At 41.3% G+C, this 72,089-nt stretch overlaps 1 pseudogene; it reads right to left on the bottom strand.

Moving 5' to 3' along the window:
* Positions 1-24,600: 24,600 nt before the first annotated feature.
* On the bottom strand, positions 24,601-30,327 carry LOC132223481 (phosphatidylinositol 3-kinase regulatory subunit beta-like; annotated as a pseudogene).
* Between the last annotated feature and the right edge of the window lie 41,762 nt (positions 30,328-72,089).

Consider the following 72,089-nt stretch of genomic DNA (forward strand, 5'->3'; position numbering starts at 1 on the left):
ACATTCTCACTAACAGTGCATGAGGGTTCCCTTTTCTTTACATCCTTGCCAACACTTGTTCTTTGTGAATTTATTGATGATAGCCATTCTGACAGGTGTGAGCTGACATGTCATTGTGATATTAATTTGCATTTCTCTGATGATTAGCGACATTGAGCATCTTTTCATATGTCTATTGGCCATCTGTATGTTCTCTTTGGAGTAGTGTCTATTCAGATTCTCTATTCACTTTTAAAAATATGCTTTTATTAATGAGAGAGAGAGAGAGAGAGAGAGAGAGAGAGAGAGAGAGAGAGAGAGAGAGAAACATCAATGTGAGAGAGAAACATCCAAGAGTTCGGTTGCGTCTCATATGCAACTCGACCAGGGATTAAAACTACAACCTAGGTTTGTGCCCTGACTGGCAATTGACCTTTCAATGCATGGATCATCCCTCAACCAACTGAGCCACATCGGACGGTGCTGGAGGAGGAAAATTCCAGCAGGACATAATTATGCAAGAAGTTCATCAGAAGGCTGATGGAACTTGGGGCTTCAGCAGGGCTGATAATCTGCATATTATTACCTGCTGCTGAACAGCTGTAGGCATTTGCTCTAACCTGATAATCTTTTCCTGTTTACCAAACCTTACCTTTGATATGTATATCTGCTTTCCTAAAGGGCCAAAGTTTTTTTCCGCAAATAAAAAGCCATGGGTCCGAAGATTCGGAGAGCCCACTTCACTAGAGAGTGGAGCCTTCGTCTGGCTCCCCCAAAATGTCTTCTAAGTATATATTTCTTGTCTAGTCTCTATTCATTTATGTGTAGCCCTTCTCCAGATTCCTGAATCCTAGTTGCAAAAAGACTGCAGCAGGACAGGGCTTTGCCCATTTTTAAATTTGATTGTTTGTTTTTTTGTTGCATAGTATGAGCTCTTTTTAAATTTTGAATATTAAGCCCTTATGAGATGTATCATTGACGAATAGCTTCTCCTTTTCTGTGGGTTGACCTTTCATTTTGTTGATGTTTTCCTTTGCTGTGCAAGCACATTTTAGTTTTATATATTGTATATTTGTTTATTTTTTTGTTTGTTTCTCTTGCCTGAGAAGATATATTAGGAAAAAAAATTGCTAACAGAGATGTCAGACATTTTATTGCTTATGTTTTCTTCTAAGAGTTTTACGGCTTTGAGTCTTCCATTTAAATCTTCAATCTTTTTACTTTATTCTTGTATATGGTGTAAGAAGTTGGCCTAGTTTCATTTGTTTGTGGTTTGTTTGTTTGTTTGTTTGTTTTTAATTAAATCTTTATTGTTCAGATTATTACATTTGTTCCTCTTTTTTTTCCCCCCCATAACTCCCCTCCTCCCAGTTCCCACCCCACCCTCCGCCCTCACTCCCCACCCACTGTCCTCATCCATAGGTGCACGATTTTTGTCCAGTCTCTTCCCACATCTCCCATACCCCTTTCCCCCCCAAGAATAGTCAGTCCATTCCCTTTCTATGTCCCTGATTCTATTATAATCAACAGTTCATTCTGTTCATCAGATTATTTATTCACTTGATTCTTATATTCACTTGTTGATAGATGCATATTTGTTGTTCATAATTTGTATCTTTACCTTTTTCTTCCTCTTCCTCTTCTTAAAGGATACCTTTCAGCATTTCATATAATCCTGGTTTGGTGGTGATGAACTCCTTTAGCTTTTCCTTATCTGTGAAGCTCTTTATCTGACCTTCAATTCTGAATGATAGCTTTGCTGGATAAAGTAATCTTGGTTGTAGGTTCTTGGTATTCATCACTTTGAATATTTCTTGCCACTCCCTTCTGGCCTGCAAAGTTTCTGTTGAGAAATCAGCTGACAGTCGTATGGGTATTCCCTTGTAGGTAACTGAGTTTCTTTCTCTTGCTGTTTTTAAGATTCCCTCTTTATCTTTTGCTCTTGGCATTTTAATTATGATGTGTCTTGGTGTGGTCCTCTTTGGATTCCTTTTGTTTGGGGTTCTCCGCGCTTCTTGGACCTGTAAGTCCATTTCTTTCACCAGGTGGGGGAAGTTTTCTGTCATTATTTCTTCAAATAGGTTTTCAATATTTTGCTCTCTCTCATCTTCTGGCACCCCTATAATTCTGATGTTGGTACGCTTGAAGCTGTCCCAGAGGCTCCTTACACTATCCTCGCATTTTTGGATTCTTTTTTCATTTTGCTTTTCCGGTTGGATGTTTTTTGCTTCCTCGCATTTCAAATCATTGACTTGATTCTTGCGCTCCTCTGGTCTGCTGTCGGGCGTCTGTATAATATTCGTTGTTTCAGTCTGTGTATGCTTAATTTCTAGTTGGTTCCCCAATATAAGATCGAGGGTCTTATTAGTTTTCGTGTAGATCTCATTAAGTTTATCGGCAGCTTCTAAACAGTTCTTGAGAGACCTTAAAAGTGTGGTTCTGAACTCTATATCTTCCATTGACAATTTTGTCCTGTTTCTTTGTCTCCGCATTTTGTTATGCTTCCTTGGTGCACCCCCTAGTGGTCTTTGTTCGCAGTCTTATAGTTAAATCTTGATTGTTGTAGCTAATTCCAGGGAGGGTTTGACCTCCAGGCCAAGTGGCTATGAGAATCAGCTGTGTCAGCAGTGAGAGAACTTCTGTCCTCCAGGGAGGTGCTAATCTAGCCTTTGCCTGAGGCTATCCGGCAAATACCTCTGTGCAGGGCTTGGGCGGGGCGGGTCGCACAGGATCAACAGGGTGGGCCGGAGAGAGCAGTTATGGTGGCTCTCAGTCCTGTCCCCAGGGGCTCTGCCTCTCTGAGTTCCAGCACCCGCTGCAAAGCTCGGAGAGAAAGCTGCACTCGCTCTGACCGAAGCCAGACAGTCCCGCTTCTCCCATTTGAGTCTGGGTCCCTAAAGACTCGCCCGGATCTGGAGCTCAGAGTCTGCAACTCCCTCCCGATTGAAAACAACAACGGCGCCCTCAGCCGCCAGCCCGCTCTGCGCACTCCGCACCTCAGAATTTGACTTCAGCACTGCGCCTCCTCTGAGTGTCCGTGTGCGTTTCTCTTTCCTCCTAGTTGTAGGACTTCCACTCAGCCAGCGTTCCTGTGGTTCTGGGTGATGTCCCTTCCGTTTTTTGGTTTCACTTTTGAAGTAGTTGTTCAAAGCAGCAAACTCCGGTGTTAACCTATGCCGCCATCTTGGTTCTCTCTCATGTCTGTTTGTGGTTTGTTTGTTTTTGATGTATCTGTCCAATTTTCCCAATAACATTTATTGATTAGACCATCTTTACTGTATTGTATATTTTTTCTTCCTATTAATTGACCATATATGCCTGGGTCTATTGCTGGGTTCTCTGTGCTTTACATTGATCTTTGTGTATTTTTTATGCCAGTACCATGCTGTTTTGATTACTATAGCCTTGTAGTATAGTTGATATCAGATTGTATTATACCTCCAACTTTGTTCTTCTTTCTTAAGATTGCTGTGGCTATTTGGGGTCTTTTGTGGTTCCATATAAATTTTTGGATTATTCTAGTTCCGTGAAATACACACCATTGAATTTTAATAGGAATTGCATTGAATCTATAGATTGCTTTGGGTAATATGGACATGTCAATAATGTTCATTCTTCCTAATCATGAACTTGGTATATGTTTCCACTGATTTGTATCTTCTTCAGTTTCTGTCTTCAGCGTCTTACAATTTTCCAAGTACAGGTCTTTTATATTCTTGGTTAAATTTATTCCAAGGTATGTTATTCTTTTGATATATATTTTTTCTAATATATCTTCTCAGGCAAATGTAAATGGGATTGATTTCTTAGGTTCCCTTTCTGATCATTCATTATTGGTGTATAAAAATGCAATTGATTTCTGGATATTTCTTTTTTATCCTGCTACTTTACAGAATCCATTTATCAGTTCTAATAGTTTTTTTTTTTGTTGTTTTTTTTTTTGTGGAATCTTTGCGGTTCTCCCTATGTAGTACCATGTCACTTGCAAATAATGACAGTTTTACTTCTTCTTTTACAATTTGGACACCTTTTATTATTATTTTTTTTTAAATATATTTTATTGATTTTTTACAGAGAAGAAGGGAGAGGGACAGAGAGTTAGAAACATCAATGAGAGAGAAACATTGATCAGCTGCCTCCTGCGCACCCCCTACTGGGGATGTGCCCGCAACCAAGGTACATGCCCTTGACCGGAATCGAACCTGGGACCCTTGAGTCCCCAGGCTGATGCTCTATCCACTGAGCCAAACCGGTTCGGCAACCTTTTATTATTTTGTGTGTGTTGTTGTCATCTGATTACCATGGCTAGTACTTCTGGTATTATGTTGAATAAGAATGGTGAAATTGGGTATCCCTGTCTTGTTCCTGATCTTAAAGGAAACATTTATAGTTTTTCCCCATTGAGTATGATGTTGGCTGTGGGTATGTCATATATGGCCTTTATTATATTTAAGTATGTTCTACCTATTCCCACTTTGCTGAGTGTGTGAGGTTTTTTTTATCATAAATGGGTACTGGATTTATTAAATGCTTTTTCTGCATATATGGACATGATCATGCATATTTTTTCTTTCATTTTGTTTATTTGGTGTATCATGTTAACTGATTTGTAGATTTTTGTACCAACCTGACATCCCAGGACTAATCTCACTTATTCATGGTGTATGATCTTTTTAATGTATTGCTGGATTTGGTTTGCTAATAAGAAATTTAATTCTTCCAGTGAAAGCTAGGGGAAAGTTTCCACTGGACTGTGATTTTATTAATAAATTTCTAAAATTTGGGGTTCATATTAAAATATTTTTTTATTCTCTTATGTATTCAGTAAATATTTATTGTGCATCTACTATGTGCCAAATACTCTTCTAGACCATTAGGATACAAAAGTGAACAGCACAGAAAGTTACTGCTTCAATAAAGCTTACTTCTTTTTATCCAATAGAAGAGAATCCTTTTCTATAATCTAAATTTAGACTGTCTTGTATCATTCAGAAGACAATAGCCCATTCTGACCTCCTAAACTCACCCCTCTGTTTATGCTCAAGTCTAAAGCCCAAGGTCCAGCTGGTTTTTGCAGAAGCTGAGAACCTTGTCCTCTGAGTCTCAATTGTATAGCCTTCTCTCTCCCCTACCCCACCACACCAGGCTTGCCTTGTGGGGTCTAGACACAGAGATAGTACAAATAAGCTCTTCAATTGAAACAAAACCCTCATTGTCATGTCCTCATTATGGACCCTATTATATACTCTCTGCACAAACTCTGACACTGGCTGGTGCTAATCTGCCAAGGGATGCAGAACAACCAGTGTCTGATAGACACTTGGCTGCCATCAGAGGTTCAGGATGAAGCCCAGCATGGAGGATGAGACCTTGCTTACTGGCAAAGGGAGAGGGTAGAATAATAGTCTGAGATTGTTGCTAACAGCTCCTTCTGAGCTGAGGAGCTGGGCCTAGAGGTCTAAGGACCTTATCCTAACTCAGATGAGCTTTTTCATTTTGCTCAGACACACATTCGCAGTGAATAAAATTATAACAGTGCTTCAACTGACAATAACTAGCCAGATTGATAAAATGCCTTAAGTGCCTGGGTGAAATTGTTGCTGCTGAGTGAATTGTTTCTGGGGTTTAAAGAATCAAAATGTGAATTTCTATTGGGAAGGCAAAATAGTGGTAGTGAATTTACAACCAGGCTTTTTCCCAACAGATCTCAGTCATTACAAGGCATTCCCCACTTTTTATTTTGAGTCCCTATGAGTAGTGAGGGACATATGTGATGAAACTGATGTCAGGGAGAATAACAATATCTCCTATCAGCTCATGTTTGGGACCCCCTTCCTAGGAAATAATATACAGGATTGTTCAAAAGAGGGGGTGAACTGTGGGGAAGAGTGGGGAAATAGGAGATTATTATAATTCACACTTTCTATTTGTACTTCCTAGGAGCTATGAGATATGATAAACAAATCCCTTGAAGTAAGGATTTACTCTATCCTTCCTTGTTTTGTACTCCTCAAGGATCCAATTACTTAAAACTCTCATCTTTATGTTGATAATATCCTCAGTCTCTATCCCCTCTATTATTTCTGCCAAATACTAGACCCACATTGAAAGTACCTGCATGAAACCTCAGGGGATGAGTAAAAATCAGTATGTTCCAAACCAAACCTGTCATCCTCCCTCCCACCCACCAGCAATTCTCCCAAACTTCCTGCTTTAATGATAACAACTTATGGAGTCACCATTTCTCTCTTCCTTCCACTCCTGTAACTTCCAGATAGCAAGTTCTACCAATATGTCCTTCATTTCTTCTTTTATGATTAATGGGTGGATAATTAGTTAATGTTTAATTGATTTGTGATCCCAGTTTTAATACTCTGTAACAGAAATAATGACCTAGGAAGAGTTTTCAGTGTTTCCAGTATTAAATAACCTTAGATGAAATCTAGGTGGGTTTGCTATAATGTTTTTTTATAATTTTCTCCATTTTTTTCTTTATTGATTAAGGTATTACATATGTGTTCTTATCCCCCAATTGCCCACCCCTCCCCTCTCATACCCTCACCCCCTTGGTGTCTGTGTCCACTGGTTATGCTTATAAGCATGCATACAAGGTATAATGTTTTGTACCTCAATTTTGCTTCTCACTGCCACCAATTTAATTAAAGGCTCATTACCTGTTACCTGTGCTACTGCATTCACCACTCTGCTTCCAATTAATTTATTCAACATTCACTCAATGCATATTTATTGTGTCTACTACATTCAGATGCTGTTCCAGGCACAAAGGATACAATGGCAAATGAGACAGAAAAGGTTGCTGTTCTTATGGTGCTTATATTCCAGTTGGGGGGGGGGGGTGTCACTTACTTACATAATAAGATAATTTGATAGAGATAAATACTATGAAGAAAATAAAACATGCTGATGTATTAGAAAGTAATGGCAAAGAAGGGTGGCTGCTTAAGGTGGTCAATGTCAATATAGGCCTTTCTGAGGAAGCTACACTTAAATTGAGATCTGAATGACAAGAAGAAACCTGTCACAGGTAAAGAATTAGGGGAACAACATTCCAAGAAGAGAAAAGAGTTGATGCAGAGAACTAATTAGATTGTTTACAGAACAGCAAAGACAGTGAGACTGAAATATAGTGAGCAAGAGGGAGTGTGGCACAAGATGAGGATGAAAAAACACACAGGGGCCAGATCCTGTAAAATCCTTGTAAGGCATAGGAAAGGGTTTGAATTTTTTGTTAAGTGCAATGGGAAGCTACTGAATGGTTTCAAGCAGATGAATGACATGATCTAAATTACAATCTTAAAAGTTCACCCTGGGGGCTTTGTGGAGAATTAGAGACCCTATAATTAATAATTATATATATACCAGAGGCAAGGTGCATGAAATTTGAGCACAGGTAGGGTCCCTAGGCCTGGCTGGTGATCAAGGCCAGTCAGGTTCCCAGCCTCCCCGCCTCCTCCTTCCCTCCCACCCTGCGCTGCTACTGTGTGGCTCCCCCACCTCCTCCTTCCCTCATTCCCTCAGCGCCCTGCCACTGCCGCTGGTTGCCCGCCATGTTACGTGCCACCCCCTGGTGGTCAGCACACGTCATAGCGAGTGATCGAACGCCCACGGGGACACTTTGCATATTAGCCTTTTATATATATAGACTAGAGGCCTGGTGCACGAATTTGTGAACAGGTGGGTTCCCTCGGAATGGCCTGTGGAGATCAGGCCCCAGCTTTCACCCCCATCCTCGCAGCCCTGCAACCCTACCTGGCACCCCACCTTGACCTGGCACCACCCGCTCATCTGGTCCACCACCCTGCTCCAGTCCCACTCTTGTTGGGGCCCATCGGGGCCAGCAGTGCCTTCACTGCTGCCCACTGCCAGCACCACATTACTGATGCCTGCCATTTTCCACGTCACCCCCTGCTGGTCAGTGCATGTCATAGAGAGCAGTCGAACTCCCGGTCTCCCAGTCGAACTCCCGGTCCAACGACCGCCTGAGGGGACAATTTGCCTATTAGGCTTTTATTATATAGGATTTGTTCAAAAGTAGAATGGGAGGACCAGTTAGGAGACTATTATAGTAGTTTAAGCAAGAGATAATGGTTGCCTGGACCAAGATGAGAGCAGTAACAATAGAATGGATAGATTTTTTTTGAGATGGAGCCAATAGGATTTATTGATAAATAGATGAATAGGACATGTTGGGTGAGAGAAAGTAAGATCAAGAATGAAGCTGAGGTTTTAGCCTTGGACAAATTGTACTATTTACTTAGACTGGGAAACCAGAGATAGGGACAATTTGGTGGTGGAGGTGAGAGGTGCATAGATCAAGTAGGTTTTGAGGACTATGAAAAGAGTTTGAGATGTTAGTAAACCTCTAAGTAGACATTTAATTTTATAGTAAGATACTAGTATATGAATTAAAACTCAATGGAGAGGCAAGAGCTGAAGATATAAATGTGAGAACCATCAGCATGTAGAAAAATTTTAAAACTACAAAACTGAATAAAATTATTTTAAAGAGAAAATATTGAAAGAAAAGCCCCACGGCTGATCTTTAGTGTGTCCCAACAGTTAGAGATGAGGTAGAGAAGACATAGCAAGAGATAGTGAGATGGAATGGTTAGAGGGATATGAGGAAAACCAAGACTACGAAGTTGTGAAAATCATGAAAAGAGAGTGCTATGCAAAGAAAATGGAGAAATAACCATTGAATATAACTCCATGGAGATCATTAGTGACCGTACCATGAGTATTGGCCATAAATACCTGTCTAGAGCAAGTTTAGAAGTTGAGAAGAGAATGATAAGTGAAGTAGAAACAATAGTATAGACACCTCCTCCCACCCCAAGAGTTTCACTATTAAGGCAGTAGAGAAATATGAAAGAATCTGGAAGAGAGTGTGGAGTCAAAGGGTGTTTTCATTTTTTTAAGCAGCAGGCTACCATTGCATATCTGTGGAAAGAGTAATATTGATGATGCAGAAAAGAACAATAGCATTGCAAGACATAAGTCCTTGAGGGGACCAGAGGTGATGGCATTTACTGTACCCTACGGTCAGGGCACCTTCCAAAAATGGTATTTTTGCTGATGCAATTCCTCTACTCCAAAATTCTCCATGGCTCTCCACTGCCTACTACATAAACCCCACTTTCTAGACTGGCATTTAAGCCCATATCCAATCATATTTTACATCCTATTATCCCTCAGCAATATCCCTGTGTATCCTATGTGAAAACCAACACAAGCTACTCACTGGTACCTTCATATGCTGCATGTTCTTACCTCCAGGTCTTTCCTGATGCCTTTTGTCTCAAGTTCTGCCTCAGGCTTCTGTGCCTTTCCTGATGCTCCAGCAATATATGATACTTCTCTTTCTAGCACCTTCAAAAATTTACAAATTTTAAGGCCCAAAGAAAAATAACCATTAGTATATATATACAGTGGGGCCTTGACTTATGATTGTCCTGACTAACGAGTTTTTTGAGATACGAGCTGTCTCTCAGCTGATTTTTTGCTTTGAGTTGCAAGCTAAAATTCGGGTTATGAGCCAGCTTCAGATACCCCACCACTAGTGAACGCCACAACATCAGCCCAGCATCACGTGTCTCACTCGTTCACTTTAAGATTTGACATACGACTAATTTGAGTTACGAGCTCCGTCACGGAATGAATTAAACTCGTAAGTCAAGGCCCCACTGTATATATATATATATATATATATATATATATATCCTGAGAAAACCAGGAGAGAGCACATTTTAGTTTCCTTATAAAGGATATGTGTATGTTCTCATTTAGTTTCATAATTAACACTATCCTGTCTTACATGTTGAGTTTGAGCATCTGTCATGCCTTTTCTACTAAATGATCAACTCTCTGACATCAGGGACTAGATCTTAGTCCTATGCGTATCTCACAAGTGACACAAAGTAGGTGTTCAGTAAATATTGTAGAGTAATGAAATTATGCTGGATATTCCTCTATACACAGGTATATATCACATAATGCAGTAAACATGTTTCTGAAAGTTAAAAAGAATCCTGATTTATATAAATAAATCCTCTACAGCATTCATCTCAGAGGCTGTCCATTTTAAGGAGGGGAGTATTGAGCTTCCAGGCCTTATATGGATAGGTGACATGGCATATGTGTATTCTAGGGCAGTGTTATGCCTTAGCATGCCAACAGATACATCCAAAGTATATGGAATTGCAGCATTACCCAAGTTCTGCTATATTAAGGGTTATTAGCACTGGGAAAGTACAATGGGAAATACAGGGAAATAGAATATTCATGGTATCTAATCTATAATAATAAAAGGGTAATATGTTAATTAGACTGGATGGCTTCCGGACGTCATTCCAGACATCCTTTCTGATGAAGCCAGAACCAGAGGGAAGCCAGCCCGGATCTCAGGTGCCTGTGGGCAGCCCAAGGGAAGCAGTCCAGGTCCCAAATGCCTGCTAGCAGCCGGAGGAGGGAAGCCTGGGTCCCAGGTGCCAGAGGGAAGCTGGTGCCAGCAGCCGGGGGAAGGAAGGCCTACTCTTGCATGAATTTTCATGCATTGGGCCTCTAGTATTTCTAATAATAAATACTACTTACATAGCACTTATTATGTGCCAGTACTATTCTGATTGTTTTCCATATATTATCTAATTTTCTCTTACAGAACCCCTATGAACAATTACTATCCATATATTCAGTTATAGATATGGAAAGTAAGGCACACAGAGGATAAGTGGCTTGTCCACACAGGTAGCAAGCACTGGGCTGAGATTTGGAATCCCCTACCCCATCTGTACTCTGACTCTATAATGCCTCATACTATTATAGAATGCTAGAGGCCCAGTGCATGAAATTCTGCACTGGGGAGGGGGTGTCCCTCAGCCTAGCCTGCACCCTTTACAATCTGGGACCCCTTGGGGGATGTCCGACTGCCGGTTTAGGCCTGATCCTTCTCACAATCCAGGACCGCTGGCTCCCAACCACTCACCTGCCTGCCTGCCTGCCTGATCACCCCAACCATTCTGCCTGCCGGCCTGCTCGCCTCCTTACCACTTCCCTGCCAGTGTGATTGATGCCTAACTGCTCCCCTGCTGGCCCGATTGCCCCCAACTGTCCTCCCCTGCCAGCCTGGTCCCCCACAACTGCCCTTCCCTGCCGGCCCAATCGCCCCTAACTGCCCTCCCCTGCTGGCCCAATTGCCCCCAACTGACCTCCCCTGCTGGCCTGATTGCCCACAACTGCCCTCCCCTGCCAGCCATCTTGTGGCAGCCATCTTGTGATGACATGGGGGCAGCCATCTTGTGACCATATGGGGGTGGCCATCTTGTGTGAGGGTGTGATGGTCAATTTGCATATTACCTCTTTATTATATAGGATTTTATGCCTTTCTAAGCTCCCAAATCTATATCACTGTGTCCTCACTACGAAGAGGTATGATAAGCTTGGCAAAGACTATATTTTAGAGAGGGATAAACTAAAACCTGGTGAGGTGAAGTGGCTGATTTTAAGTCATGTGCTTGTTTGGCTATAAGTTCCTTACTCTTCCCAGACTAATCCCTCCCTTGTACTGTACTACTTCATCTATTGCAGGAAAAACAAGTCAGCCTCCCACTCTTTAGGGTAGAGCCATTTTGAATCTTCCTTTTGTCGACAATGAATGAATACAGTTAATGCATGTAAAGCACCCAGAATGGTACCTAGCAAATAGTAAGCACTCAGTAAATGATAGTTCCCTTCTTGTCTTTCTTTGTCTCAACTCCCATACATCTCTCTCTGCCCACCATCAGTCAAGGCTCTTTTTTGGCACCCAGTTGAGCAGATCCGCCAGGGTGACCCTTATTAACAATAAGATATGAGGTTACAGCATGAAACTTAGATTGATAAATGAGAAGGCTAGGTTATCTTAGCTTAGTGGCATGGCAATGGCAGAAATAAAAGCTCAGAAGCAGAGTCAAATAGAGGTGACTAGTGTTGAAAAGTTTTTGTCCACTGGAGCCTCAGGCCAGTGTTACCAATGTACCTGAGAGTCATCCACTCTCCCCACAGCCTAGCCCAGCCGTGGGCAAACTACGGCCCGTGGGCTGGATCCGGTCTGTTTGAAATGAATAAAACTAAAAAAAAAAAGACCATACCCTTTTATGTAATGATGTTTACTTTGAATTTATATTAGTTCACACAAACACTCCATCCATGCTTTTGTTCCAGCCCTCCAGTCCAGTTTAAGAACCCATTGTGGCCCTCAAGTCAAAAAGTTTGCCCACCCCTGGCCTAGCCCATCTCTGGCCCATAAAAACAGCAGGTTCATTGGAATGAAATTAGCCATAGAAGCAATTGCCTAGAATCTTGAGACGATAGCATATTAGAGAAAAATAAATGTTGCTCATTACAATGGAGCCTCTATAGCTGGACATGTGTGAGTAGGCATGACAGCTAGCCAGACATGTGGCCCTTACTTAACAGAATGGATCCAACTTCTCTTTAGTGAATCTGATTTTCCAATTATGTTCCTTGTCATTATTCTGAGAAAACATCAGACATTGAATGCAATCACATCACACTTAGGGGAATAGCAAGATTAGTGAAGTCTCTTATTTAAATTTAAAAAAAATTATCAGTATGCTCAATTATCCACAATTCTTCTCAAATATAAACAGAAATACTATGCTCAAAATGTCAGAAAATATAACTGGTGAAAATGAAGATATAACAAAGTCTTTGCAACCTGGCACAATCTGCCCATAACATATTGAAGGTGTTACTAGTGTGGTTCTGCTTTTCTCTAATGTCAAACCACCTTAACACTTTCAAATTGACATTCAAGGTAATTTTATATACATTTTGGACACTTTTTTTCCCATGCTTCCACTTGTTGGCCTCTTTCCAGACATCAGTGCTTAATTTTACCTATAGCATTTGCTGAGGATCCTTGTGAAGAATAACTAACAGTACCTAAACTCTAGGATAGAAGTAAATTTCATTGAGGAGGGGACAGGCCTGGGAAGTCTATAGCTGGAGCATCTGTCCACTGGCCTTCCCTAGCAAAGGCTGTGTAGACCACTGTAAGTTTTCATGTCATATGTCATAACCTGAATCCTCCATCTCCCAGACATTTCTGTCTCCTATTCCAGCACCCCCACCATCAAAAAAAAGAGGCAAAATCTCAATGATCTAGCTTAGGTGAAAAATGCTAAAATGGCAGATTTTCTTGGAGATTACCCCCCCACACCCACTAACTTGCTTAAACACATTCCAAGATCAACTTCTCTTAGTCATAGATTATAGCACAGATGGAGAAATTAACACATGTCTGTAAAAGTACTACAGAACTCTGGTATGTATGTTTTCCAAAGTTGTATGTAAGGGTCTGCTAGTTCAGGGTATGGTAATGGTAGATGCGGGGAGAAGAGGCCTTGTTTGTTAATAGCAGTGGTCAGGACACCACAGTAGCCAAGAGGTACCCACATATTTGTCAGTGATATCAGACCCCACTTCCACACTTATCTCCACATTTCTAAGGCAACATCCATGGTGTGACCAGGGTACTTGAATAGAAAAGAAAGAAAAGGGCCAGAAACGTTGACACCACTGCTTTGGAAAAGTTTGGAACCCTTTTTCTTGGGGTTCCTACATAAAGCAGGGTGGTCAAAAACCAAATGAAGAAAGCACATCTTACTCTTGGGATTGTTGCTATTAGTAGTAATCAAGGGAAAGTAGATAGGATAGCAACTACAACCAAGGGCAATCCAGACAGCATTTGGCAAGAAAAGGACTAGCACTTTAGGGAATAACACTCCATCATCTGGTAATGTGATGGTGGCATAGTATAGTGCAAGGGATACATGGAGGATGCCTAGGTTCTCCTTCAAGCCCTATCACTAATTCACTGTGCGGCTCTGGGCAAATAAGTTCAAGAAGTTTCCTCATCTATGCCCTGAAAAGTGTATCTCAGTGGTTAGAGCATCAGCCCATGAACCAGAGGGTCACAGGTTTGATTCCCGATCAAGGGCAGATACCTGGGTTGCAGATTCAATCTGCGGCCCCCTTTGGGACAGGTGCAGGAGGCAACAGTCAATGTTTGTCTCTCACATCTCTCTCTCTTTTCCCCTCCTTTCTACTCGCTTTAAAAATCAATGGAAATAATATCCTCAGGCAATAATTAATAAAAAATTTAAAAAAGAAAGTTTCCTCATCTATAAAATATATATAGTTTTAGTTTCTCACTCCACCTGTCCATTGCTAAGCATGATGACAAAATCACATGCAATATACTTTGGTTTCTTATAATTGTTAAAGCCAACACAAATCTCTGGACAAATATGTTTTTTTAATCTTTTTGAAATCAATTAAGAATTAACAAGGTAGCGGGTATTACAGGCCAAAACTGAAATGATAATCAGAACCTAGATATTAAGTTGAGAATGAACATAGCTTCTTTTGCCCTATGGACATTTTCCAATGCTAGCAAACTGCAACTTTCCTGTTGAAAGCTTTGTGAGTCAAAGGGAACAGAAAGCAAAAACCTAGAAGGTGAGAAATCTGTTAGGAAATTCTCTCCAAAGAAATCTAGGACTCCAAGTGACTATACTTATAGGATAAGGGTAAATTACACATGAACCTTGTAGACCTGCAGTTTATTTTGTCCAGGAAAACTCAAGTCTTAAAATAAAATGGTCCCAGACTATTAGTGCCACAGGATCTTAGCCAAAGCAAATACTAATTCTCTCTCTGAAGAAAGATTGCACAGAAATGTCTACAATGTTTAAACTTGCTTTTATTTAAGAAAATGAAGAATGCAAATTAATTTCTTTATAAACATCCAAGACATCTGTTTTAAGGACAGATGCTTTATTCCTAATTTCATAATCAGGAAATACAAGGTCAAGTAATGGAGCATAACATAAATGTATTAAAATTTGTAAATCTTAAAAAAAGAAAGATAACTATCATGGGTTTCAAATTATTCTTACAAATAATTTTTCAAATACAAAGACTAACATCCAAAGATAACCAGACACACACACAATTAAGGTGCCATGTGAAGAAAAAGCCAACAATAGAAACAGACCCCAAAAACTTCAGAAATTGGACATATCGGAGATAGACTATAAAATGATAATATGATTAAAGAAATGGAGTTAAACTGTTCTAAGGTCCTGATATTATCTATGAGCACAGTAAAAGTATGATTGGTCCTGGCCAGTATGGCTCAGTTGATTAGGTGTCATCCCATGTCAATTCCCCATCAGGGCATATGGCCGAGTTTCAGGCTCAAAACCTATTAAGGGGCATGCAGGAGGCAGCCAATGAATGTTCTACTCTCACATTGATGTTTCTCTCTCTCCTCCCTTCCTCTCTCTCTCTAAAATTCAATTTTTAGAAAAAAGGAGGAGAGGGCAACGATCCAGGTTCGGTTTCCCGGGAGCCAGGGAACCCCGAGGCGCCCCCAAGCTCGGGACTTGCCGCCTGGAGCAGGGACTTAGTGCCAGTGCCCAACGGGGCCGCCGGAGGCATAGAGACCACCCCCCAAAAAAATAAAAATAAAATTCAATTTTTAAAAAAGTTTTATTTAAAACTATATAACAAGTAGTTTAAGGCTCTGCTCTCACTGTCTTGAAATTCTTAATTTTTAAACCAGATACCTCACATCTCTAATTTTTACTGCCTCCTACAAATCATATAGCTGGTCCTAAGAGCTAGAGTGGTAAGTGGGCAACAGCCGAAGGTGAGGATAAGGCCAGTGGCCACTCACTAAGCTTTGCCAACATAATGGCTCATGAATGCTCCCAGCCAAAAGCTAAATGAATTCAACAGGAGTGCCACATGCATCTTGAGATGTGTTGAGTGGCAGTTCTGACTGAGGTACCAGGGCCTCCATCAGGAACTATTTGTGGGCTATTTTAATAACAGCACACATTTATTTAGCACTCACTATATATCAGGCATTGGGTGAGCCCTTTGCACATATTGTCACATTAATTCCTAATTTTGAGCAGGGTATTCTACCAGGTGCTATGGGAAAGCCAGAAATTCTTTTGGAAATCCCCTTTCAGGGAGGAGCTTACTGTCTAGTCAGATAGAGACATATAAGCAATAGTAAGAGAACGGAACAGGCAGCATGTGTTTAAGTACCAAATGTATGATGAGTCAGAGCAGTAATATAATCAGAGTTCAGAGAAGGAAAGTCCATTGAGTTGGGGTGATTAGAGAAAGTTTCTTGATGAAACTAAGGCTTACAATGGGTCTTGAGATAAAGGTAAGTCCTGGATACAAGAGTGAGGGTTTCAGGAACTCCAAACAAGGAGACTGCTATGGGAGAAAGAGGGGAAGTAGAAACCCCCTCAGTGTGACTAGAACAGAGGTAGGATAAGGTTGAAAAATCTTTTTGAAACAGAAGGTGCATAGGGTAGGGTGAGGGAAACAGCCAAGCTTCTGGACAGAAGAAGGTGTGGAAGGCTTCATATGCCATAATTTAGACTTGACCTATAGATAGTAGGGAAAAGCAGCAAAGGTTTTGGGCAGCAGAGGAGTGGCAGGATAAATGCGCGTTGGGGGAAGCTGAACCTAGTTGCAAAGACAGTAGTATTGGGTGAGATAAGTGGTTCTGGAGCTTTCAGAGAAGAGTTCAAACTCTATAAGGCCATCTGGCAAAATTGTGCCCCAAATATTCCCCCAGGACTGTCCATAAAGGCTACCACCCAAGAGGGAAAAGTGAGAGAAATTCTTCTCATCCTTTTCCAGCATGTGTCTGTCTCTACCCCAGATCTTGCTTTAGTGCCTATGCAAACACTAAGAAGTCCTAAAGCGTTGCCATAGAAACCACTGCTTCATCTTTCTCATGGAGTGTTCTGCAGCTGCAAGGCTTCCTGCTCTGGGAAGCTTTTTGCAAATATTTGAAGAAAGTGGCAAATGCATCAGTGAGCAGTACATATAGCTCGGCCTAGTGGGGTGGGAGGCTGAAAGGAAGGAACTATATCATGGTACAGGGTCCACTGGGGAACCCACTCAATTATGGGGCCAATGGAAAACAATTTTTATTTTCTATTATTTTTTAATATATTTTATTGATTTTTTACAGAGAGGAAGGGAGAGGGATAGAGAGTTAGAAACATCGATGAGAGAGAACCATGGATCAGCTGCCTCCTGCACACTCCCTACTGGGTATGTGCCTGCAACCAAGGTACATGCCCTTGACTGGAATCAGAATCAAACCTGGGACCCTTGAGTCCTCAGGCCAATGCTCTATCTGCTGAGCCAAACTGGTTAGGGCTGGAAAACAATTTTTAAAGCCACAGTGCCTTTAGTTAATACACTGAGCTCCTAACAATGCTTTACCTTCTTCTTCTTCTTTTATTTTTTACTAACACTAGATTATTCCCTAGGGCCTGGCAGTGTCAAGCCCACCATTCACCCCCTCAGGAGACCATCAGTGACACTCTGAATTTCCCTATGGTATAATTTAGAATAATGGAGTGAAGGCTGATACAATCACATGGAACACAACAGAGCTGAGAGTTGCAGAGGGGAAAACATCCATAATGATAATAAACAGAAATAAATATTAGTTTATTCTACACAGGGCACTGTACTAAGAACTTTATGGGGGTTTCTTCATTTAATTCTCACAATATCCTTTGAGGTTGGTCCTATGAGCCTCAAGTGGCTAAATGATTTTCCTGACACTCACAAGGAATAGATCATAAATCTGGGGATGTGAACCATGATTTGTAGTACATTCTTAACTACTCTGTCACACCACTTTTCTTTTTCTTTTTTTATGATGCCTTTATTGTGAAATATAGTATGTATTAAAAAGTGTTTGAAAATGTATATGTATTTTCTTAAATAGTTATATTATCTGCTTCCAGTAATTGATCCATGATGATTCTAGGCATTTAGTTTTTGCCAAGAAGAGTGCTAAGTGCTTTACCTACATTCTAGCTTCTGTAATTCCTACAACAGCCCAATAAATCAAGGACTTTTATTATCATCTCTATTTTGGAGAAGAGGAAATTGAGTCTTGGAGAGGTTAAGTAACTCCTCTAATGGAATTTGGCAAAGCAGAGACACAAACCCAAGTCTCTCTGATTCCAAGGCCATGCTGTCAAGAGGCATTCTCTCTGGACCTAGGTTGGGTCTCTAGGGCATGTAAACCTCCAACCTCTACTACTCTAACAGCATCTTGCAGACATTTTTTGCTATACCCACTTTTTCTGGAGTGGTTAAGTGCTGGGGTCCAACCCCAGCGGGTCCAGGGGTCCCCAAAGGTGTGGACGGAGTCGGTGAAGAAGGAAGGACACGGAGACAGCGTTCAGTTGATCAGCAGCCTAGCCAGGATCTCCAGCCAAGTTCTGGTCTGGATCTCCAGAGAGGTTCTGCTTTGGATCTCCAGCCAGGTTCTGTGGCCAGGTACTCCAGTCAGGTTCAGTCACCAGGTTCTAGTCAGGCTCTCCTGCCAATCTCCGCAGTCAGGTTCAGTCCAGGATCCCCTGCCATGCTCTCTCGCCAGGCTCTGCCTCCAGGCTCTGAGGCCAGTCCCTGTCCAGGATCCTCCGGCATGCTCTCTCCAGCGAAGTTCTTCTGTCTCTAGAGAACGTTCTGTGTAGGTTCTGTGCCTAGGCTCTGTCTCTCTTGGTCCTGTCTTCCAAGCCCTGTGTTCTAAGTTCTGTGTTCTGAGTTCTGTCTGTTGTTGTCTTGTTGCATCTGTATTTATACCAGTTGATTCTAATCCTGTCAATTTCTATTACAAAGGTTAGGGCGTTTCTTATCTCCATTCCAGGGAGTAAAGATTATGTAGCTTAAGCATGATTGTTTGTAGTTAAATTGATTAACTACCCGCCTGGCACTTAGTTAAGGAGTTTCATCCCCTCCCTAACTTCAGGGGAAAATCCCTACCTGGGGATTCAACCTTTCTCGGAGAGGTGACCTTGGTTAAAACACAGCGCCAAGAAGGTGAGCAAATATATTAAGAACCGTATGCTATATATGCCAGGTCCCTTGAAACAGCAAGGATGGACCGGCTCCCGGCAGTTAAGAAGTTCCAAGGGCCCAGCCCTTCTCTAATGTGAACGATGTTGCATTGGAGTCTCAGGGTCAGCAGGTGTGCCTCAGCAAAGACCTTAGGAATTATGTGCCTCACAGGACCTCTTCTTAGCTACAGAATACCCCATGGGCCTGGCTAGTTTAGGGAAATTCATTCACCTATGTGCTCACACCTTGCCTTGCCTTCCTGGTTTGGATTTCAGCCCAGTTGAAGGCTGGGTACACTAAGACTCCATCTACAATCATTCAAGAAGCCACATCTCTGTGGCCTGCAGTCTAGTCTGATTCTTCAGGTACATCATCTCTGCCCCAGTTCTCCTACTGTCCCTTTGTCTGCAGGGTCTATTAAAGCATCAGCCTACCCTACTGAGCTCACAGTAACAGCACTGTCTCTCTGTCTCAGTTCATCACTGAGCAACCTCAACTAGAGGCATATTCTTCTGCTCTTTAGTGAGTGGTGGGTAGTGGAGTGTGAATGAATGGATATTATTTCCTGCCCAAATAAGAGGCTAAAGTCAAACAGCAGATGCAGGTACAGCTAGGTCAGATATAAAACAGACAAGTTGATGGCATCAGTTTTATAAGATGCTACTTCCTCTCATTTATGGCAACAGGAACCTTACAAATGGGAAAACTGTAAATCAGCAAGCAACAGCCAGAACATTAATGAAACAATTTCACCAAAAGCCTTTTTGTCAATCAAAGTTGTCCAGGATTTGACAAGGGGACAAAAAATAAAACTGGCTTTCAGAGCAATAGCTGTTTTGTGAACACGGAAGGGTGGCTAGTTGAGCCTGCTCTTCATACCACTGAATTTCACGGATCTCAGTATGTGGATTGCCAGAGAGAAGGAGGGCCTGAGGGGAGGTAGAAAAAAGTAAAGGGGTGATAAATGGTGATGGAAGAAGACTTAACTTAGAGTAGCGAACACACTATACAATATATAGATGATGCATTGTAGAACTGTATACCTGAAACCTATATAATTTTATTAACCAACTAGAGGCCCAGTGCATGAAATTCATGCGGGGGGGGGGGGGGAGTTTCCCTAGCACAGCCTGCACCCTCTCTAATCCAGGACCCCGTGGTGGATGTCCGACTGCCGGTTTAGGCCCTATCCTGGCAGTAGGACATCCCTCTCACAATCCTGGACTGCTGGCTCCTAATTGCTCACCTGCCTGCCTGCCTGGCTGCCCCTAACTGCAACTGCCTGCTGGCCAGGTCGCCCCCAACTGTCCCCTCCCTGCTGGCCTGGTTGCTCCTAATTGCCCCCCCTGCTGGACTGGCCACCTCTTACTGTCCCCCCAGCTGGCCTGGTCACCCCCAACTGCCCCCCTCTGCCAGCCTGGTCACCCCTAAGTGCCCCCCTGCCAGCCTGGTCACCCCCAATTGTCCCCCCTGCCAGCCTAGTTGCCCCTCACTGCCCCACCCCCTGAGCCTGGTTGCCTCTTACTGTCACCCCCAACTGCCCCCCTGCCAGCCTGGTTGCATCCAAGTGCCCCCCCTGGTGGCCTGGTTGCCCCCAACTGCCCCCCCCTCACCAGCCTGGTCACCCTTCATGGCTCCCCCGCCAGCCTGGTTGCCCCACACAGCCTGCTGTTCAGTCATTTGGTCATCCCTCACTAACCCCCATGCTGTCCTGGTCATAGGCAGCCATCTTGTAAGAGTGTGAGGGTTAATTTGCATATTACCTCTTTATTATATAGGATGTCACCAAAAAATTCAATTAAAAATTGCCATTTGAGGAAACGTAAGCTTAAATGAAAGTGGCATAGAGGAAAGTAAACTCTAAGTTCTGGCTTAACCTGGATTTATCATGGGTCTTCCTTACTACTGACTAGGTGGGTTACCTAGGGAGGCAAATCATAGAATTTCTGATCAGGAAGGAATGGTAAAAATTCCATCTTGTCCAATCCTCTCTTGGTGCTCAATTTTATCTATTTTTTTTTTATTGACAAGCACTTACATTGTACTTCATATATGTCAGATACTGCTGTAAGCAAATTACAAATATTGAACTATTTAATTTTTATAACAACTCTATTATGTAGGTACTGCTATTATCCTTATGTTACGGGTAAAGAAGCTGAGTATCAGGAAGGCTAAAATACTCAAAGTCAGACATCTAGTAAGTGTCAGAGTCAGGATTCTGACCCAGGCAATATGGCTTTTGACTACATGTGCTGAATCACTGAACTATGAAAAACTCTTTGTAATTTGTGCACTATTGGTCCTAATACTTATTCTTCCTGGATTCCCATAGGCCACATTATATTTAACCTCAGAAAGGCCTTTTCCTAAGCACAAGGCACATTATGATGCTGGTATCATTGCTGTATCCCAACCTAGGACAGAGAATAACAGGGCACTTTACTGTCAAAGTACCAGACCCACAGAAGAAAAGGAACTCCTCCAATGTCAAAGGCTGAGTTGATGATAGAGTTTGAACTTGAATAGATGTATTTGAAATCACTATCTATGTCTTTTATGATACAGTCTCTGACAATATCTCCATCCTTGCTTCCTGCCCCCAGCATATACATTATTATTATTGATGTAATTGTAGCTACTATTCAATGAATGCTTACCTATTCTATCTCTGATACTCTGCATACATTATCTCACTTAATCCTCAGCACCACTTCTATTCTGTGAGAGAGGAACTACTATCATATTTATTTTACAGAGATGGACGTGCAGGCATAGAGAGGTCAAATAATTTGCCAATAGCTAAATAGCTAGTTAAGTTGCAGAAGTTGAATTTGAATTCAGATGTTTTTAAAAAATATGCTTTTATTGACTTGAAAGAAAGAAACATTGAAGTGAGAGAGAAACATCAGTTGGTTCCCTCTTGCATGCCCCTTACTGGGGATCAAGCCCACAACCTGGGCATGTGTCCTGACCAGGAATTGAACTGGTGGCCTTTTGGTGCAATCAACTGAGCCACCTAGGCCAGGGCTAAAATCTGAGATTTTAATAACTATGTTGCAGGCCTCTTCATAGTATTCATAAGAAACCAGAGTCACCTTGGGAACCCATTGTTGAAAGGGAGATTATTAGTGTTAAAGACTTATGAATACCTACAGATATCATGTTCCTGATGTAATCAGATGATTTTTTTCAAATTTTGGGAAAAATAATTTGAGAGAAAAAAGGTAGTTTGCCTCATAATTCAGGTGATAAGACATGTGACTATAGCTGATGATACATGATTCGTGGGGAAGATTCATGCCTGCTTTAATTTTACAACAGTTTTTCTTAGCACTTACTATGCACCACACACTGTACTAAGAATACAGTATACCTGTGCTGTCTGCTACTTGATGGGCTCAATTTGTTTCTTGCCAGAGTTATGCTGAGTCTCTATTATTAAGCGAAAAACAATATTCACTCTATTTCTGCCCATAACTGAAATACTTGCTTTTCCTTGAGAGGTAAAAAACAAAATACAAAGGAAAGAAAGACTAGTTTTTGAACAAACAAGAGATGTGATAAGATTTAAAAAGGCATTTACACCAATGCAAAACCCTAGTGGACTTGCTCTCAATTTTAAAACACTTGCAGAGAATCAGAAAGCTTAAAAAAAGCAATCACCACAAATATGACAGAGTGTTGATAGCTTCATATATAAAGAGTTTACACATTTGCTAAGAAAAATAGTAGGACCTAATGATTAAATGGGCAAAAAATACAATTTCTAAAAGAGAAACTCAAAATGGCTAATATATATATTAGAGGCCCAGCATGCAAAATCGCGCGAGACCCAGACCCACTGCACTGGCGGAACCCCAGACCTGCCCTGCTAGAGCTGTGGGACCCCAGACCCACCCTGAGCGAGCCATGGGCCCTGCCTCTGCCACGTGAGCCCTGCCAGCCCCATGTGAGTCCCACCAGCCCCATGCAAGCCCCACCAGCCCCATGCAAGCCCCACCTCGCTGCAAGAGCCATGAGTCCCGACCCACAAGAGGTGCTCCATGCACCTCGTGGTGACCTGTTGTTTGGTTGTTTGGTTATTCTGCCATTACAGTGTTAGGGCCATGGGCCTTTTAATATATATATATACACACACACACACACTAGAGGCTCAGTGCACAAAATTCATGCACGGGGTGGGGGGGGCCCCTCAGCCTGGCCTGCACCCTCTTGCAATCTGGGACCTTTCGGGAGATGTCCGACTGCTGGGTTAGGCTCAATCCCACAGATCAGGCCTAAACAGGCAGTCGGACATCCCTCTCGCAATCCGGGACCACTGGCTCCTAACCACTCTGCCTGCCTGCCTGATCTCCCCTAATCACTTGTCTGGCTGCCCGATTTCGCCCCTAAAACTCAAGCTTCTTTTTTAATTTTTAATATTTATATTTATTTTGTATTTTTTATTTTAAAAGTCAAGCTTCTTGAGAACATGAGGCATTTAACATTATCCCATATTCCTTACAGAGAGCTAAGCATGGTAAACACAGCAAATACTTAATACTTGTGGGCTTCTATACAAACACTTTCCAACCAGGAATGTTTAAATAAGCAGTCTCTAAAAACTTGAACCAGAAAACCTAAATGTAGAGTGCTCAGATTTCAGGCATCGGGTGTTATTAGCAGGATTTCTATCCCAATTAAACTCTAATTCTTAGTTCTCAACAGTCTGGACAAACTGCCCTTCACTGTCTCCAAAGTTTCTTATTTGTCACTATCCCATTTTCCTTTTTTTTTTTTTTTTTTTTTGAGTTCAATGTTTTCTATCACATCAGTATCAACGTACCATACAAAACCTACTTGTCAGCCTAGCTGGGCAGGCAGGAGGGGGGTCCATGGCAGCAGAGAAAACAGGGATTCTTGTCCCAAAAGAGGAGAAAATGGGTTTACAGTAAAGGAAACAAAATCAGAACCCAACATGATCAAGGAAAAGCTTTGAAACTGTATCGAGCGGAGGTGCTGTGGGCAGCAGTGCATCTCGGCTGGCCCTGCAGTACCTGCACAGACTCAGTTCCTGGGAATCCCAGCTCCTGAGGTTATTTTTAATAATTTTGCTTTTGGGGGAGGACGGCTTCTGGGAAGCAGCTCCATGTGGGGGTAACCGGTACGGGTTTCACTTCAGGGTTTGGAGGGGAAGTTGGGTCTCGGGGGTGGGACCCGCCCGGCCGCAAACGTCACAGCTGAGGTTCTTGAAAGTGGCCCAGCAAAGTTCCTTCCTGTCTTCTTCCTGCTCTGACCCCAGGTCTATGGCTTAAAAATCAGGGCACCAGACTGGGGCTGAGCACCCCAGGGGCTTTTGTAAACATGGCAGATACAGGCAGGGGAAGCTTAGGGGAACTGTGGGAACTGGTGGGGGCAGCCAGGGCCAGGGGAGGGCAGTGCCCATGGGGAAAAGAGGCATGAGGTAGAGGAGGTATGCTCCTCTAACAGAGACTTAGAGGTACAGAGACTAAGAGAGACAGAGAGGACAGAGTTGGAGGTAGAAAGAGTGACAGGAAGAGAGAGACTCAGAGAAAGCAAGAGAGAGATTGAGACAGAGAAAGATTCACAAAGAAGAGAGACAGACAGACAAAAAGATGGAGTCCTTCTCTGTATGAGTCAGTGGGCTATGTGTGTGTGTGTGGGGGGGAAGGGGGCAGAGCCCAGGGCTCGCACAGGATGTGCCAGTGTGACAGTAAGTGCATCGTTGTGTTGCACGAGGGAGATGTGCTGGTAATGCAGCACCAGCTCCTTCAGAGACCCTTGGATTGTAGGGCTCCACAAAACCCAAGCAAGTGGCCGTGCGGTAGATGACAAAGTGCTTGGTATTGCTGTCCACCACCACAGAGCAGGCATAGCAGCCCTGCTGGCTCCTTTCACGGATGAGGAAGGTACCATCCCGCTTGCCGTTCAGCATTTCCTCAGCCTGCGTGCGGTTGATCTTGCCCACGTACCAGGTTCGTTCCTCATGGTGGGGGAGGTCATACTCATCCTCCATCAGTGCATACTGGTCTTCAGTCTCATTTCTGATTCCCAACCACTAGCTTATTTTCTTTTGCCAGGCGCCTTTCTGGGTGAGCCATACCAGGTACTGGTCTCAGATCTTGTGCAGCTGCATGAGGTCTGGCTTCAGGCTGTTCGTACCCTTATCAATCGCCCGGTTGTACAAGGCCTGTGTTTGCAGCTCCTGTTCCAGCTTCGTGCAGCTCTGGTGGATCTCAGTGATGTGAGATTTGAGCCGTTCTGAGTTCAGCAGGATCCTCTGCATCTCTTTTTCATTGCCTTCACACGGGAAGCGCTCCAGATACTCCTTACTGAACTTCTCTTGAGTCTGGCCCTGCTCTTTGAAGATTTTGATGATTTCATTGAAGGCTTCGATTGAGGTGCGCTTCATTTGCAGTTCCTTGGAAGTGCATGTGTGTACTCCTTGTAGAGCTGGTCGTACTCCCAGCTCTTGTCCTCTGCTTCAAACCAAGGTAACAAACAAATCATTTCCCACCAGAAGTCACGTCCAAATACTGCAAGACTGAGGACTATAGGGCTGACTATGTACATGCACTCACATTCTAGCCATAGGCGCCCAGGTGTCCTCCAAAATCCCACAATCCTCTGGTCGCATACTTCCAGTTTTTCTAGCTCCTCCTTAAATGGTGTTTCCTTCAGGGCTTCTAGTTGGAGAGGATTTTTCTGTTCTTTGATGTTGATATCTGTGTACTATTTGGAATCAGTGAAGTTTCGGGAGTATGGCTGCTGCCATGAACATGTCGGTACCAAGGAGACTCATGAAACAACTGCCCATTCAGTCCACAGCTGGTGCTGTCCTGGTTCACAATGAGAAAGGTACTGTGCTGCACCGTTTCCAACTGGATCTTCCTCTTCCTCCCCAGCACACTCCAAACCTACTCCCAGCTGACCACCCCAACCCCACAGACCCTTAAGACCTTCCCCTCTATTTTTTCTACTTTCTCCCATCACACTTACATCCTATGGCATTGTCTAGGCGCAGGGGTGGGCAAACTTTTTGACTCGAGGGCCACAATGGGTTCTTAAATTGGACCGGAGGGCCGGAACAAAAGCATGGATGGAGTGTTTGTGTGAACTAATATAAATTCAAAGTAAACATCATTACATAAAAGAGTACGGTCTTTTTTTTTTTTTTAGTTTTATTTATTTCAAATGGGCTGGATCTGGCCCGCGGGCCGTAGTTTGCCCATGGCTGGTCTAGGGGCACCCCTAACCGCTCCCTGGGGGTTGGTGCCAGCCTGAGTGAGGGGCCGTGGTGTTCTGGTCTCTGGTCATTCTGGTTGTTCTGATAGATGGCTATATATATATATTGAGTGGCCAGATTATTATGACCACTAGATGTTTGTAGGTAAATTAGCTATAATTTCGCTCTGAAGTTGCTAGAGGGCCAGACCATTATAAATAGGGAAGCAGGTTATTTATTACAATAGAAGTAAGTTTTTTCTGAAGATATGGGTAAACAACACGATTTAACAGCCTTTGAACGTGGGATATATATGAACGTGAGTGGCCAGATTATTATGACCACCTGACATTTGTAGGCAAATTAGCCATACACTGCATCATATGGAGGCTGAAGGCCTGTTCGAACACCTTTGCTGTCTGCAGTTACCACGATAAAATGTCTCCAATTCGCACAGGAACACAAGGATTGGACAGTTGAGCATTGGAAAAAAGTCATGTGGTCTGATGAATCACGTTTCCAGTTGCATCATGCAGATGGCAGAGTGAGAATTTGGTGGAAACAACATGAAAGCATGTACCCCACATGCATGAGTACAACCCTTCAAGCTGGTGGGGGCAGTGTTATGGTTTGGGGCATGTTTTCCTGGCATGATTTGGGCCCTTTAATTCTTGTGGAACAACACCTGAATAGCACAACATACCTAAGTATCATTGCTGATCAAGTTCATCCTATCATGTTAATGGCGTATCCCAGTGGAGATGATTTCTTCCAACAAGACAATGCGCCATGCCACGGTGCTCATATTGTGCAGGAGTGGTTTCAAGAACATGAGGGAGACTTTACCTTGCTTAGGTGGCCGCCACAATCACCAGATCTCAATCTAATTGAGCATTTGTGGGACGAAGTTAAAAGAGCCATCAGGCAGCTGGTTCCACAACCATCAAATCTCACAGAACTGGACAGTGCTATTCATCAGGCATGGTGTCAGATTCCTCGCATCACCTTTCTTTTTTTAAAATAATATATTTTATTGATTTTTTTTAGAGAGAGGAAGGGAGAGGAATAGAGAGTTAGAAACATTGATGAGAGAGAAACATTGATTCGGCTGCCTCCTGCACACTCCCTACTGCGGATGTGCCCACAATCAAGGTACATGCCCTTGACTGGAATCGAACCTGGGACCCTTTAGTCTGCAGGCCAACACTCTATCCACTGAGCCAAACCAGTCAGGGCCCTCACATCACTTTTCAACATCTCGTGGAGTCAATGCCAAGAAGAATCGCCACAGTATTGAAGTCAAAAGGTGGCCCAAGGAAGTACTGGTGGGGTGGTCATAATAATCTGGCCACTCAATGTATATGGCTAATTGTCCATCCGACCATCTGACTGGTAGCTATGACACGCACTGACCACCAGGGGCAGATGATCAAGGAAGGAGCTGCCATGATGCTCACTGGCCATTTAAAAAGAAATGGCACCGTGGACCTGGTGCCTACAAACCAACACTTGGCTTCCCCCATGTGGGACACAGGTCCCGCCACCACCCTGGAGTGACACCTGACCAAATCGCAGCCAACGTTGCCAAGATCCCATGGTGCAAAATGCAGCCCACAGCCCAGCCCATCTCAGCCCAGAAACAGTCACTGTGGGCACTGGGTAATGATGTCATGTAGCAACTCCTGGCTTTCTCTCCCTAGCAACTACCTTCCTTGGAGTTTCTTCAGCCTAGGAACTTGACTTGCTTTATAGCCAGGTGCAAACATTTTACACTTTAACCAAATGTTCGTGAAGCATTTTCACGTGCCTCATCTCATTTGATCCTCACAGAAGTCCTGGAGTAGGTAGATAGGAGACTCGGTAGAATCCTATTTTCTTTTCATTAGCAGGAAAATGGAGATTTAGAAAGTTTAGAAACTTGGACCTGACTGTAAAGAAGTAAAAAAATGGGTAGAATTTGAAAATGACTTCAGGTTTTCTCACTGCACACAATATAGTCAAACACTGCTACAGTTAAATATGTTACCTTTTGTTGTCCCTGTGTGATCTGCAATAATAATCTGCCTCATGTTGAATCTACTGCTGTGTTGCTGACAAATACCAGAAAGAGGAGTTAGGGTGCTTCACTGGGCTGGAAAAAGTTTAACTAAATCAGAAAGCAGGTCTAATTAAAGCAGGTTTATTCTATATATATAAAAGGCTAAGCTGACTCGCATATGCACAATACATATAAAGCTCTTGCTGGCACCAATCGCACCCATGTGTTTCAATCTGTCATTGTTGATCGTGAATTCTATTGACATTTCTATTATAGAGAAAGGGCGAATAGCAATATTAAAATGTTACTTCTAATTAATTTCCTTTCAATGTGCATGAATCTGTGCACCGGAACACTAGTAAATATATGAAAACTATTCAACCTCACCTAGTAATAAAATATATAAAAATGAAGCAAGTCAGATACAAATTTTGTGCATTAAATAATCATTTTTTTAAAAAAAAAATTAGTGGACTTAATGCTGACAAGAAATGTCCTATTGCCACTCTTATACTTGGCTAGTAGAAATTGAACAAGCTTTCTGTAAAGGAATTTGGAAATAAGTATATTAAGCCTATATGCTTAGGCCTTTGACACAAAATGGTTTGATTTGGGCCTGTGTGAGGAAGTAGCTATGGTCTGGGTCACATATATACTTACTCAATAGTCACTCAGCATACTGCCTTGGACAAGAAAATTTAGCCACTTGTCTATTTATGTCTCACCTGGACTCTGGTCTCTGTTCAGTGCCACATCCTTCAGCAAGCTCCCTGCACCAAGTATGCATTCAAGGAATGGATACTTAGAGATTAATGAGCTGATGGAAATGGTGATATCCAATACAGATAATAAGAATGGGCTTTGGTAAGGTTCTTCCACTGACTACATTTGGCCTTGAGGAGTTTACTTACCTCTCTGTTTATTTACTTTCATCTGACCTGTAATTTGGGGCTGGTTTCATTCACCTCTTAAGATGACTTTGGAGAGAGGCTATTGGTCTTGAGAAAGCTATTTAACTTCTCTCAGAACTTCAATTTGCTCATATACTTAATACTTCCCTCACAGGGTTGAAGTTAAAATGGAATTAGATACTGCTTGTAAAAAAATCTTAGCACTGTGCTCAACACAGAGTAAAAATAATAGTAAGTGAGGGAGACTAAAACATAATATCTTACAGTTGCACAGCATTTAAAATTCTATTTTGAAAGCATTTTGTATTTTTTTCTTTTTCTCACTAAGAAAGCCTGAAAATTCTAGCTATTAATGTCTCACAGCCATGACCACAACCTCTGCCTGCTGGCACACCAAACCACTTCCAATCAGCTCTCATGACAGGCGCCTTTCAGTCTCCAGCATGGTGTCAGTTATCCACAGTAAAGAACAATAGGTGGTTTGGGAAATTCAATCAACTGTGTACAACTCCCTCTTGACATTGCAGTGGCCATATAATGGTGAATAAACTGGACTTAGATATCTGGGCAAGTCCCTATAGAGTGCAGGAGTTAAAACAAAAAGCAGAATCTGACCCTGCATTAGCATAGAACTGAATGCCTTTAAAGATGCTTTCCTGACATCTCAGTTGAGCCTCCCAACAAGGCCATGAGGTCAGCAGGGCAACTGTCATTGAAAAGATAAGGAAATGAGGCTCAGAGGACAGCCTTACCTAAAGTCATATGATTTGTTAATAGCAGAGGTGAAAGGAAAACCTAGATTTCTTCGGTAGTCTAGAGTTCTTTCCACTATACTACAGGTTCCATACAGCTGTCAAGTTCAATTTCAAGGAAGTGCAGTATCTCAGACAGGATGCAGAGGTTGTTCGTGGAAAAACAGTAGATTACTGATGACAGCAAGCACACCCTTTGGCCTCATTGCAATGTACTTGCCCTGACCTGGAAAATTACCAAAAGATGGAAACAGCAGAATCCATGGAGTAATAAAAGAGGTTTTCTAAAAGATCAGCCAAAAAAGCCTATGTAAAATTGAATTTCATCCATTGTTGGAAATGGGAGAGTGGAGAAGTAATGACCATGTAATCACGGAAGCTTTTGGCCACAATCTCTTGCTTATAGAAGGTGACCTCCATTTTTACTTTCAGGATCATTTTTGAACAATCTCTTGGCTTCAAAATAATCTATCTGTCATCTATCTATCTATCTATCTATCTATCTATCTATCTATCTATCTATCATCTATCTATTATCTATCTATCTATCTATCTATCTATCTATCTATCTATCTATCTATCTATCATCTATCTATCTAAATCTATTCTTCTCTGTTAATATTTTAGCCTTCTGAGTAGGTTACTGTGACCATCTCCCAGAAAATAGGTTATCCTTCAATTTTACTCTCTGGCAGTTACTAGTATTCTCATAGAGAAAATATAGAAAGAATGTATAGAATGTATGTACTTGCATGTGTGTTTGTATGTGAGTATATGTGTATGCAAGGTGAGGGGAGAAGAAAGCTTGAAATCTAGAGAAAGAGTACCCAGCTCTGCTGGGGTGATGACACTAGAATGGCCTAAGGGATGAGACTGTGTAATTCTTTTTCAAGAGTATATGAAATTATACCCCCTGACATTATTGCAAAATAATAATAATAATAGCACCAATAAGATTAATAAATCACATTTATTGATATCTTATTGTGTGCCAATTACCCTGATAAATGTTTTATAATCATTATTTTATTTATATCTTACAGCTCTGTGAGGTAGGTATTATTATCATTCCCATTTTGCAGATGAACAAATGGGTGTTTAGAGTCATTAAGTAGCTAGACCATGGTCACAGAATTAATGTCACAGCTCAGACTGAAACCAAGCAACCAGCTCAACATCCTATGACTTAAACATTGCAGTCCATTCTCCTGAATGGATGCAGGTAGATGGACTCTTAACCCCCACCCTATAAAACAATATTTACTAAAAGTTCCTCAGAATATTTTTTACTTTTTTTCATCCTTATAATGGCTATTATGTGTCCCCATCCTATAGTAAGTGAAAGTTAGGAAAGAGAAGTAAAGAAATTGTCCAAGGTTCCCCAGCTAGCCAACAACAGAGGCAGAATTAGAAGAGATTATTCCTCATATTGCAATATATAAATGCTAGAAGCCTGGTGCACAAAAATTTGTGCACTCGGGGGGGGGGGTGGTCCCTCAACCTGGCCTGTGCCCTCTTGCAGTCTGGGACCCCTTGGGGATGACCACTTGCTGGCTTAGGCCAGATCCCCGGGGGATTGGGCCTAAGCTGGCAATCAGACATCCCTCTGAGAGCCCAGGAGCCCTTGGGGGATGTCCACTTGCCATCGGGGAGCAAGCCTAACCTGCAGTTGGACATCCTTAGCACTGTTGAGGAGGCGGGAGAGGCTCCCACCACCGCCGCTGTACTGGCAGCTGGCAGCCTGGCTTGTGGCTGAGCAGAGCTCCCCCTGTGGGAGCGCACTGACCACCAAAGGGCAGCTCCTGCATTCAGCATCTTCCCCCTGGTGGTCAGTGTATATCATAGTGACCAGTCATTCCCAGTTGTTCTGCTGTTAGGGTCAATTTGCATATTACCCTTTTATTATATAGGATAGAGGCCTGGTGCATGGGTGGGGGCTGGCTGGTTTTCCCTGAAGGGTGTTCTGGATCAGGGTGGGGGTCCTGCTGGGGTGCCTGGCCAGCCTGGGTGAGGGGCTGATGGCTGTTTGCAGGCTGGCCACAGCCCCTTCAGCATTGGGGTCCCCCCAGGGTGCCTGGCCAGCCTGGGTGAGGGTCTGAGGGTCATTTTCAGGCTGGACACACTCCCTTCAGGGTGGGAGGTCTTGCTGGAGTGCCTGGCCAGTCTGGATGAGGGGCTGATGGCTGTTTGCAGGCCGGCCAAGCCCCCCAGTGGGAACTGTCACCCCATGAGGGTGTGGCCATCCTGGGTGAGGGGCTGGCCACAGCCCCCAGCCACCCAAGCTCCCAGTGGAGGCTGGCTGGAAGCAGGTATCTGGGATTTATTTATCTTCTATAATTGAAACTTTGTTGCCTTGAGTGGAGGCCACAGCCGGCCAGGGCAGGTGGAAAGCTTGGCTTCCTCCATTGCTGGGGCAACCAAACCTCCTGCTTGCTCCAGCTCTGTGGCTGCTGGCCGCCATCTTGGTTGGGTTAATTTGCATATCATCACTCTGATTGGCTGGTGGGCATGGCTTGGGGCGTAGCAGAGGTGTGGTCAATTTGCATGTTTCTCTTTTATTAGATTAGATGTCGTAAGCATGTTATACACCTTAAACTTAGACTATGTTATTTGTCAATTATACCTGAATAAAACTGGAAAAACAAAACAAGATTCCTGATTCCCAGTCCAACAGCTTCTGACAGGGATCTCAGTGCTCACTCCTCTGGTATCCACAGCCATGGAGTGTGAGCAGGACCTAGTGACTTGCTTCTAAGGAGCAAAATATAGGAAAAGTGATGGAATTTCACTTTACTGATTAAGTTTCCAAAGACTGTTAATCCATCTTGCCAACATTCTCTCTTCATTGCCTTTTCAGTTTGGACACATTGATGAAGTAAACTGCCACACTGGAGAGGCTATGTGGCAAGGCACTGAGGGCAGCCTTTGGCCCTCAGTCCAACCACCCACAAGGAACTTAATCTTTCCATCAACCACATGAATATGTTTAAAAAATGGACCCTTTCCCAGTTGAGCAGTGAGATGACTACGCCCCCAGCCAACGCATTTATGCAGCCCTGTTAGAGACCCTGCTAAGTTGTGCCTGGACTTCTGACCCACAGAAATAAAGCTATTAATGTATTTTGTGTAAAGCCACTAAGTTTGGGGGTAATTAGTTACATAGCAATAGATATTAACACAATATGATTCCAGACAGAAGCTTCATTAGCCTGCTTATTCATAGAAGAATAAATCCATGGCATAGCTCTTGAGAAGGTTGAGAAAAAATATCTAGGCAAGTTTGTAACTCTAGGGGAAGGGTGTGAACCCAAAAATCACCTCTTGGCCTGCTTCAATGTCTCCTCTGCCCTGACCTAAGGTTGTGCAGGTAGATCTAGGGCTTCTCATACTCCACTGGTCACTGAGCCCAGCATTTCTCAGTGCTCAGCTTATGTTCAAACCAAGTGGTTGGCAACATCTTGTCGGCTTCTCCTCACTGTCAGCTTCGGAAGCCTTATTAATCCCCTTTAAGGAGTTCCCACTGGGCCCAAGCCATCATACCAGGCTGTCTCCATTGTAGCAACTATAGCTGCTCTAGCCGCTGCCCCAACCATAGTGTTATTTAGGAATTTCTAACTGAGTGTGGCCTGGAATTAAGTGAGGGGCTTTGATTGACTCCCTAAAAGCAATTAGCTAAGTGGGAGTCACACTCAATTTTCAAATGGCTAATTTGGTGTGGGGGAATCTTCTTTAATAGGTGTGGGTGGCAGACATCCCAGTTTATACTATAACTAGTGAGATAGCTTAGCCAAGGGAGTTGCATTACCACATGCTGAGAAAAGTCTCATAAAGGGGGCCCACCTAAGTTCTTTCTTTGCCAGCTCAGGGTCTACCAAAATTAGAAGAACGTCAAAGTGAGTTACTTTTCACCATGTCAGCAGAAACAATAAGGTGAATGCAGGCCAATGTGGGGCCTTTGCAGATCGGTGTGGTGCCTATGAGGTAAGTACTCCCTCAACCCTTAGGAGCCTTAAGACTGTGTGTCATGAATACCTCTGTGTGTGTGTGTGTGTGTGTGTGTGTGTGTGTGTGTGTGTGTGTGTATGTCTGCAGGGATGGTGAGGAGGAAGAGGAGTGGCTTGGCACATTTGGGAATGTGCACTCCTCACAGACATGTATGCTTGAACAAGTACCATTTCTTACAGACATAGGTGATGGTTGTGAAGATTTGACTTCTTACAGCTACATGTGACATGCATGTATAGGGGGTTATGGTCATGTGTGTGATCCTTGTGTATGCAGAGGGAGGTTGTGAATATGAGAGCTCTATTCAGCTCTCACTATCCAAAACTGGGATGTTTCAGGTTCAGCATACCTAAATCTGGTGAAAATAAAGTTACAATGTGACTATGTATGCATGTATAAACATCTCAAATTCTCAATGTGTCATTCTCTGACAGGTGTATGTATGTGAGTTGACCTTTCTGCCTGCTGGTAATGAGGGAAAAGAAAACAAGTACATGAGCTTGGGAGACAGGAACTGACAATGAGCCCATGAAAAGCTCTTTAAGAAAAGGACTGGAAGAAGATCTGGCTCATTAAGTACCTACATCATTAGGCCCTGAGTTGCCAGGGAGCTGAACCCAACTACTTCATTTTCTTGACAATTAAGCCACTTCAGTAATCAGGAGAAAAGCAAATGGAGTAAAATTACCCCACACCCAGATAAAATGTAAAAGTCCTCCATGCCGCTTTCTTTTCTATAAACTGTGAGTACCAGCTTAGCTTGTGCTCAGCATTGGACAGTTTTCCTTTTGTTTTTCATTATCTTCATTTGATCTATACAAGTACAGCCATAGGGGTACTAGGGAAGGAAAAGAGTTAAATGCAGTACTGTGAGCTATTTGAATCTCACTTCTGACTGTTTCTTCAAATAACAAGAGTGAGCACTCATTACAAGTAGAGCAATAAATGGATTATCTCTCACCCAGAGATCTGGGGCCCTGAAGAATCAAGCTTGGCTGAAAACCAGAGTTGCTCACATAATGTTCCTTCTTTGCCTGTAGCTACACAATACAACCCCATTTTAATGGGCTTCAAGAGTCTTGATCCAAATGTTTACAAGCTTAGAAAAATTTCTGGATGAAAAATGCCACCATGGTGATCAAAAAAGAAATGTATTATTCCTTACTTTCTAAAGTAAGCAATTACAAGAAATGCAAAATTTGGCCACTTAACTATTTTTGTGCTATGAGCCCCTACCCCTCATGACAGATGAAACCTATTAGTCCCTCTCAGAACAATATTTATAAATGTATAAAATTAAATATATAGGATTAGAAACCAACTATATTGAAATAACTCTATTATTAAAATTTTTGTGATATAGTCATGTATGAACTTCTTTATTAACATGTTAAATTTTAGCAGCAGGTCTCATAACTAATATAATTTCAAAATAGTGATCAGCAAAAATGATATTTCAAGACATTGGCAACAGTTGTAATGTTATAATGTTGTAGTTTTTAAGAAAAAACTGATTTTTATTGGGGACAAAGTCACAACTACTGCTAATACTACTGTGGTTTATTCCTTACATTTGTAATGGAAGACAAAGCTAAATTTCAGTTAAAGATTAGTAAAAATAGAAATATACTTTTTTCTCATCCAACTTCATAGACCCCCTGAATTCTAAATGGTTAAATGAGAGACAGAGAATGCCAAAGTTGAAAATAAGAGTGTTCTCACCACTGCTAAAAAGTCAAAGGAGGCTGAGAATGATGAAGACTAATTATATTAGAGGCAAAAGAAACAATAATAACAATAGACAATCAAGCAACAACAACAAAAAAACCTACTCCAACCTCTGATTTGGTTCACCAAATGTTTAGAAATCAGAACTGATTCAGCAATAGACATTTACAAAGTGAGCATGATGACGGGCCAGCGTCAGCCAAAAAGGGTTGAAATATATTTTGCTACTCTGTTCTCTGTTCCAAGAAGTCCTTCATTGGTTTCCCTTTTTCTGTAGGAAGAAGCCTAAATCTTCTTGGGTTGTCCTCCAGGGATTCCTAATACTGACCTTCTATAAGAAACCTTCTTTGATCATCTCAAGTAGTTAATCACCTCTTGCTTTATACTCCCCCAGCCCTTTGTATTTACTTCTAATCTAGTACTTATTATTGTATTTTAGTTCCCTGTTTCACATATTTATTTCTCCCACTAGACTGTGAACTCCCCCAAAATAAGAGCTATGCTTTATTTGTCTCATAGTAGGTAATCAATTTGCATGTATATGCTAATGAGTGAAATGTCTTGCTTCCAATGGATGAGCCATTTCAAACAATTGGCTTTGACCACCTCACTAGTTCACTTTGCAATTTAGTTGGGACAAGGGTGAGGGTAGGTTTCTTGGCATTAGTTATTTTCAAGTTGCCAAAATTATAAAACAGTGGAGAGAGTTCAGCTGACTACAAACTGACTTGTACCTTATACTTTTACAGTGAGAATTAATGTCATTCAAATGCATTGAAATAGTTAAGGTACAGCATTTGCACCACTATTGGGCACACTTAAAATCTAATGAAAGTAATGGGAAATGAGCAAGAGGTATTGCATGATGTCTTGAAATTCAAAAAAGAAGAAAATCAAGAAACAAGCGATCTACTTGAGATTTTTTTTTTTTTTTTGGCTTTGTTTCAGTAAAATTCTCCGTCCAGCCAGCCATCCTTCCATCCATCCTTCCAATCAACATGTCTTCAACTATACATCCAACATCAATCCATCTGTTCATACATGATCTACCCATACATACATACATTCACCCACACATTTATTTAGCCAATATAATGGAAATTTTATCTTCTTGGGATCTGAACTCTATAGCTAATCTAGCTCTCAAACTGAGTATCATGTGAAAATTCTGCTGGGGAGTATTAAAATATGGTATTTAATAATTGTTAGTTGAACTAAGTAGCCCCTCTCTTTAAAAGCTTCCTAGATTTTTTCAGTCCTGCCCTTCCCTTGCACTGCAGATTCCCAATAATTCTCACACATCAGTCCTGTCACCCTTCTATACAAAGTTTCTCCTAAATGAACACTGGTAAGAAATAGGGTGGGAGGGGGGAGGCTTCCTCCTCAACATGAAGGTGGGAATTCTGCTGTAGTCTTTTGATAGCTGTGAAGAAATGACAAGGAGATTTTAGGGGAGATATGACAAAAAGAAGCTCACCTTAAAACTCACCTCTAGAATCTCAGAGGGAAGGGGGTAGAGGAGGCAATAAAAGATTAACCAAAGAATTTATATGCATACTAGAGGGCCTGGTGCACAAAATTTGTGCATGTGTAGGGTCCCTAGGCCTGGCCTGCAATCAGGGCTGTACTTCACTGGCTACTGGCAGCTGGCCCCGCCCCCCACCTCCACCATCACCAGGGCTATCAGGGACCTGGTGCCACTCGCATCCGCCACCACCCACCCCCAGTTCCCAGTTCCCAATCAGGTTATCAGAGCCTGCTGGCCTGGAGGAGGGACCAAGAGGTTGACCAGTAGGCCCCCATTGGGTGATAGGAGACTGCAGGCTGGGGGAAGCTCCTGCATTGAACATCTGCCCCCTGGTCGTCAGTGCACATCATAGCTGACCAGTCATTCTGCTGTCAGCTTGATTTGCATATTATGCTTTTATATATATAGACTAGAGGCCTGGTGCACAAAAATTTGTGCACTCGGGGGAGAAGGAGTCCCTCAGCCCAGCCTGTGCCCTCTTGAAGTCTGGGACCCCTCGAGGGATGTCCACCTGCTGGTGTAGGCCTGCTTCCCAGGGGATCAGGATTAAGTTGGCAGTCAGACATCCCTCTGGCAGCCCAGGAGCCCTTGGGGGATGTCCACTTGCCAGTGGGGAGCAGGCCTAAGCTGCAGGTGGACATCCTTAGTGCTGCTGAGGAGGCAGGAGAGGCTCCCACCACCACCGCTGTGCTGGCAGCTATCAGCCTGGCTTGTGGTTGAGCAAAGCTCCCCCTGTGGGAGCACACTGACCACCAGGGGGCAGCTCTTACATTGAGTGTCTGCCCCCTGGTGGTCAGTGTGTGTCAGTGACCATTCATTACCAGTCGTTCTGCTGTTAGGGTCAATTTGCATATTACCCTTTTATTATATAGGATATGCATAACCCATGGGCACAGACAATAATGCAGTGAAGGCCTGGGGAGTGGGCAGGAGCAAGAAGGAGGATGATCAATGGAGGAGAAAAGAGGGAACATCTGTAATCCTTTCAACAACAATGATAATATTTTAAAAACAACAAAGATAATTTTCTCCTCCCCTTAAAACTCCCAAAAGCTACAATGGTAAATGGGGTTGTATTATTATTATTATTATTATTATTATTATTATTATTATTTTATTTTTCTCTTTCGGAGAGTTCATTATTGGTGTATAAAAATGCCACATATTTCTGTGTGTTAATTTTATATCCTGCTACATTGCTGAATTAATTTATTAAATCTAGTAGTTTTTTAAATTTCTTTATTGATTAAGTTATTACATATGTGTCCTTATCCCCACATTACCCCCCATGCCCCCCACTCATACCCTCACCTAAATCTAGTAGTTTTTTTATAGAGTCTTTAGGGTTTTCTATGTACAATATAATGTCTGCAAATGAGTTTTACTTCCTCCTTTGCAATTTGGTTGCCTTTTATTTCTTCTTCTTGTATGATCACTATGGTTAGCACTTCCAGGACTAGGTCAAACAGGAGTAATGAAAGTGGGCATCCTTGTCTTGCTCCTTTTCTTAGGAGAAATGGTTTTAATTTTTGCCCATTGAGTATGATGTTGGCTGTGGGCTTGTCATATAAGGCATTTATTATGTTGAGGTATGATCCCTCTATTCCCACTTGTTGAGAGTTTTTTGTTTTTTGTTTTTACCAAAAAAGGGTATTGGGTTTTGTCGAATGCTTTTTATGCATCAATTGATATGATCGTGTGGTTTTTATCTTTCAGTTTATTTATATGATGCAGCACTTTCATTAATTTGCAGATATTGTACCAGCCTTGCATCCCTAGAATAACTCCCACTTGGCCATGGTGTATGATCTTTCTAATGTATTTCTGGGTCCAATTCCCAACAATTTTGTTGAGGATTTTAACATCTATGTTCATGAGAGATATTGGCCTGTAATTCTCTTTCTTTGTAGTGTCTTTATCTGGTTTTGAAATTAAGGTAATGTTGGTCTCATAGAAAGAGCTGTCAAGTGTTCCTTCCTCTTGAATTTTTTGGGATAGTTTGAGGAAGATAGGTGGTATTTCTTCTTTGAATCTTTGGTAAAACATCCCTGTGAAGCCATCTGAACCAGGGCTTTTGTTTTCTGGGAGTTGTTTTTTTTTTTTGTTTTTTTTTTAATACTACTTCAATTTCATCAGAAGTTATCAGTATATTCAGTTTTCTGATTATTCCTGATTGAAATTTGGAAGAATGTATTTTTCTAGGAATATGTCCATTTGGTCAAGGTTGTCCAATTTGTTGGAATACAGTTGTTCATGTTATTTTTTTTTTTTGATCCTTTGTATCTCTGTGGGGTCAGCTGTTACTTCATCTCTTTCATTTCTGATTTTGTTTATTTGGGTCCTCTCTTTTTGTTTCTTGGTGAGTCTGGCAAGAGGCTCATTGATCATATTTATCCTTTTAAAGAAACAGCTCTTGGTTTTATTGATGTTTTTTATTGTGTTTATTTGGTCTCTATGTCATTTATTTCCACTCTGATCATTATTATTTCCTTCCTTCTACTTACTCTGGGCTTTTCTTCTTGTTCTCTTTCTAATTCCTTAAGTTGCAGGGTTAGTTAACCAGGAGATAAAAGACCTGTACTCTGAAAACTACAGGACATTAAAAAAAGAGATAGAGGAAGACATAAACAGATGGAAAAACATACCATGTTCATACATTGGTAGAATTAACATAATTAAAATGGCCATACTATCCAAAGCAATCTATAGATTCAATGCATTCCCTATTAAAATACCAATGGCATATTTCACAGACCTAGAACAAATACTCCAAAAATTCATATGGAATAAAAAAAGACCCTGAATAGCTGCAGCAATCTTTAGAAAGAAGAACAAAGTTGGAGGGATCACAATATGAGATATCAAGTTATACTACAAAACCACTGTACTCAAAACTGCCTGGTACTGGCATAAAAACAGGCATATAGAGCAGTGAAACAGAACAGAGAACCCGGAAATCGACTGAAACCATTATGCTAAATTACTATTTGACAAAGGAGGCAAGAGCATACAATAGAGTCAAAATAGTCTCTTCAGTAAATGGTGTTGGGAGAATTGGACAGATATATGCAAAAAAATGAAACTAGACCACCAACTTAAACCATGCACAAGAATAAACTCAAAATGGATAAAAGACTTAAATGTAAGACGTGCAACCATAAAAATCCTAGAAGAAACCATTGGCAGAAAAATCTCAGACATCTCTCATAGCAATATGTTTATGGGTACATCTCCTAGCACAATGGAAACTAAGGGGAAAATAACAACTGGGACCACATCAAAATAAAAAGTTTCTGCACGGCAAAAGAAACCATCAACAAAACAACAAGAGAGCCCACTGCATGGGATAACATATTTGCCAATGATACATCCAATAAGGTTTAACCTCTAAAATTTATAGGGAACTCATACATCTTAACAAAGGAAGATAAAAAATCCAATGAAAAACTGGGAAAAGGACCTAAATAGACAATTCTAGAAAGTGGACATATAGAAGGCCAAAAGGCATATGAAAAAGTGCTCAAAGTCACTAATCATCCAAGAGATGCAAATCAAAATGACAATGAGGCACCACCTGACACCTGTCAGAATGGCTATCATCAACAAATTAACAAGCTACAAATGTTGGCAAGGATGTGGAGAAAAGGGAACCCTTGTATACTGCTGGTGGGAATGCAGACTGGTGCAGCCTCTGTGAAAAACAGTATGGAGTTTCCTCAAGAAATTAAAAATGAAACTACCATTTGATCCCACTTCTAGGAATATATCCTAAGAAATCAGAAATACTCATCAGAAAAAATATATGCATCCCTGTGTTCATAGCAGCTCAATTTACAACAGCTAAGAATTTGAAAGAGCCTAAGTGCCCATCAGTAGATGAGTGGATTAAAAAACTGTGGTACATCTACATAACGGAATACTACGCAGATGTAAAAAGAAAGAACTCTTACCATTTGCAACAGCATGGATGGACCTGACGAGCATTATGCTAAGCGAAATAAGGCAGTCAGAGAAAGGTAAGTATCACATGATCTCACTCATATGTGGAATCTAGTGAACAACATAAACTGATGAACAAAAATAGACCCAGAGATATTGAAACATCGAACTGACTGTCAAACCTCAGTGGGATGGCAGGGAAGGGTCAAAAGTGGGCGAAGAGATCAACCAATGAACTCATATGTGTATATGCATAACCGATGGTCACAGACAATAGGGTGGTGAAGACCTGGGGAAGGGAGGCAGGGGTGAGGTGGGAGAGGTCAATGGGGGAAAAGGGGGTTATATGTAATACTCTCAACAATAAGGATTAAAAAGGAAAAAACTCCCTAAGGCTTCATAGGGTCCTAGTTTAGGGATAGTACCAGAGAATAACCAATAGGAGATCAAGAATGACAGAAATATCTGAAAGCTGTATGGAGGCTTGTTTCTCCACTAAGCCAAGCCTCCAGTGCAAGTGTTCTGAGATTTCCATGAAAAGAGGGCAGGGCAGCATGAAATGATGCTGTAACTTAGTTCCTGATTGGCATCAGTCTGCAATTCCTGGAAGAAATGAATTAATCAGGTGAAGGCAATCAAGTGAGATTCATTGCCAAAGAGGGCTAGCAACCTTCCTCCCATCCCCAGTGAAGGGCCTTCATTTATGCTCCTTGGGGCATGTCAATTCCATACTCTTATTTATTTTTATTTCCCTTTGTGTATATTCTATAGATAGTTCATTTGTGGTCACCATGGGGGTTACACATAACAACCTAAAGTTATGACATTCTATATTTAATTGATTCAATTTAAATTCAATCATATAAAAAAATCTCTGTTCCTTTACAGCTCTACCCACTTCCCATTTTTATGTTATTGTTGTCACATATTATATCTTTATGTATTGTGTACCCATTGACATGGACTTATACTTTTAATGAACTCATCTTTTAAATTATTTAGAATACAAAGTGAAGTTAAACAAAAATTATAATAATGATATTTTTATATCTGTCCATGTATTTACCTACACTGGAGAACTTTATATTTTCATATGGCTTCATATGAGCATTCTTTCATTAAAACTTGGAGGATTTCCTTTAGCATTTCTTTCAGGGTAGATCTAGTAGGATTAGATGTCCTCAGCTTTTGTTTGTCTTGTATTTGTCTTCTTCATTTTTGAAGAACAGTTTTTCTAGATATAGAATTCTCAGTTGACAATTTTTCTTTCAGCATTTAAAATATGTTATCCCACTATCTTGTAGCTTACCAGGTTTCTGCTAAGAAATCTGCCTATGGTCTTATGGGGGAATCCTGTATATATGACAAGTCACTTTTCTCTTGCTGTTTTCAAGATTCTCTTTATCATTCTCTTTTGACTGTTTGATTATACTGTGTTTTTATGTGGGCTTTTTTGGGGGTTACCCTCCTTGGAGTTTATTGAGCCTCTTATATTTGTATATCTATGATGTTTCTCAAATTTAGGAAAATTTTAGCTATTATTTCTTTAAATAATCTCTCCGCCCTTTTCACTCTTTTCCTTCTGAGATTCCCACAATATGCATACTGCTGTGTTTAATGGTAACCCATAAGTCCCCTAGGCTCTGGTCACTTTTCTTCATTCTTTTCTTTTTGCTCCTCAGACTCTATAACTTCAAATTATCTGTCTTCAACTTTGTTGATTTTTTCTTCTGCTTGTTTGAAATTGCCCTTGAAATCCTCTACTGAAGTTTTCTATTCACTTATTTTATTTTTCAGCTCCAGAATTTCTGTTTGACGATCACCTTCTTGTTGTGTCCATACATGATAGAGAGAGAAAGCATGAGCAACCTCTCTGGTGTCTCTTCTAATGAAAGCACTAATCCCATCATGAGAGCCCCACTCATATGACCTCATTTAAGCCCAATTACTTCCAAGAGTCATGCCTCTAAATATCATCACATGGGGAGTAGGATTCATTATATGAATGGGGGGGGGGTAGCAATGAAGTCTATAGCACTTTATTTCCTTTAGTTGCTTGTATTTTCCTTTAGCTCTTTAAGTATATGAAAGATAGCTGTTTTAAAGTTTTTGTCTAGTAAGCTTGATGTGCGTCATTTCTAGAGATGTATTTTATCCTTTGAATTGGGCCAGTTCTTCCTGTGTTTTTGTATCTTGTGATTTTTTTTTCAAAATTGGGCTTTAGAAAAGGCAGCAACTTGTTCCAGTCTCTGCAGACTAATGTGGAAGACCTTCAATAATTAGTAGGCCTCTGAGCCTTAGGATCAGTCCAGGGTGAAAGCTTTTAAATTCTTCTCAGATCTTTTTTGGGCATACATCCTGACTGGACTTGTGTATTTTTTTTTAATTTCCTCCAGCTGCTTTTATTTTTTATTTCTTTTTAAAGAATTTTTAAAATTGATTTTCAGAGAGAGAGGAAGAGAGAGAGATATTGATATGAGAGCCAGACATTGGTTGGCTGCCTCTTGGCATGCTCCCCACTGGGCATCAAGCCGGCAAACCGAGCATGTGTCCTAACTGGGAACTGAACTGGCAACTTTTTGGTGTCTGGGACTATGCCCATCTCATTGAGACACACTGTCTGGGGCTATTTTTATTTTATTTATTTTTTAGAAGAGTTTCCTTAACTCAGTTTAACATGGTTATGGGATAAAAGGCAGTTGGATAATATTTTATATAAATACTAGAGGCCCGGTGCACAAAAATTTGTGCACTGGCAGAGGGTGGAGAGGGTGGGGGTGGGGGCGTTTCCCTAAGCCGGACCTGTGCCCTCTCACAGTCTGGGACCCCTCGGGAGATAACCACCTGCTGGCTTAGGCTGGCTCCTCGGGTGGCAGATGGCAGGCCCGGCGGGCAGCGGGGCGGAGCAGGGCATGGTGGATTGCAATTTGCCACGCCCCACCGAGCCGGCCCCTGTGCCGTACACATGGACGGCAGGCCCAACAGACACAGATGGCAGGCAGACGGCTTCTGGGGTAGCACATGGGCACCTGGATGGTGACTCACACAGGCGGCTCGCACTGTCCTGCCCTGCCTGTAGTATGCAAATTAGCCGCCATCTTTGTTGGAGGTTAATTTGCATATCACGCTGATTAGCCAATGGGAAGTGTAGCGAAGGTACGGTCAATTACCATGTTTGTCTATTATTAGATAGGATAATATAGTTATTTTACTAAAAACCTTTATGTCAGAGCATAGAAGTATAAATTAAATCTATACATTTGTAGACACATTCTCCTTTAGTACTCTGTCAAAATTGTTTTTCTTAGTATTTACAATTACAGTTGAAAAATCTGATGTTAGCTTGAATCTCTTATCTAGTTAATCATTTTATTTCTAGAACTGGATTCTTCTCTATAAATTTTTACAGGGAATTATCTATAAATGCATTTTTTAATATTATTTTTTAGTAACCTCACTTTTCATTTAATTATTCAAGACCATCTTCAGCTGAATATCTTGGTTTGGTTTTGTTTTAATTATTGAAAGTTCAATGCACTTTCCATGTGGCACTTTTTCCTTCCAGCTGCTTTTAAATGTCTTAATTTTGTAGAGTTTCACCTCTGCATCTTCATGGGGCCTTAGATATTATATTTTACTAGAAGCCCAGTGCACGAATGGTGCATGGGTGGGGTCCCTCAGCCTGGCTGGCAATCAGGGCGATCTGGACAGCAGGAGGTTGGTAAGGGGGTGGGGGGAGGGAGGGGCTGTGGGGTGTTGGCTGTGGGTGGGAGTGCACTGACCACCAGGGGGCAGCTCCTGCACTGGGCATCTGCCCCCTGGTGATCAGTGCACATCATAGTGACCAGTTGACCGGTTATTTGGTTGCTTAGGCTTTTATATATATAGATTCCTTTGCCCAAAATTCCTTTGCTGCAACAATTTTCACATGTTGCAATACTTGCCATTACCTCCATGACTTTCAGCCTGAGTTCCAAACTATGCCACCATTCCTTATCTGAGCTCTGAGTCAGGTAAGATAGAAACCAGTTCCTTGGGTAACCTACAGGCAGTCCAAAATGTTGCAAGCAAATTCCCCTCTGCTCCTTCTATTCAAAGGGAGGGAACTGGGGATTAAGCTCATTCTTCCCAAACATGCTACACTACAGTGGGGAGCGGGGAAGGGAAAGGTGAGTAAAATGCCATTAAATTTCCTACCATTCTGAATGTAGCTTTTTCTTGATTGGGCATTTTCTTGGTTACTATTGATCTCTGAGTGTTTTCTAGATCTCCTGAAAAGTTATTTTAGTTAGTACTTAGTTGTTGATTTGATGTTTCCATGAGGACCTGGAGCTTCGTATTCCACTATCTTGCTAATAGCCCCCATTTGCTCTTATTATTAATCATTGAATCTACAATGCATGGTACATAGCAAGTGCTTAACAAATGTTTGCTAAACTGAATTTTATTCTGACTTGCATTTTTCATTATTTATTTAAATATATTAAACTTTAGTCCTCACCTAGATTGTAAATTCCCTAGGGTAGGGGACCATTTGTAACTTCTGCTGTGTTTATATAGAGTAGGTGCTCAATGTTTACTTAATTTATTCAAAGTAGGTGTTTAATACATATTTATTGATTTTATATAACTGAATTGGCTTTTAGCTCTTATCCTTGCTTTGCCTTTACCCAGAGTGAGCAGCAAACTTGGATCTCATTAAGTGGTACATAAATTGAATGGATTGGAGCCATATATTTCTCTCATCTCACTCTTAGCACATAAAAATAAATCCTGGTCCAGCTTCTACTTTTCCCCATGCCAAATTCATATTCATTTCTAGGCAAAAGCCAGGATTACTATCCTTGTTGAATGTTTACTATTTATCATTGTGAGTGATAAAGGAAATACCCATTTTAGAATAAAAGAAACAGGTTGGAAGCCTCCATTTACCTCCAAAAGTCTCTGGGGCAGATCTGTAATCATTGTCTCATAATCCATTTTCCTTCCTTTTTTCCTTCCTTTTTTTCCTTCCTTTCCATTCCTTCCTTCTTTCCTTCCTTCTTTCTTTCTTTCCTTCCTTCCTTCCTTCCTTCCTTCCTTCCTTCCTTCCTTCCTTCCTTCCTTCCTTCCTTCCTTCTTTTATTCTCCCCTTTTTCCTCCCTTCTACAACCATATATTGAATGACCACTACTGAACAAGAACTAATGATGTGCACATGAAATGAGTAAGACATGGACCTTGCCCCAAAATAATTCACTGAAAAGTAATCATACTGTGATCCTCCACTCTATCTGGAATTATGGTTACTCTCTGAAAGAATTCAAACAGCTAATTATCTCCATGGTAACAAAACCAATTTGGACCTTGTTACCTCTCACTTTATACTCTAGCATACATGTATACACACACACACACACACACACACACACACACACACACACACACTTTAAATAGGCAAACTATCAACATTTCTCTTTTGGATTTTCCGCAACTCCACTCAGTTAACCTGGCACTGCCTCTATCTGTCCCAGGCAACTAGTACAGTTTTAATGATACTAGCTAACATTTATAGAGAGTTTGTGCTATGCCTGGCACAAAGCACACACCTGATGCCACAGATGCTCCTCTTCCTGAAAGATCCCTGTGCTCTATTTTCACCCCTCTAACACATTCTGTCTTATGGCTCAATTCCAAATGGCTATCCTTTTAGCTCTCAGTTAACTGGAAGAAGAATTTTGCTAAAGTACTTGTGGCTGATAAACTTGATTATTGAACACAGGCTCAGTGAAAACTGAACCTTGCTAATAGGGGCTTTTGGGGAACCACCTCTCATGACAACGTATGATGGAGAAAACTGTTTTACCCTCCATTACTTGTTGTCAGTTTCTTTATCTTACTCTGTGCACATTTCCCTACCTTTAGATCTCCCAACAATTCTGCCCTTAGTAGACACCCCACTGCCTTTGCCTTAGCTCACACCTTTATCACCTCATAACTCTACTATCCTAATAACAACTACTATTTAGCAATTACTTACTAAGTGCCAAACACTGTGCTAGGAGCTAGACGCAATGTAATCCTCATATAATCCTTTGAGGTGAGTACTATTTTGTTCCCATTTTATAGATGAAGGACTTGAGGCATGGTAACTAGGCTTAGAGTCAAACAGCTAACAAGTAGCAGAGCCAGGGCACAAACTTAGGGAATTTTATACTCACATTTAATGATCATACCTTATGCTTATTTAGCTAGAAGGAATACATAAAAAACAGAGTCCACAAAAATATTTTCGCTGAACAGCTTCTGTCTCCATTTTTTTGTTTGTTTGTTTGAAGATAGTTCTTATGAAACAAAATAGCCAGCGAAGTTTTCTTGAAGTAAATAGGACTAGAGCTGGCCCTTGAAGGATGAATGTAACTCATACAGGAAGAGAAAACAGCAGTGGAATTTCAATCTCAGGGACATGCCATGTGCAAAGGTAAATAGTGGAGAATGCCCCAGCTGTGTGGGGAAGGCAAAGAACAAACCAAAATGCTGGAGCATAGGATTCCTTTCCTCAAAGGGGATATGGATATTCGACACAAAAACATGGTATGTCTATGTGAAGTCTTGAATGCCAAGCGAAGAGGTTGGAACCTCATGAGTAGGCCCGTGGTCTTTGCACTATATTCCCTGATGCCCTTGAAAGACTGGAGGCTCTGGGTCCTCTCTCCTCACTTCAACTAAAGCATATTTACATTTTTAGAACATGTCTACTATTACATGCCCTTGACTAGAATGGAACCTGGGACCCTTTGGTCCACAGGCTGATGCTCTACCCACTGAGAAAACTGGATAGGGCTCATTTGGAGGTTTTAACTACCTAATATTTTGCTTGATAAAAGTGTTCCCTGCTAATTGAAAATAAAAGAACAAACAAACTAATGAACAACTTTGATAACTACTATTCCAGGGAATGGAAAGCTGGCTATGATTTTTTACTAAGGATATGACACAAGAAGGATGTTTCAAAAGTATAATTTGCCAGTAAGATGCAGGGTGAACTAGAGGAGATGATGCTAAGTAGGGCTATCTGTTGGGACCTGGGGGTAACTATTTAGGTGATTAAGTCAGTGGCAGTGGACATTATTAGAAAAAATATGGATCGTCAAAACAGTCCCCAAATCGTACATACATTCAGTTATTATTATAATTGAAAGGATATGAGGGTCAGGAAGGACACAAGACATTGCATCCATAAGAATAACATTTCAGGTGATAAGGAAAGTATCTAGGATCCAAGAGCCCATTCCAATGTGCCTCAAACCATTCCATGTTGGGTGAGTGGCACGTCTGATTCCTCAGAAGAGAAAGGTGGCCTTTCTCTGTGGAAGGGAAATGAAACTGACACAATCATCTTTAAGCATGAGTTGGCCAAAATAAGGAAGTATTTTTCAGGACTACTTGGAGACTAGTTACAAAATATTCCAGTCTGAGAACAATAAAATCCCTTGGGGATCCTAAGGAAAAAATGGTGAGAAAGAAGCTTAGAGAGGAGAAATGTTCTTACTGTCTGCAGATATCAATAACTATTTTATTTTATTTTTTTTATGGTTTTATCTCTTCTTTTTTTTTTATTGCTTAAAGTATTACAAAGGGTATTACATATGTATCCATTTTATCCCCCCGCCCTAGACAGTCCCCTAGCCTCCCCTATCACCCAGTGTCTTATGTCCATTGGTTATGCTTATATGCATGCATACAAGTCCTTTAGTTGATCTCTTACCCCCCTACCTCCTGCCCCCCAACCCTCCCCAGCCTTCCCGCTGCAGTTTGACAATCTGTTTGAGGCAGCTCTGCCTCTGTATCTATTATTGTTCAAAAGTTTATAATGGTCTCTATTGTTCATGAATGAGTGAGATCATGTGGTATTTTTCCTTTATTGACTGGCTTATTTCACTTAGCATAATGCTCTCCAGTTCCATCCATGACGTTGCAAATGGTAAGAGTTCCTTCCTTTTTAGAGCAGCATAGTATTCCATCGTGTAGATGTACCACAGTTTTCTAATCCATTCATCTACTGATGGGCACTTAGGCTGTTTCCAGATCTTAGCTATGGTGAATTGTGCTGCTATGAACATAGGGGTGCATATATCCTTTCTGATTGGTGTTTCTGGTTTCTTGGGATATATTCCTAGAAGTGGGATCACAGGGTCAAATGGGAGTTCCATTTTCAGTTTTTTAAGGAAACTCCATACTGTCTTCCATAGTGGCTGCACTAGTCTGCATTCCCACCAGCAGTGCACAAGTGTTCCTTTTTCTCCACATCCTCTCCAGCACTTGTCGTTTGTTGATTTGTTGATGATAGCCAGTCTGACAGGTGTGAGATGGTACCTCATTGCTGTTTTGATTTGCATCTCTGGGATGATTAGTGACTTTGAGCATGTTTTCATATGTCTCTTGGCTTTCTGAATGTCCTCTTTTGAAAGGTGTCTATTTAGGTCCTTTGCCCATTTTTTGATTGGATTGTTTATCTTTCTTTTGTTAAGTTGTATGAGTTCCCTATAAATTTTGGAGATTAGGCCCTTATCAGATATGTCATTGGCAAATATGTTTTCCCACACAGTGGGTTTTCTCGTTGTTTTGTTGATGGTTTCTTTTGCTGTGCAGAAGCTTTTTATTTTGATGTAGTCCCATTTGTTCATTTTTTCTTTAATTTCAAGTGCCCTAGGAGCTGTATCAGTGAAGAAATTGCTTCGGCATATGTCTGAGATTTTGTTGCCTTTGGATTCTTCTAGAATTTTTATGGTTTCCCGTCGTATATTTAAGTCCTTTATCCATTTTGAGTTTATTTTTGTGTATGGTGTAAGTTGGTGGTCTAGTTTCATTTTCTTGCATATATCTGTCCAATTTTCCCAGCACCATTTATTGAAGAGACTATCTTGGCTCCATTGTATGTTCTTGCCTCCTTTGTCAAATATTAATTGAGCATATTGGTTCGGGCCGATTTCTGGGGTCTCTATTCTATTCCATTGATCTATATGCCTATTCTTGTGCCAGTACCAGGCAGTTTTGAGAACAGTGGCTTTGTAATACAACTTGATATCTGGTATTGAGATCCCACCTACTTTGTTCTTTTTCAGGATTGCTGCAGCTATTCAGGGTCTTCTTTTATTCCAGATGAATTTTTGGAAAGTTCGTTCTAGATCTCTGAAGTATGCTGTTGGTATTTTAATGGGAAGTGCGTTGAATTTATAGATTGCTTTGGGTAGTATGGACATTTTAATGATGTTGATTCTACCAATCCATGAACACGGTATGTTCTTCCATCTGTTTATGTCTTCCTCTATATCTTTTTTCAACGTCCTGTAGTTTTCTGAGTAGAGGTCTTTTACCTCTTTAGTTAAGTTTATTCCTAGGTAGCTTAATTTTTTTGGTGCAATGGTAAACGGGATTGTTTTTATAATCTCTCTTTCTGAAAGTTCACTATTGGTGTATAGAAATGCCTCAGATTTCTTGGGGTTAATTTTGTATCCTGCTACATTGCCAAATTCATGTATTAAGTCTAGTAGCTTTTTAATGGAATCTCTAGGGTTTTGTATGTATAATATCATGTCGTCTGCAAATAAGGACAGTTTTACTTCCTCTTTTCCAATTTGGATGCCTTTTATTTCTTCTTCTTGCCGAATTGCAATGGCTAACACTTCCAGTACTATGTTGAACAGGAGTGGTGAGAGGGGGCATCCCTGTCTTGTTCCTGTTCTTAGGGGAAATGGTGTTAGTTTTTGTCCATTGAGTATGATGTTGGCTGTGGGCCTGTCATATATGGCTTTTATTATGTTGAGGTATGATCCTTCTACTCCCACCTTGCTGAGAGTTTTTATCAGAAATGGGTGTTGAATTTTGTCAAATGCTTTTTCTGCATCAATTGATATGACCATGTGGTTTTTTTCTTTCAATTTGTTTATGTGATGTATCACGTTTATTGATTTGCGGATATTGTACCATCCTTGCATCCCTGGGATAAATCCTACTTGGTCATGGTGTATGATCTTTCTGATGTACTGCTGGATCCGATTTGCTAAGATTTTGTTGAGGATTTTGGCATCTATGTTCATGAGGGATATTGGCCTGTAATTCTCTTTCATTGTGTTGTCTTTACCTGGTTTTGGTATTAGGGTGATGCTGGCTTCATAGAATGAGCTTGGAAGTGTTCCTTCCTCTTGAATTTTTTGTAGTAGTCTGAGGAGGATAGGTTTTAGTTCTTCCTTGAATGTTTGGTAAAACTCCCCTGTGAAGCCGTCTGGTCCTGGGCTTTTGTTTGATGGAAGCTTTTTGATGACTGCTTCAATTTCTTCCATAGTTATTGGCCTGTTGAGATTTTTAGATTCTTCCTGATTGAGTTTTGGAATGTTGTATTTTTCTAGGAATTTGTCCATTTCCTCCATGTTGTCTAGTTTGTTGGAGTAGAGCTGTCCATAGTATTTTTTAACAATCATTTGTATTTCTGTGGGGTCTGTTGTTATTTCGCCTCTATCGTTTCTGATTTTATTTATTTGGGTCCTCTCTCTCTGCTTCTTGGTGAGTCTGGCTAGAGGTTTGTCAATCTTGTTTATCCTTTCAAAGAACCAGCTCTTGGTTTCATTGATTTTCTGTATTGTTTTTTTGGTCTCTATGTCATTTATTTCTGCTCTAATCTTTATTATCTCCTTCCTTCTGCTCACTCTGGGGTTTTCTTGTTGCTCTCTTTCTAATTCTTTGAGTTGTAGAGTTAGATGATTTACTACCATTTTTTCTTGTTTTTTGAGATAGGCCTGTAGAGCTATAAACTTCCCTCTCAGGACTGCTTTCATTGTGTCCCATAGGTTTTGGATTGTTGTGTTTTCATTGTCATTAGTTTCCAGGATGTTTTTAATTTCTTCTTTGATCTCATTGGTAACCCAATCAATATTTAATAACATGCTATTCAGCTTCCAGGTGTTTGAGTATTTTGGGTTGTTTTTATTGTAGTTTATTTCTAGTATTATGCCATCGTGGTCTGCGAAGATGCTTTTTATGATTTCAATCTTCTTGAATTTAGGGATACTTTGCTTGTGACCCAATATGTGGTCTATTTTTGAAGATGTACCATGAGCACCTGAGAAGAACGTATATTCCCTGGCTTTGGGGTGAAGTGTTCTGAAGATGTCTATTAAGTCCATCTGATCTAGTGAGTCATTTAGGATTGCTGTATCTTTGCTGATTGTTTGTCTATAGGACTTATCCAGTGCTGTCAATGGTGTATTAAAGTCCCCTACTATGATTGTATTGTTGTCGATCTCTCCTTTGATATCTTCCAGGAGTTTTTTTTATGAATTTGGGTGCTCCTACATTGGGTGCATATATGTTTACCAGGGTTATATCTTCTTGTTGTATTGATCCCTTTAGTATTATGAAGTGGCCTTCCTTATCTCTTGTTAAGGCCTTCACTTTGAGGTCTATTTTGTCCGATATAAGTATTGCTACCCCAGCTTTCTTTTCCTTTCCATTTGCCTGAAAGATATTTTTCCATCCTTTCACTTTCAGTCTGTGTGAGTCCCTCCTAATGAGGTGGGTTTCTTGTAGACAGCAAATGTATGGGTCATGTTTTTTTATCCATTCAGCCACTCGATGTCTTTTGGTTGGAGCATTTAGTCCGTTTACGTTTAAAGTTATTATTGAAAGGTACTTGTTTGTAGCCATTTCTTTTTATGTGTGTGTGTGGCTGTTTTCTTTCTGAGCTTTTTATTTCTTCTTTTTATACCAGTCCCTTTAGCATTCCTTGCATTGCTGGCTTGGTGGTGACAAACTCCCTTAGCCTTTTTTTGTCTGTGGAGCTTCTTATTTCCCCTTCAAGTTTGAATGATAGCCTTGCTAGATAGAGTATTCTTGGATTCAGTCCTTTGCTTTGCATCACTTTGTAAATTTCAGTCCATTCTTTTCTGGCCTGATGTGTTTCTGTTGAGAAATCATTTAACAGTCTAATGGGAGATCCCTTGTATGTAACTTTCCGTCTCTCTCTTGCAGCCTGTAAGATTCTCTCTTTGTCCTGAACATTTGCCATGGTGATTATGATGTGTCTTGGTGTGGGTCTTTTCGGGTTCACCTTGTTTGGGACTCTCTGGGCTTGTGTGACTTTTTTCTTCCCCACCTCAGGAAAGTTTTCTGATATTATTTCTTCAAGTAGGTTTTCTAATCCTTGTTCATCCTTCTGCAATAACTATTTTAGATTGGGCTCCAAAAACTTGAGATTGGGAGCTACAGAGCAACAACCAGATTTAATTCAATGGTTTCTAGAGCACCTAGCAGATTACTGGTGCTCAATCAGCATTAAATCAACCATGGAAAGAAGCACAGATTTGTATGCCTATAAAAGAGAAATTGGGTTAGGCCAAATGAGACTCAAGCAGAGACCTAATGAGAAATGGAATTAAGATTTCATGTTACACCCCTCTTCCTTAAATCGAATGAACACTGACTAGGTTATCCCAAGTTCAAGGCTTAACCCTATTGCCAATTGCGTATGTGACTTTGGACAAGTCATCTACCTCTCAAGGCCTATTTTTTTTTTTTTTTTTGTAAAATGGGAGAGTGACTCCTGTTATACAAACCTGCCTAAGAGTGGAATTAGACTGTGAGTGTGCTTTAAAAGGCATAAAGCATAATATATATGGCAAAGTATTTTGATACAGATCTTACATGCCTAGAAAGTGGTGTGTGACCAGAATTTTTATAAATCAACCACATAGTAATATCTTAATGTTTTGTTATACAAGTTTGAAAGAACTTTACAATGCACATCCATGTCCCCACAATGTCCTTGATAGTTAAAAGAACTATTCAGCAATACTATGTAAAATATATTAGTAAAGCTGATTGATATTTCTCATTTTCTGTAATTTCTGCTTATCTTCCTATTCCAGTCTCACTAGTTCCTTTCATTGTCTTGCAAAGGAATTTTTATCTGAGGGAGAACCCAGAACATATTTGCTGCTAAGGAAATATTTCTCTGTGCTTCTCAAGGTTGAACTTAGTGTTATCATGGATAGAGAGGGCAGGAGAATAATTGGACTCAGTCATTGAAGGAAGGCATCACAGGAATTTGGTCCAGTTTGATAGATTACAATTCACCTCTCTCTGGAATCCCATAAAAGAGATCATATCTTTGGATGGACACTCTTTACAATAGTCTGTTTCAATTCATACCCTTTATTATGGGGCAATACATTAAGTATTGAAAAGGCAAATGAAATCTGCTTAACAGATGAACAATAAACTTTTCGATAATAAAAGGAGGAATTCATAATGCTATTTATGAATACCAGCCAAGAAATCTTGCCTTAGGTAAATTAAAAACCTTTGACCCAGCAACATTCCCACCAACACTGGTAAATATTCCCAGATGAATGAGGCTGCTGCCCTACTTCAGGGATATGAACACAAAGTTGTACACAACCTGAATGCTCATGAATAGATAAATGGGTGAATAAATCCTGGTATATTCATATTATATAGTCATTTGAAAACTGAGCCAGATATGTAACTAATGATATGCTGGGAGGTTTGTGATTTACTCTTTTTTTCTTTTGATTGGAGAGAGAGAGAGAGAGAGATTGGTTTCCTCCCCTACACACACCAACTAGGGATTCAACCAGCAACCAGCAACCTAAGCATATGCCCTGACCGGGAATTGAACCCATGAACTTCCAGTGCACAGGGCGATGCTCTCACCAACTACGCCACATAGGCCAGGGCTGTGATGTACTCTTAAGTGCAAAAGCCAAGCTGCAGGGAAGTGTATATATCACAGTACATTCTAATACAAACAACAAAGTAACCTATAGATGTGCTCCACACCCAAACATATTTGTATAAGCACAGGAAGGTTGTGGGAGGATTCTGACCCAGGCTGTTACTAGTACTTACTCACCAGAGAGGAAAATGATAGAGGAGTGCATTGCCCATGCATTATTTCACTGACACTGAACATGTGCAATATTTATAATTTCTGGAAAAGTTTACTAATTCTCTAATATAATTCCACATGAGGCTTAGAAGATTGCTCCTCTCCACTGCTTCCCTGGCTTTTCTGTTTCCCTGTCTTTCATGTGTGCATTGAAACATAAAAAGAATCATTTCTTACTCAGAGACTCTTGCCTGCTTTGCTACTAAAACCCTTGCACGCCAGATAAGTGAAGGATTGTAGAACAGATAGGCCTTTAACTCGGCTTCATCCCCTTGCCACTTCTCAGCATTTCTGGAAAACATAAAGAACCTTCATCGGAAGCCAGACATGGCTGTGTACATAAACTGCTCCTGTCTGAACAAGAGACAGCTGTGTTTCAAAATCACACCTTCATTTCAAGGAATTGGGAAATTGGCAAGCCCTGTGATGGAGGAGTTCTAACTGCCCAAACTGTCTGCTACCTGATGCTGCCTCCCTCTCCTTTTGCATTCTGCCTTCTCCCAAGAATAACAACCCAAATCACAAAAAGGGTCATGATCATTTGAGCACCCACTATGAGGCAGACACTGGCACTGCTCAAGACATTTTCAGATGTTTAGTCTTAAGTTAATTTGCACCACACCTCTGTAATAGGTAGTTTGAGATTTTGCAAAAAGGCAATAGACTGGAGGCACCATAGAAGGCTTTCACTGGGTTTATTTAATCCTTGATGTACCAAAGGCTGAAAAGTTCCCCAGTGCTATTCCAACTACATTTGATGAAAGACCCAGATATGGAGTTCAGAGAAGTTGGCTAGAGCTTAAAAGTTCACACAGCCAGGAAGTGTAGAAATAGTGAAGGCTTATCCAAGATTTCACCTAGCCAGAGAAACATGCAGCTTACCAGAGTTATTACAGAGCACCCAAGGAGCTCTAGCTCCCCAATCCTATATAATAAAGAGGTAATATCCAAATTGACCCTCATGCCCTCACATCATCACAAGATGGCCACCCCATGTTGTCACAAGATGGCCACCCCCACGTTGTCACAAGATGGTCGCCTCACATCATCACAAGATGGCCGCCCCCATATTGTCATAAGATGGCCACCCCCATATTGTCACAAGATGGCTGCCCCCACACCCTCACATGATGGATGCCACAAAATAGCCACCCCACATCATCACAAGATGGCCACCCTCACGTCATCACAAAATGGCCTCTCCCATGTTTTCACAAGATGGCCGGCAGGGGAGGGCGGTTGGGGAATACTAGGCCTGCAGGGGAGGGCAGTTGAGGGACCAGGCTGGCAGGGGAGTGAAGTTGGGGGCAATCAGGTTGGCAGGGGAGGGCAGTTGGGGGTGATCAGGCTGGCAGGCAGGTGAGTGGTTAGGAGCCAGCAGTCCCGGATTGTGAGTCAGACATCCTCCAAGGGGACCCAGATTAGAGAGGGTGCAGGCTGGGCTGAGGGACACCCCCTCCAGTGCACAAATTTCATGCACTGGGCCTCTAGTATGAATATATTCCTCTTATATTTTAAAATACTCAAGTTGTGGCTCTTGCTTCACAGGTAGAAATAGAAAGTAGATCTCTAATGAGGCTATGGAGCCTGTCAAGGTTATTTTGTAATAGATGCTTTGATAAGGAGCAAATATATTCATAACCATGAGGAGCCCAAAGATGGAAGATGTGATAACAAAGTGGACTACAACTCTCAGAGGCCATAATTGGTAACAATATCTTTCACATAGTTTGTTACCCCTGGGGCCACCAGAAAGCTAAGCAACATTGGGCAGTTGCCACTGTGCTGTGTCTGCTTTTAGCTGTGGCAAGAAGTGGCTGTGCCAGTCCCAACCCACACTGCCAGTGCCAGATGCCCTGCATCTTTCCAGTGGGTCAACAACTTCACTCTCCCTAGACATATAAGTCATTCAGATACACTTATACTCATTGACCCATGGAGCAAGAGGGTGGAGAGAGATGGTGTAATTGAAAAATAGAGAGGGAAGAGTAATGTGGGGATGAAGATAAGTACAGAACAGTGACTGGAGGAGTGACAAAGTGGAAGAACTCTGCCTTCCTCTGAATAAAGCCAGCTCAAAGGGGTAATCAATTGAACTGTTTGTCTTCCTCTTGTTGAGTTGTATGAGTTCTTTATATATTTTGGAGATTAACTCCTTATCAGATGTATCATTGGCAAATTTGTTCTCTCATACAGTGGGTTCCTTATTCATTCTGAGAACGATCTCTTTTGCTGTGCAGAAGCTTTTTAGTTTGATGTAGTCTCATTTGTTTATTTTTTAAAAAATGGGAAGAGGACCTAAATAGACATATATATATGGCCAAGAAACATGAAACAATGCTAAAGGTCACTAATCATCAGAGAGATTTAAAACTATAATGAGGTATCACCTCACACCTGCCACAATGGCTAACATCAGTAAATCAACAAACAACAAGTGCTGGCAAGGATATGAAGAAAAAGGAACCCCAGTACACTACTAGTAGGAATGCACACTGGTGCTGCCACTGTGGAAAACAGTGTGGAGTTTCCTCAAAAAAATTAGAAATTTGACCCAGTGATCTCACATCTAGGAATATATCCTAAGAATCCTGAAACACCAATCAGAAAGAATATATGCACCCCTATGCTCATAGAAGCTTCATTTACAATAGCTAAGACCTGGAAACAACCCAAGTGCCTATCAGTAGATGAGTAGATAAAAAAAAGTTGTGGTACATTTACACAGTGAATACTTCTTGGCTATAAAAAAGAGTAAATCTTACCTTTTGTAACACCATAGAGGGACCTGGAGAGTTTTATACTAAGTGAAATAAGACAGTCAGAGAAAGACAAGTATAACATGATCTCATTTATATGTGGAAACTAATGAAAAAATAAACTGGCCAATAAAATAGAACCAATGGCATGGAAACATGGAAAAGACTGACAAATCTCAGAGGGAAGGGGCTGGGAGGGAAGAGATTAATCATATAACTTACATGCATATATGTATTGCCCATGGGCACAGACAATAGGCAGTGAAGGCCTGGGGTGGGGTGGGAGCTGGGTGGAGGGGGGCAATAGGGGAAAATAAGGGGGGAAATCTGTAATACTGGCAACAATAAAGAAAAAATGTAAAAAATAAAAAAGGGGTAGTCAATTTTAAAGAATGTTGGGAGTAGTGATAGCACAACATAGTGATTGGACTAAATGCCACTGAATTTTTCACTTTAAGGTGGTTAATTGTATGTTATATAATTTTACCTCAATATTAAAAAGAATTCAAGGGGTTAGAGCACCATGGTCCCCAAGAGAGAAGTTTATGCAGATATTACCCTGGCTTGGGTTCAAAGAGCCCCTCATAGGCAATGCATGAATGCCTGCTTGAGTCTCTTCTGTCACTTGTCCCCTCAATGGCACTCATGTGCTGTGGTGTGTGTGTGTGTGTGTGTGTGTGTGTGTGTGTGTGTGTGTGTGTGAGAGAGAGAGAGAGAAAGAGAGAAAGAGAGATTTCTCAAGGTAGCTCTTATGATCCTTGATTACGCAAATTTTTCAAATAACAATAACATACCTTATTAAGCTCCTACTATGTGCCCAGTTTTAATCCTTACAGCAAGACCTAAAGGTAAAAATTATTAAACCTATATTACAGATGAGAGAAGAGAGACTCAAGTTCCAGAAGTTGCTACCAAGTCACTCAGTAAGTGAAGTGGATATGATAAAGCTCAAACCTAGGAAGTGAAGCCAGCTGATGGCTGTGCTTACTGCATAGTGCTCTCTGCTTCAGGCACCGAACGTATACTCTCTGCCAAGTGCCATGGGGACACCAGAATGGCATATATGACATGGCCCTCAAGGAAATACTAATGTAGATTGGGGAGTGTCCACTGGAGGAGAGTGCAAAGGACCATTTTAAGGAATGCTTGACTGCTGAGTAAATCTATTCATAATAAGAAGGAACTCAGAGAAGAGCTGATAGTAATAGTAACCACAACAACTATGATAATTCACATTGACTCAGCACTGTTCTATATGCCTGACACATGCTTAACTCATCTGAATTATTTATTCATTGCATCAATCCTCAAGGGGTTAGGGCACCATGGTAGTTTATGTACTAGTGCCAGCCTCATTTAAGATGCTCAGAGAGGTAAAACTAAGTAACTTGTCCAAGGTTGCACAATTAGCAAGTAGGGGTAGACTGGATTTTAACTATTCTTTGTCTGTGCACAGAAGAATCTCAATAAATACCCATCAAATGAATGACTATCTTCCACTATTGAATACTTGCTATGTGCTCCATCCCATTTAATGCTCAGAATCTTATGAATTTAGTGCTATTATTGGCCCCATTTTACAGATGAGGAAACTAATCTTCAGAGATGCTAAGTAACTTGTCCAAGCTCACACAGATATTAAGTGCCAAAACTATGATACAAAACCACCCAGGTCTGCTAATTCACACCTTCTAGAGCCTTTTGTGGGGCTGTGTGCTCATTAAAGCCTAGCTTCCTCTTTCAGTGAATCTATGTCACTTGGCCTGAATTTGGACCACAAACAAGGGAGAGACAAATAACAGGTTATCCTCTAGTTCAATGTATGGAAAACATGATCATAGCATTCAGGCAGAGGAAAGGGGAGCTACCATGGGGGAGGGAGTGGGAAGAGGCCTGGAAAATTCTGATGGAAGCAGGATCAGTTCTCTATATGTTCCCACCAGGAGAGAGACCTTTTGGCTCCTCTTACAGCAGAAGCAACAAACTCGAAGCATCACACAGCCAGCACAAAATGCGAATTTTCCTTGGAAATCTGTTTCTAATAAATGAGTCCCCACACTAGAGGGGGCAGCCTGACTCAGGAAGAATTATGTTGCTCTCTGAAAGAGCCTCAGCTGGGCACCAATTACCTCCCCCCCCCCCCAAAAGGGCTGAACTTCACCTTTGACCTGTATTATGGGCTTGCTTAAAAAAAAAAAAACAACAGCTTCATACCCCCGTCCATTTGCTGTAAGCCTTTATTTATGCTTTTTCTGTTGGATGCTCTGTTCAGTGGATCAGAATAACTCTCAGAAGGCCAGATCATGTGGTTGTTCACAGGGAGTTGCCATAATCAAGGGGTCAAGATGATGGGCTGCCAATCCATGGAGCTCCGCACGCCCACCCTACTTCAATTAGAACATTTCTACTACATTGCTAAGCCCAGAGTACATGGTTCCAAAATATTTGTTGATTGAATGATAGATTCATGGTGGGGTAAGTCAGTCCTAGAAATTTGCTACTCCTGAGTGTGGTCTGTGGACCAGTGGCTTTGGCATCACCAGGGAGTCTATTAAAAATCGTGACTCTCAGGCCCCACTTCAGACCTTCTGATTCATAAACTTAGTTTTAACCAGACCTCCAGGAGATTTGTATGAGCATTAAAGTGGGAGAAGCAGTGGCATAGGACAGTGGCTCAGAAGGGCTTTCACTGTCATGTATCTATAGTTGGTCCCCATTCCTTCTGTTTTTCTGAAGCCAATGGTTACCAATTTGATCTACATTATTTCATCTGCAGAACAAGATTTTTTTTCTTCCTTTTTTACAAACAATATTTGTATTTGAAAATGATTTTAAACTAATAGAAGAGTTTTAAAAATAATACGAAGAACTCTTGCCAGCAGGATAAGCTCTCACCCAGATTCAACAAATGTTAGCATTTTGCCATAGTTGCTTTCTTCCACCCTCTCTAACTTTCTATGTGTGTTTTCCCCTCCTAGTTCATTTGAATAAGTTTCAGACATCATAAACACTTTAGCATATATTTCCTAAGAACAAGGCCATCATCTTACGTATCATATAGGTATCAAGTTCAGAAATTTGACATTGATACAATAATATTATCTTATATATGATGCATACTAAAATATGGCCAATTGTCTCAATTATGTCCATTATGGAAATTTTGTTTTCCATCTGGAGAGCTATTAAAAAGTGCCAATGCTATGACCCTACCCCCACACCAATTAAAATTGCTTTGTTGAGAGCGCGGCCTGCGCATATACATTTTTAGGCTCTTCAGGAGATTCTAATGTGCAATAAAGGCTAACAATCTCTGTGCTATGGGATTTTCTGTGAGCACTGTATATAATAGATTTAGGAACTATAGTCAGCAGAGTAAGACCTGAGTATAATTTGTCTAGGCCAGGGATGGGCAAACTTTTTGACTCGAGGGCCACAATGGGTTCTTAAACTGGACCGGAGGGCCGGAACAAAAGCATGGATGGAGTGTTTGTGTGAACTAATATAAATTCAAAGTAAACATCATTACATTAAAGGGTACGGTCTTTTTTTTTTTTAGTTGTATTCATTTCAAACGAGCCGGATCCGGCCCGCGGGCCATAGTTTTCCCACGGCTGGTCTAGGCCCTGTGTCTCCTTTAATCTGTGTTCTGACATCATTAATTTCTATGAGGTTCCCTGGGCCTTTTCTCACTGCCTTCTGATTCCATCTTTCTGCTGGAAACAAAACACTCATTTTTCCATACTGCTGTTTTCCTTATAACTGGTCAGCACAGCTCCTCTTTCTTTGTAAAGGAAGAGGAGGAGGAGGAGGAGGAGGAGGAGGAGGAGGAGGAGGAGGAGGAGGAGGAGGAGGAGGAGGACCATTGAATTGTGTCTGCTCTGTGATGTGTTCTGCACAAGCTACATCTAACAAATTGGCAACATCACCTTGACTTACAGAAGAAAAGGGCAAATAGTGAGTGGAACGAGAAATCAGGGATAAAGCAAATCAATTAAGATGAGGGCCAAATTTATTTTTGGTCTTGCCACAAAGTGTTTCTAGCTTTCTCATTACTACATTGTTCTCAAATTGTCTTGGCTTGGAAAGCAAGCTGCTAAGGTGAGCAAGTGTGGCAATCTGGGCTGCTGTAGTGGACAAGAAGGTAGTGTGCATACGGGGAGCAATTGAAACGCTAATCCCAGGAGCCACAGGTTTTTTAATTTCCGGGAAGAATTTGGGTCAACCTAACTGGTCAGTTTAACCACTTAAATGGATCTGTTCTGTTTCCATCTGGTAGCAGATGAAAGGGGAGCCTGGCATGCCTGAGAGGGAGCTAACCAAGAGTTCATTACATTTAGTCAGCTGGGTGCAGAACCATTTCCCCAACAATACAGCAGCCATCACACCCCACCCCACATCACCCTTTCCACCCAAATATCTGTTTCACTGCAGCCAAAGGAAGTCAGTTTTATTTGAAAGGCTGTGACCGAGGAGGCTGAGTCCAGATTTGTATGTGCTGTGAATATATTCTGGAAGAAAGGTGAAAATAGAAGAGGTATCATTGTGCTTCAAAGCTGCTTTGTAAATGCTGAAAAATCAACTTGTTTTTTTGTATGTATTAATATTCCTTAATATTCAAGAAAACTAGCTTACTGAGATGGATTGCTTTAACGGATGCATCTTTGCATTTAGTCAATGACAAAATATTTGTGAGCGGTTAGTGTCTTTCCTCTTCATGGGAACTCAGTAATGGGCCAAATGAAATCTTTCTCTATGGCCTAGGATTCGAGAACAATCTTGAATTGTCTTCATCCTGATCAAGAACTGAAGAATACTCTAGTTATTGCCAAAGTCCAAATGGAGGGCACTTGTATTCCTAGACAACCATTAGAAAAAAATTTTTTTTTTAAAATACACTCCATTGATCCTTCACAGAGAAGAAGGGAGAGGGATAGAGAGCTAGAAACATCGATGAGAGAGATCGATCAGCTGCCTCTTGCACGCCCCCCAGTGGGGATGTGCCCGCAACCAAGGCACATGCCCTTGACCGGAATCGAACCTGGGACCCTCGAGTCTGCAGGCCGACGCTCTATTCACTGAGCAAAACCGGTTCGGCAAAAATTTCTTAATTAGGACCCAATGTGCACTGCCATTGCCATTTCTAATCATGTATCATCAGAGGACTCTTTGTCTTATTATAGATTTTTATCCCTGCCAGTAAGACAGAATGTGCTTAAATTTATCAAGTATGTGTGAATTATGCATATCTCAAGTTTTCTTACAAAAAGGCCACCTTCAGAAAATGTTTTCACAAAATACAATATTTCCTATAGCTTAACTCAAGATAACAAAGGGACTGTCTTTCACATCAGAACTATAAAATATTGGCTAATATTCTCTCCAACCATTAATTTTCATTCTCTATTTAATATATTCATTATAACATACTAGGGGCCCGGTGCACGAAATTCGTGCACTGGGTGTGTGTGTGGGGGGAGTGTCCCTCAGCCCAGCCTGCCCCCTCTCACATACTGGGAACCCTCAGGCGTTGACCCCCATCACCCTCCAATCGCAGGATCGGCCCCTTGTCCAGGCCTGATGCCTCTGACAGAGGTGTCAGGCCTGGGCAGGGGACCCTCATTTCCCCCATCACTGGCTCTGGCCCCCGCCCAGGCCTGAGGCCTCTGGCCCAGGAATCATGCCTGGGCAGGGGACCCCCATCTCCCTCTGATCGCTTGCTCCACCCCCCGCCCAAGCCTGACTCCTCTGACCCAGGCTTCAGGCCTGGGCAAGGGGACCATCATATCCCCCCAATCCCTGGCTCCGCCCCCCACTCAGGCCTGATGCCTCGGCCAGAGGAGTTGACCCTCATCACCCTCCGATCACCAATCACCGGATCGGCCCCTTGACCAGGCCTGAGGCCTCCGGCAGAGGTGTCAGGCCTGGGCAGGGGACACCCAGCTCCCTGCGGTTGCAGGCTTCGCCCCTACCCAGGCCTAACGCCTCTGGCCTAGGCGTCCGGCCCGGGCAGCGGGGACCCACAGCTGCAGCAGCCCCACGATCGTGGGCTTCGCTTTAGGCCCAGGCAAGGGACCCCTAGCTCCCGGGACTGCCAGCTTCGACCGTGCCCAGCTCCCATCGCTGGCTCCACCCCTACTTCCTGCTATCACTGGCCAGGGCAGCAAAGGCGCCTGATTCTCCGATCATGGCTGGGGGGCAGGGCAAAGGCGGCCCCAGGGCCGCCTTTGCCCTGCCCCCGAGCTCTTAGCTCCCCCCTGGGTTTCCGATCACTGTCAGTGGCAGGGGGCTTCTTCCTGCTTTCCCTTTCGCCTCCCTGCATTGTGCCTACATATGCAAATTAACCGCCATCTTGTTGGCAGTTAACTGCCAATCTTAGTTGGCAGTTAATTTGCATATAGCCCTGATTAGCCAATGAAAAGGGTATCGCCGTATGCCAATTACCATTTTTCTCTTTTATTAGTGTTGATATTTTATACAATTGTAATTTTATAGCATATATTTTAAACATTTAAAATATTCATACATATTTAATATTATATATACATCTTTAATATTTTATACACACATGCACACATACACTGTTAATCTGAACTCAGGTTTATATGTAATAGTGGAGTTCACACATACACTAACTCACAAATCCCTGTTCTGACCCTGAATCTTGTTCCATCGCTTTCAGTTATTATGCCACTATCATAGTGAGGATACAGTGGCCTCTTACTCTCCCTTTCTCCTATTACCTTGCTCCAATCCATCCTTCAAATACATATGCCCCCTGCCTTCAGAATAAAAACCATAAATCCTTAGTTTAGTATTCAATCCCCACTCTACAATCTACTATCAAAGACTGCCTCTAACACTCCCAGTCCTATACCCAGCACTCCAGGCAGACCATCTCATTTGCTGTTACATGCAAAGTAAGGTAGCCAAAAATGTTTTGGAAAGATTGCTATGTGACAGACACCATGTTGACTACTTCATGTCATTATCTCATTTACTCCTTTCCATAACCAATGAGGTATATTATAGTAAGTACTCTCATTCTCCAGGAGGGAAATAGAGGCCACTGTTAAATAACTTGTCCAATGCCAGGCAGCTAGTAAGGTGTGGGGTCAGGTTTAAGTCAAGCAGCCTCACCCCACAGCCTCTTCTACTTACCTAGCCTACCTAAGTATGTTTACTAAAATGTGCCCTGCATTTTTATGCCTCCATATTTTTGTTCATGGAAATATGGAAACAACTCTCCTTCCTGCTCACCATCTCTGCCTGCTGAGATCTTGCCCAGCTCAAATAGAACCTCCTTCATGAAGCCCCCCAACCCTGACTTCCCATAGCTAAAATTCATTCCTCCTGGCTCAGTGTTCCCACAGCATTGGCTCTAGCACATATACCGCTTTTTATTGTTGTAGTTACCTGTACGTGGGATATCTCCTTTTACCCACCCCCATCCTTCCTTATAGGAAGCCGAGCTTACTATCACTGTGACCCTGCAATGCCAAAGCTAGTAGAATGCCAGTCAGAAGCATTACCAGGGATGTAGTAGAGGTGGTCAATGGGGTAGGTAATCTCTAAACTCACTCCCAACTTGATGATTTTATAATCCTGGCTGGTAGTTTCACCAAGGGCAGGGATGCACCCTCCACAGTATCAGGCAGAGTAGCTGGCTTGACTCTGTGGAACTGATGAGTTTGTAAAACTACACTAACACTTACGCACCTGCAGATGAACAGGTAACTGACTACACTGTCCCTCCAGTCTTCGTATGTCTATTCATCATTGCCATGTGTATTTGAATGTGACACTGCTATGCAGGTTTGGCTTGAGAGCTGTAATCCTTTTCACACTCCTTCCCTATAAATACTATTTTTCTGTTCTGAGGTGGGTCTCTTATAAACAGCATATATATGGGTCATGTTTTCTTAACCACTGAGCTACCCTATACCTTGTAATTGGAGCATTTAATCCTTTCACATTTAAGGTTATTATTGATCAGTACTTGTTTGTTGTCAATTTTATTCTTTTCTTAATTTAATTTTTTTATTGTTTACAGTATTATATATGTTGACTTTTTTCCCCATTGACCTCTCCCTGGCCATTCCCACACCCCAGCACATGCCGTTACCCCACCCTACTGTCTGTGTCCATGGGTTATGCTTATATGCATGCATACAAGTCCTTTGGTTGATCTCTTACCCAACCCTGGCTTCCCTCTGAGGTTGGATGGTCTGTTCGGTGTTTCTCTGTCTCTGGATCTATTTTTTTTCCATCAGTTCATGTTGTTCATTATATTCCACAAATGGGTGAGATCATGTAATATTTATCTTTCTCCAACTGATTTAGTTTGCTTACCATAATCCTCTCCAGGTCCATCCATGCTGTTGCAAATGGTAAGAGTTCCTTCTTTTTTATAGCAGTAAAAAAAAGTATTCCATTGTGTAGATATACCACTGTTTTTTAATCCACTCATACGCTGATGGGCACTTAGGCTGTTCCCAAATCTTAGTTATTGTAAATTGTATTGCTATGAACATAGGGGTGCATATATCCTTTCTAATTGGTGTTTCTGGTTAATTGGGTTATATTCCTATAAGTGGGATTACTGGGTCAAATGGGAATTCCATTTTTAATTTTTTGATGAAACTCCATATTGTTTTCCACAGAGGCTGCACCAGTCTGCATTCCCACCAGCAGTGCACCAGGGTTCCTTTTTCTCCGCATCCTCGCCAGCACTTGTCATTTGTTGATTTGTTGCTGATAGCCATTCTGACAGGTGTGATATGGTACCTCATTGTCAATTTGATTTGCATCACCCAGATGATTAGTGACACTAAGCATGCTTTCATATGTCTCTTGGCCTTCTGTATGTCCTCTTTTGAAAAGTGTCTATTTAGGTCCTATGCCCATTGTTTGATTGGATTGTTTATCTTCCTTTTGTTAAGTTGTATGACTTCCCTATGAATTTTGGAGATTAGGCTCTTATCGGATATAACATTGGCAAACATGTTCTCCCATGCAGTGGGCTCTCCTGTTGTTTTGTTGATGGTTTCTTTTACTGTGCAGAAGCTTTTTATTTTGATGTAGTCACATTTGTTTATTTTCTCCTTAGTTTCCATTATCCTAGAAGCAGTATCAGTAAAGATATTGCTAGGACATATGTCTGATATTTTGATGCCTATGGATTCTCCTGAGATTTTTATGGTTTCTGACTTAGGTTTAAGTCCTTTATCCATTTTAAGTTTATTTTTGTGTATGTTACAAATGGATGGTCTAGTTTCTTTTTTTGCATATATCTGTACAATTCTCCCAACACCATTTATTGAAGAGACTGTCTTGACTCCTTTATATGCTCATGATTCCTTTGTCAAATATTAATTGAGCATAATGGCTTGGGTCGATTTCTGGGTTCTCTGTTCTGTTCCATTGGTCTATATGTCTGTTCTTGTGCCAGTACCAGGCAGTTTTGAGAACAGTGGCTTTGTAATATAGCATGATATATGGTATTGTGATCCCTCCAACTTTGTTCTTTTTTCTCAGGATTGCTGCAGCTATTCGGGGTCTTTTTTTATTCCAGATGAATTTTTGAAGAGTTCATTCTAGGTCTGTGAAGTATGCCATTGGTATTTTAATGGGAAGTGCACTGAATCTATAGATTATTTTGGGTAGTATGGATATTTTAATTTTGTTGAGTCTACCAATTCTTCAACATGGTATATTCTTGCATTTGTTTATGTCTTCCTGTATCTCTTTTTTCAATGACCTGTAAGATTCTGAGTATAGGTCTTTTACATCCTTAGTTAAGTTTATTCCTAGATATCTTAATTTTTTTGTTGCAATAGTAAATGGAATTGTTTTTTTAGTTTTTATTTCTGTGAGTTCATTATTGGTGTATTAAAAAGAAAGATTTTGGGGTGTTAATTTTGTATCCTGCAACATTGAAGAATTCATTTATTAAGTCTACTAATTTTTTGATTGAGTCTGTATGGTTTTCTATATACAATATCATGTATCTGTGAATAATGAAAATATTACTTCTTCTTTTCCAATTTGGATGCCTTTTATTTCTTCTTCTTGTCTGATCATTATGGCTAGCACTTCCAGTATTATGTTGAACAGGAGTGGTGAAAGTGGGCATCTCTGTATTGCTCCTGTTTTTAGGGAAAATGGTTTTTGTTTTTGCCCATTGAGTATGATGTTGGCTGTATTTTGTCATATAAGGCTTTTATTATGTTGAAGTTTGATCCCTCTATTCCTACTTTGCTGAGAGTTTTTATCAAGAAAGGTTGTTGGATTTTCGTCAAATTCTTTTTCTGCAACAATTGATAACATTATGTGATTTTTGTCTCTCAATTTGTTTATGTGATGTATAATGTTTATTGATTTGTAGATATTGTACCGGCCTTGCATCTCTGGAATAAATCAGACTTAGTCATGGTGTATGATCATTTTAATGAACTGCTGGATCTGATTTGTTAGAATATTTTGAGGATTTTAGCAACTATGTTCATCAGGGATATGGACCTGTAATTCTCTTTTTGTATGGTGTCTTTATCTGGTTTTGAGATCAGGGTAATGCTGGCTTCATAGGAAGCGATTGCAAGTGTGCCTTCCTCTTGAATTTTTTAGAATAGTCTGAGGAGGATAGGTTTTAGTTCTTTTCATGTTTGGGAAACATTCCTTGTGAAGCCATCTGGACCAGGGTTTTTGTTTGCTGGAAGTTTTTTGATTATTGCTTCAATTTCATTGGTAGTTATCAGCCTATTCAGGTTTTTTTTATTCTTCTTCATTGAGTTTTGGAAGACTTTATTTTTCTAGGATTATGTCCATTTGATCAAGATTGTCCAGTTTGTTGGAGTTGTTCATAGTATTTTTTTTTTTACAATCTTTTGTATTTATGTGGGTTGCTTGTTACTTCACCTCTTTCATTTATGATTTTGCTTATTTGGGTCCTCTCTCTTTCTTTCTTGATGAGCCTGGCTAGAAGTTCATCAATCTTGCTTATCCTTTCAAAGAACCAGCTCTTGGTTTTATTGATCTTTTGTATTGTTTTTTTCATCTCTATGTCATTTATTTCCATTCTGATATTTATTATTTCATCCATTTTTCTTTCTCTGGGCTTTCTTTTTTACTCTCTTTCTAATTGTTTAAGTTGTAGGGTTCAATAATTTATTAGCATTTTTCTTGTTTTTTGAGGTAGGCCTGTAGAGCTATGAACTTCCCTTTCAGGACTGTTTTCACTGTATCCCATAGATTTTGGATTGCTGTGTTTTCATTGTCATTTGTTTCCAGGATGCTTTTTATTTCTTCTGTGGTCACTTTGGTAACCCAATGATTATTTAATAGCATGCTATTTACCCTCCAAATGTTCAATTTTTTTCATTGTCTTTATTATAGTTGATTTCTAATTTTATGCCATTGTGATCTGAGAAGAAACTTAATATGATTTCTATCTTCTTGAATTTGAAGAGACTTTGCCTGTGACCCAATATGTGGCTTATCTTTGAAAATGTCCTGTGTGCATTTGACAAGAATATATATTCTGTAGCTTTGGTGTGAAATGTTCTGAAGATGTCAATTAATTCCATCTGATCTAGTGAGTCATTTAAGATTTATGTTTCTTTGCTGATTTTTTATTTAGAGGATTTACCCAGTGGTGTCAATGGGGTATTATAGTCCCCTACTATGATTGCATTGCTGTCGATGTCCTCCTCGATATTTTCCAGGAGTATTTTTTATGTATTTGGGCACTCCTGTATTGGGTGCATATATGTTTACCAGAGTTATAACCTCTTGTTGAATTGCTCCCTTTAGTATTATGAAGTGGCCCTCCTTATCTCTTATGGCCTTCACTTGAGGTCTACTTTGTCAGATATAAGTATTGCCACCCGAACTTTTTTTCCATTTCCATTTGCCTGAAAAATAATTTTCCATCCCTTCACTATTAGTCTTTGTGAGTCTTTTGTTTTGTGGTGGGTCTCTTGTAGTCAGCAAATATAGGAGTCCTGTATTCTTATCCATTAAGCTACCCTATGTGTTTTGATTGATGCATTTAATCCAGTTACATTTAAGGTTATTATTGATAGATAATTGTTTGTTGCCATTTTTATCCTTAATGCCTGTGTTCATTCTTCCCTTTTTATTTCTTCTTTCTACAGCAGTCCCTTTAGCATTTCTTTCATTGCTGGCTTGGTGGTAATAAACTCCCTTAGCCTTTTTTTGTCTGTGAAGCTACTGTTTTCACCTTCAATTTTTAATGATAATCTTGCAGGACATAGTATTCTTGGACTCAGGCCCTTGCTTTGCATCACTTTGTACATTTAATCCCATTCCCTTCTTGTCTAATGTTTTTCTGTTTAGAATCAGTTGATAGTTTAGTGGGAGATCCCTTATAGGTAACTTTCTGCCTCTCCCTGGTAGCCTTTAAGATTCTTACTTTGTCATTGAAGTTTGCCAATTTAATGATGATGTATCTTGGTGTATGTCCTTTAGGGTTCTTCTTTTTTAGGATTCTATGTGATTCTTGGACTTGTGTGACTATTTTATTCCCCAAAACAGGGAAGATTTTTGTCATTATTCCTTCAAACAGGTGTTCTATTCCTTGCTCAGCTTCCTCTCCTTCTAGCTCCAGGCAATGCATAGGACACGTCTGCCTATTCGGCCACCATTTTCCCCCTCCACCATTTTTATACTGTATGTTTTGTTACTTCTTCCTTTTCTATTTCTTCTTTTTAAAACAGTCCCTTTAGCATTTCTTGCATTGCTGGTTTATTGGTAATAAACTCCTTTAGTGTTTTTTTTTTTGTCTGCAAAACTCCTAATTACACCTTCAATTTTGAATGATAGCCTTGCAGGGTAGAGTAGTCTTGGATTAAGTCCCTTGCTTTTCATTATTTTGTATACTTCATGCCACACCCTTCTGGCCTGAAGTGTTTCTATTGAGAAATCAGCTAATAGTGTAATGAGAGTTCCCATGTAGGTAACTTTCTATCTCTCTCTTGCAGTCTTTAAGATTCTTTCTTTGTCTTTAACTTTTCCATTTTAATTATGATGTGTCTTAGTGTGGTTCGTTTTGGGTTCATCTTGATTGGGAGTCTCTGTGAATCTTGAACTTGTGTGAATTTTTTCTTCACCAAGTCAGGGAAGATTTATGTCATTGTTTCTTCAAACAATTTTCTATACCTTGCTAGGCTTCTTCTCCTCTGGCACCCCTATTATACAGATGCTGTTTCATTGCATGTTGTCCCAAAGCTCCCTTAAACTCTTTTGCTTTTTAAATATTTTTTCTAATTGCTGATCTGATTGTGTGTGTTTTTTCTACATTGTCCTTCTAACTCGCTGATTTGGTCCTTGGCTTCTTCTAGTCTACTGTTGAATCCTTCGAGGATGTTCTTTATTACAGACTAGAGGCCCAGTGCATGAAATTTTTGCATGGGAGGGGGATGTCCCTCAGCCCAGCCTGCACCCTCTCTAATCCGGGACCACTGGCTCCTAATCACTCACCTGCCTGCCAACCTGATCCTCTGAACTTCTCTCCCCTGTTGGCCTGATCCCCCTAACTCCCTCCCCCACCAACCTGATCCCCCTAACTGCACTCCTCTGCCAGCCTGATCACCCCTAACTGCCTCCACCTTGGCCCCGCCACCATGGCTTTGTCCAGAAGGATGTCTGGTCTGATTAGCATAATATCCTTTTATTAGTATAGATAAAGGCCTGATGCACAGGTGGGGCTGGCTGGTCTGCCCTGAAGGGGGTCCTGGGCCAGAGTGGGGATCCCCTTGGGGGGTGGGGCTGGCCTGGGTGAGGGGACTGGGGCAGTTTGCAGGCTGGCCACACCCAAATCGGGGGTGGGGAGTTCCTGTTGGGGGACAGGGCCGGACTGGGAGAGGAGCCAATGGGGGTTTGAAGGCCAGCCATGCCCCCATCGGGGTGGGGGGGTCTCTGCTGTAGGCTGAAGGCCATTTGCAGGCCGGCCATGTCCCCATCAAGGTGAGGGAACCTGCTGAGAGGCATGGCCAGCCTGGGTGAGGGGCTGAGAGCTGTTTTTAGGCTGGCCATGCCCCTATTGGAGTGGGGGTTCCCATTGGGGAGCAGACAACCAGGGCGAGGGATCTGGGGTGGTTTGCAGGCTGGTCAGTGCCCTGACTAGGTGGGGGTCCCTGCTGGGGGTGAGGCGACCTGGGCAAGTGTCTGGGGGTGGTTTGCAGGCCAGCCAAGCCCCCGGCTTTGTCTGGAAGGTCTCCAGAAGGTCTCCTGGTCTAATTAGCATATTACTCTTTCATTAGTATAGATATGTCAT

This window comes from Myotis daubentonii, chromosome X (assembly GCF_963259705.1).
Source record: "Myotis daubentonii chromosome X, mMyoDau2.1, whole genome shotgun sequence".
Taxonomy (NCBI): domain Eukaryota; kingdom Metazoa; phylum Chordata; class Mammalia; order Chiroptera; family Vespertilionidae; genus Myotis; species Myotis daubentonii.